Here is a 72,089-nt window from a genome sequence, read left to right on the forward strand (position 1 = left end):
TAATTCTGCTTAGCGCATTTGCAAGTTCAAGTCAAATTCTATCGGTTTTGATTACTTTCATTGCTAAAAATTAATTTTTTTATTGTTAAACAAAGGTATAAACACATAGTGATTGAATGATATTCTGAATGCATTTCTCATTTGAAATCGAACGAGTAGGCGCGCATAGATACAATTTCTACGTAGATTACGTACATTAAAACGCATGCATTGGGCACGGGAAACACTATGTGTTTATGGCTTTGTTTAACAAATAAAAACTTAATTTTTAGCAATGCAAATAATCAAAACCGATAGAATTTGACCTGAACTTTCAAGTGCAGTAAGCAGGATTGCTATTTTATTTTTTAATCAAAAGTTATTCGGATTCAAAAATTGCACTTTTTCGATTTTTTGAAAGTTCAACCGCGTATATCTCGAAAACTATGCATCCTACGAAAAAACTTGTAAGAACATTTTTTGCTTAGAATTACCCAAGAAATACAAAAAAAATGTTTTATTTTGCGAAAAATCGCTGTTATGTAATTCCTCAAGTTCTTTGTTTGTAACAATCTTACTGACATCCGGATCAACTGTTACCCAAAAAATTCGTGTTCTACGGGTCAAAATACATAAAAAAAACTTGGGTAAGTCCATCTGAATTAAGGAGGCCGTTGTACCCCGCCCCCCCTGGCGACAGGACTATTAGGTCCTGATAAGAATTTTTGCTATGTTTTATTCTAAAATATATATTTTTTTAATTATTGTTATTGAGGAGGGTTCCTGATGGGATCTGCATTGGAAACTAAAAAACAATGTTGTAAAATGAAATAAGTCCAAAATACTTATCAGAAACTGACAGAATAAGGTTTGAACTTGAATATAGCTACTCCTCATTCTCAAAAATGATACTTTTTTGAGCCTTGAAAATCGTCGTCTTTTGTTGTTTTTTCAGTTTTAAATTCTTTATAACTCGAAAGTCATCAACTTACGAGAAAAATTACAATAGACCTTTTTAGTTTAGAATGATTCAAAAAATCTGAAATAATGCCTGCCCGGGTCGAAATTTTTTTAAAGCTATAAAAACAGTCATTTTTTAATTATTCATTAATTATAGTCAGGACAAAATTATATTGGTCACCCCTTGTTTTTTGTAATTGTTAACATACTAAATTACATATCCAATAAGTTTTATCCAATAAAAAGATCAGTGCAGATCGACCTTATATTTATATTCCTTCCTATTTATAATATGTTAGACTATAATACAGGGTGAGGCAAATAAAGGGCCTATTAGAAATATCTCGAGAACTAAAGGCAACAGAATCATGAAAATTGGAATAAAGGGGTTTTGAAGGATGATCTATTAAATGAAAATATTTTCATCTCTTTGCAACTTCCGGTTTGCTTATAACTTCGTTCTTTTTAATGGGAAACCCTGTATATTTTGACATTTTTGGATTCTCTTCGATGTCTTCTTTTTTAAAATATGAGGTTTTGTAATATTATACAGGGTATTTTAAAAGATAATTACGTTTTTTTATTAATTTCGTAGCAAAATTAACACCCTGTAGAATTGTAGTAGTTTGACATCTAAAACTCTACTTACGTTCAAATGATTTTAAATATACTCTACTATTGTTAAGAATCATTAGTATAGCTAAATTTTTAATTTTAGTATACAGAGTTGGTCGAAACTCGGAATGAGTATTTTCTGAGTTTTCTTAAATGGAACACCCTGTATTTTAGTATTTTAATGAAATGATATTTTATGGTACTTTTTTATTTCTTAAGCATTCCTTATACCTAACTGCTTTAATTTGTGCTTAATTGTTAATCGCACCAACAATCTTAACTACGTAGGTATTTTGATAGCTAAACCATTATTGGTAATTTTAAGGACCAGTCTGGATTAATATGTATTTATGTTTGAAAAATTATTTGGGATTGAGTATTTTCACGGCCAACCTAATAAAATTTTACGTATTTTTTGTTGCAATTAATGTTTAGCTTAAATCACCAATAACTCACAAATTAAAGCAGCTAGGTATAGGGAATGCTTAAGAAATAAAAAAGTACTATAAACTGTCAGTTCACTACAATACAAAAATACAGGGTGTTCCATTTAAGAAAACTCAGAAAATACTGATTCCGAGTTTCGACCAACCCTGTATACTAAAATTAAAAATTTAGCTATACTACTTATTCTTAACAATAGTAGAGTATATTAAAAATCATTTGAACGTAAGTAGAGTTTTAGATGTCAAACTACTACAATTCTACAGGGTGTGAATATTGCTACGAAATTAATAAAAAAACGTAATTATCTTTTAAAATACCCTGTATAATATTACAAAGCCTCATATTTTCAGAAAGAAGACATCGAATAGAATCCAAAAATGTAAAAATATACAGGGTGTCCCATTTAAAAAACGAAGTTATAAGCAACTTCCGGTATAACCGGAAGTTGCAAAGAGATGAGAATATTTTTATTTAATAGATCATCCTTCAAAACCCCTTTATTCCAATTTTCATAACTCTGTTGCCTTTAGTTCTCGAGATATTTCTAATAGGCCAGTTATCTGCCTCACCCTATATAGTCCTTCCTTCACGGTAGAATATTGTAAAACCTCAGAATTCTACAGAAGCGCATCGATTGTGATGGAATTTTTGATCGATTTTGATGGAATTTTTGATCGATTTTGATGGAATTTTAGCTAAGCCTACCTTCCTCTACAAAAGGTATATGATTAAAATGTGTGGTTTTTGTTTTTAAAGGATGTAGGGGATGAAAACTACCCTTTTTTTTTAAATTAAATATTGCAGCTTTAGGCATATTTAAATCTTAATAATGTTTAACCCGGGAGCAGTCGCGCCGTTAGAAAAAATCTCACATTTTATCCTTTTCCGTGATAACTTGATGAAAAATTTTGCAACATAACTTTTTAAATTAGCTTTAAAATTGTCAGAAATATTTTTAACATAACAACAAGTAAATAAAAATATTATAAAATAGAAATTAGTTTGAAATTCGTATTGTGAGATTTTTTCTCTACGCGCGACTACTTACGTGACAGAAGTGAGCGCGACAGCTCCCGGGTTAAGTATCTTAAATAAAGATTTGCTTATCATATGAAAATGCATTTTATAATACATATATAATTATTTTTCAACCATTAAAAACTACACTTTGAGATAAAAAAAACTTTTTACCCTTTTGCAAAGAAAATTGTCTAATAATGCAATATATAGGTGGTGAATTAAAATCAGTTTAACATTAAGTTTAATTTGTTTTATATTGTTTGGGTAATCTGTATTATGGATGTGGTTGTGTAAATTAAGTTAACTTAATTTACAGTATTAGTAATTACTATTTAAAAATAGAAACGTCAAATATTAGTTAATTAAAAATGTAATTGTGGTTTAATCCAACCAAAGTTTATAACCCAAGGATGTGTACAGTCGGAAAAATGAAAGAATACCCATAAACTATCACATCAATCACTTATTTTGTATACGCTGTGAGCTCGTAGGTATACGCTCTGAGCTTCGCTGGTGTCGCTCCTAGCGGTTACTAATTCAACTTTTACCGGTAATTTTTAAATTTATTATTTAATTGTTATCGCTTAATATTTACAACGCAAAAAAGTAATTAAATTGTAATCGATTTTTTTAAGATTTTTCTAATCATTTTGACGTTCTATTGATAAAATATCAATTTCTTACTTCGGATACTTTGACAATAATCGTGTAGATGGCGCTAAGATTATAATAGATTATTTATAATTAGATATTACGGAACATTAAAAAAACTTAAATTCAGTATTTAAAACGTAAGTATATTTAAGGTAAAAATATATACCACAGCTTTGACCAACTAATATTGTTTATAATTAATGCTTTTAATTTTAATTTTAAATTAATCACTTTGACATTTATGTCAAATTTCCAGTAAACGTTTACAAACTTGTCACTACTGGCGTTCGCGAATTTGTAAATATCCTCTCTACGTACGAGCTCACAGCGTATAGGGGAGAATTAAAAATTCGCGAGCGCCAGTAGTGACAAGTTTGTAAACCTTTACTGGAAATTTGCTTTTTGACGTTCTGCATTAAGAGTTGCATATTATAGCTTTTAAATGTCTCACGAAAGTTGTTGTATTAAATAGTGTCGAAATACTGGTTACAATAGTAACTGTGTATTTTACAACTTTCCTGTCGCTAAGGATAAGGTGATTCAACGAAAAAAATGGATTGATGCAATTAGAAAAAAGTAAGTAAACATAATTTTGATTTTAAAACGGTAGAAAAATTTGAGCTAAAGGATCAGTTAGCACACTCTCGAATTTTGACGGTTTCAATTTTACAATCCAATCCTGAAACAAAATTTGAATGCGTGAAGATAACGACCAATCACAGCAAACGGAGGATGCCGTTAACTGTGTTTCATAAGTTAATATTTAAAAAGTATTATACTATAATTATAATAAATTATTATATTTTTTTGCAGAATAATTTTTTTCTAATATTAGTTGTCAACATAAACGTCAAAACGATAAGCAAAATCTTAAAAATAATCATAATGAATAATAAATTCTCTACTTACTGCTATTAATTATCGATTACAATCCAATTACTTCTTTACGTTTTAAATATTACACGATAAGAATTAAATAATAAGTTTGAAACAACTATTATTTGCTTTTCTACTGTCCTCTTTAAAATTCCGGCCGAAATAGGAACACTAGTCAACCGTTAGATAGCGATAGCAGCCATACCAGCAAAACTCACAGAGTATAGGCAACACTTTTTTCTTTTCAGAAAATTTCCGGTAAAAGTTAAACTAGTAATCCTGTAGGTAGGTGGCGATACCAGCGAAGCTCGGAGCGGATTTGCTATCTTTGTGTATAACAAACGTTTGTTATTTATAGAAAAATACAGCAAATACAAAATAAGTGATTTATGTGATCGTTCATGGGTATTCTTTCATTTTTCCGACTGTATTAAAGGTGAAAAATCTGACCATGGACTTCCGATTTTAGAGTTGCAACAAGATTTTAAAGTCGCCGAAATAGTACGAGCGATATATTATTCGACGCACCTTAGCAAAACAAGAACAACAATATATACTCCTGGTTTCATACTTGTCTGTCCGTCCGTGTGTTTTTCCGCAAATATAATTCATCCGTTATTAAAATAGATATAAATGAGAACTTATAACCCAAAATGGTATTAGACCTGAAAAATTTGAACTTGGACTTTAGGTTTTAGAGTTGCAACCGGAAGTACTATTTTAATGTCGCCGAAATAGTAGAAGCGATGTATTAACGCCTTAGCAAGACGAGAACAAATATGTACTTCCTGTTTCATACCTGTCTGTCCGTCCGTCTGTCTATCCGCGAATATAACTCCTACGTTATAAGAACTGACAGAATGGCAAATGAGGCGTCGAGTGAGAGCTTATAACCTAAGGATGGTATTAAAGGTGAGTAATTTAACCTCGCAAAGAATAGAGCTGCTAATATCTCAATGATAAATATCTATGCACCCACAGAACAAGCCGATGATCAAGAGAAGGATGATTTTTATGAAGCTCTAGAAAGGCTCTGTGAGGAAATTAAAAATCATGACACACTTATAATTCTAGGAGACTTCAATGCAAAGATGGGTAAAGAGGAACATTGGAGATCGGTAGCAGGGAAAGAAACAGCACATGACACAACAAATGAAAATGGAACAAGAATGGGCAATCTAGCAACAGATATGAATATGTTTGTAGTAAGTACTAAATTTCGGCACAAGCTAGAGCATAAAATAACATGGCTTATTCCAGGAAGAAATACAGGAAACCAAATTGACCACGTTCTGATAAATAAAAAGAAAACAAGAATGATCCAAGATGTAAGGTCATATCGAGGCGCGGATGTGGGATCTGATCATTTCCTTTTAATAGCAAAGCTTAAGCTAAGAATGATAGATATGGAGAAAAAAGAAAACAAAAGGAAGAGATGGAGAATAGAAGAGTTAAAAACAAAGAAACGGCAATATCAACAAGAAATGGAACAACAGCTATTGGAAAATATAGAAAATGAAAACATTGAAACAGACTGGGAAAATATACGAAGAAGTATAGAAAACACAGCAGATACAGTGCTAGGAAGAAAATATGTAGAGAAAAGGAATGACTGGTTCGACAATGAGTGCGAAGAAATATTAAAGAAGAAAAAATCATCAAGACTCAAATGGTTAAGAACGGGAGTCACAGATGATTACAGAATATACCAAAAAATCAGAGGAGATACCACAAAACTAATAAAACACAAAAAGGTGAGGTGGATTGAAGAAACCATGGATGCACTGGAAAAAGACACAAAAAACAACGGCAAGCTGTATAAATATATTAACAAGCAAAATAAAAAATTAAATATGGCAACATTAGAAAAGAAAGAGTGGCAAAATTATTTCAAAAATCTCTTAACGCAAGAAAATATACAAGCAAATGAAGATGAAGTTTTGGAAATAACAGAAGAAGAACGGCCTGAACAAAACATACCAACGGCAGAAGAATTTAACGAAGTGATAAGCCAACTAAAACAAAATAAAGCAGGGGGAACAGACTGTCTACTTAATGAGTTGATTAAACATGGAGGGACAGCCATACAGCAAAGATTGTATAACCTGATTAAACAGATTTGGATAAAAGAATCAATGCCTAAAGAATGGGAAAAAAGGGTCAATTGTTCCGATATTTAAAAAAGGAAACCCAAAAGTTTGTGAAAACTACAGAGGTATTACTCTTCTAAATGTAGTTTATAAGATCTTGACCACAATGATAAATAAACGATTGATAGAGCATACAGATATAAAAATAGGGGATTATCAAAATGGTTTTAGGAAAGGAAGATCTACCGTAGATGCCATAGTGACTCAGACATAGTGACTCAGACAGTCGAGAAATTCTATGAATATGAGATGTGGCTGCATAACTTCTTTATTGACTTCAAGCAAGCATTTGACAGTATTAAGAGGCCAGAAGTAGTAAACGATATGAGGAATATAGAAGTACCTGGAAAGATAATAAGACTCGTGGAAATGACGATGAAAGAATCAAAGGCATCCGTATTAACGCAGGAAGGAACAACAGAAGAATTCGAATACAATGCAGGAGTAAGACAAGGAGATAGGCTGTCAACTACGCTCTTTAACATAACATTAGACGCCATAATTAAGACGTGCAAACTCAATGGGACGATCACCAACAATTCAGTCCAGATAGTAGCATATGCTGATGACCTAGCGATGCTGGCAAGAGACAAAAGAACCTTAGATGACATAACCAGACAAATTGAAAAGGAAGCGGTGAAAAGAGGCTTAACAATAAATGAAGAGAAAACTAAATACATGAAAATAGGGAGGAAAAACAAAGATACAGAGGAAAGAAATTTAAAAATCGGAAATTATAATTTTGAAATAGTCAGTAATTTTCAATACCTGGGAGTCACAATTAACAACAAAAATGAAAGAAATATAGAAATTACCAACAGAATACAAGCGGGTCATAGAGCATATTTTAAATACAAAAGTATTTTAAAAAACAAAAAAATCAGCAGGGTTACGAAAATCCGAGTATATAGAACAGCAATTCGAACAGTGGTGATATATGGGGCAAAAACCATGAGCCTAATAAAGAGGGAAGAAGAAATGTTAAAAATATTTGAAAGAACAATGGTAAGAAGAATTTATGGACCAAAGAAAACAGTGCACGGAGATTATGAAAGGCTCTTGAATTTAGAAATAAGAAACATACTAGGAGGCGAGGACATAGTGAAAGCTATAAAAACCCAGCGACTACGGTGGTATGGACACTTAAGAAGAATGGGAGAAGAAAAAAATGTAAGAAAAGTTACAATGTGGAACCCAAATATAACAAGGGCGAAAGGAAGACCAAAAAACAGGTGGGAAGACCAGATATTGGAGGACATAAAAAGATTAGAAGTGCCGAGATGGAGACAGAAAATACAGGACCGGGACATATGGAGGAAAATAACAGAGGACGCTAAGAGGAACCCTAGATTAGACTAGTTAACTTGAGAGAAGAAAGAATGTGGAGTGACTCACCACAATAAATGAGTCAATGAGCTCAATAAGAGTGGCTCCAACTCCGCACGGAGTGTATAGCCTACATATATATAATTTAACCTCGCACTTCCGGTTCCAGAGTTGCAACTAGAAGTATTGTTTAAAGTCGTTAAAATAGTACAAGCGATATATTACTCGCCACGCCTTAGCCAGACGAGCATAAACATATACTTCCGGTTTTTATATCATTTCATGTTAAAAGGGTGTAATTAGAAGTGCCACATTATAGTCGCATAAATGAAGAGTGGATGTACATAACGGGCCAAGTGACAAAAGTACACAGTCTAGAAAAATGAGTTTTTTACGAAACGCAACGCTATACTTGGTCTGGACGCTATCTGTTGAATTTACTTAGAACTGTTTCCAATGCAACTGTTACTTGGCCCATAACAGAGGTTAACCAAATACATTAGATTCTAATATATACAACTCTTGACATTTCCCATTAATTTGGCGGAAGCAAACAATATAGCGCCATCTAGTGGTCTGCGTTGATAACCACAAACTATGCATTAAAAAGAAAGGTATTTTTATACGATTAAATCAAAATACAAATTTAGTTGTGAGCTATTTTCTTTAATTTAATATTGTTACTTTTTAATTTACATTTAAAGTCCGGATTATAAGCATTTTGATATATGATTTATAAGCATTTTGATTTTTTTGCTGATTATTAGGATTTTTAGTAAAAATGCTTATTTTAAAGATATGTTGCTTACCTCTGTTTATTTAACGTCTTATGATAAACTATAGTTAAATTTCATGTTCCTGTCTTAAGCAAAATTCTATAAAAATACAGAGCTGATAGGTCTGGATCCCGCGTATGAAAAAAAAAGTTGATTAATAGCAAGCTGAAAATTTGTTAATAGCTTAAGGGTGTCTAGTCGGATATACTTTGATATATGGGAACATTGGAACCGGGGCAGTTTTAATTGTGGATCAGGTTAAAAATTTGGAACGGTCAGACCACGAAAACGGCACATTTATTTTGTCCGACAGAGCAGACTTAAACTCTCCGAACAGAGATTAAACTCTCATGGAAAAATCAGACTGCTATTTATCACCTGCCATAATTCCTGTCATTTGACATATTCTACATGTTCCACTCATTAAAACGCCCATTTGGTGATAAATAGCAGTCTGATTTTTCCATGAGAGTTTAATCTCTATTCGGAGAGTTTAAGTCTGTTTTGTCGGACAAAATACATGTGCCGTTTTCGTAGTCTGACCGTTCCAAATTTTTAACCTGTTCCACAATTAAAACTTCCCCTGTTCCAGTGTTCCCATATATCAAAGTTTGTCCGTCTAGACACCCTTAAGCCATTAACAAATTTTCAGCTTGCTATTAATCAACTTTTTTTTCATACGCAGGATCCAGACCTATGATAATAATTCAATAAACCATAAGAATTTTAATCCCTTAGGCTTAGGAGATAAACAGGAAAACTCATAGTTATACCTGCCCATGTAATAAACTAATATTTGTCTGCAGAAAGCCCAAATTTATTATATTGTAAAATACTTTTCGGTAGTATCGGTACATTTGCATAAATTTAAATACGCACCAATCACATCTGCAGATGTTGAAAGAACTTTTTCTACGTATAAATACTATGACTACAGATAGAAGACATAGCTTTTTACAAGAAAATTTTGAAAAATATATTATTGTTAATAATTGGTTTTATGTTAATGGCCATGAATAAAAAATATATTAATATGTTAATTATTTTTCGATTTTTTTATCATATTATAGTTTAACACTTTTGTAATTTTTTATTTATTGTTAATAATACGATAATTAAAAATAAATGTAATTTAATGTTAGTATCTTTTATTCATATTTATATCATTATATCCATGTTTACTTACAGGTTTTTTTTCTAAACCTTGCTTATTTCATAAAAACTTTGCTTATTTTTGCGACATTTTTGCTTATACTTATTTTGCTTATTTTGACCATTCTGTCATGCTTATAATCCGGGCTTTATATAATGTTTGATTTTTACTATCGTTAATTTTATTTACATAAGATTTTTTTAAAAGATTAAACTATTTATCTATAAAAGTTTTGTGACAATTTGTACATACATTTTGGAGAGTTTCTTGTAAGTAACATCTTAATTTTAATTTATATTATTAACGTTTTCATCACTCTCTTGTGTATAATTTTGAAATTACCTTTTAAATATAATCGTTAATTTTATCTGAAGCTTCCTTTATAAGTTATACCTAAATTTCACACTAGCAGGTGTATTTAGCCCTAATAATAGAAAATATATTTAGCCCAAAACCAGTCATATATAATATATTTAGCCAGTAATAATAATATAGAAAATAAATTTTCTATACAGTCTTGGATTAGCCTTCTTGTCAAAAGAAATTGCAGCTAAACACCCTCTCATCGGGGTGAATGGGGGCAAAGTAATATATTTATTATTAGTTAATTTTGTTGCCATCCTCTAGGTATTTGCTGATAATCAATTTTACACAACCTAGATTATAAGACATTTTGTGTAAAAGTACAAACACAATTTAGAAAAATTAGCTCGTTATCCAAAAATAAATAAAATTAAATTTGAATGTTTACGTCAAATTTTACGTTGTCAACACGTAGTTCAACTCAAGCCGACAAAGGCGCTAGTGGCAACGTGTTTCCAAATTTCTGTGGGAGTTGGATGCAAAGATCTTATACACATGTCTTTTCTTTACATGTCTCTGGTTGGATGTATAGGGCTTTTCATTCACAGTCATTTGTTTCGAGCTTCTGTCATTTATCGTATAATCCCTGTATATTAATATTATACACAGATTATACAACATATGACGGACACTGTAAACAAATGACAATCGATGAAAGGCCCTATTACCAATTACAGTCTAATGTAGTTGGGTTAACAGCCTTGTTGTATCCATAGATAAAAGTGTTGTCTGATTGGGTAGAACGCGATCTTACTCTTCAAAAAATATGTCACGTATTTCAGCACCTGGTTAATTGGAAGGATACTACAAATCTGGCCTCCACATAAGTGGTCTGTAGTTTCGACATGATAGGTGTGAAATTTTAAACGTTCTTTTTGTTGATTGGACAGGAAGGATACCATAATCTAGCCTTCATGCTAGGTACATCATAGCGTCTATACGGTACTTCCAATATTTAATATTTTTATTCAAGTGGACAATAAAGGTAAAACACAAACAACTTTTGTTTCTTAATTATTTATTTATACAATAATGTGACATTTTACATAGAAATATGAGTATTTAATTTGGATTAGATATATGTTTACTTGTTGAATTTTTCCACCGTACGTACACAACAGCTGATCGGAGCCATTAAACCTAACAAAACGCGAAATAAAATGTGTATTTTAAAACTGTTGGATAAACAGTAGGTACCTACAATCAGAAAATCTCTACCTTACAATCAGAAAAACTTACCTTTAAAAAGGTTCTCGATTACAAAATATCAAAAGTATCAAAAAACACGACTAAATATCTTTCTATGGTGACACAAACAAACTACAAACACAAAATAATAACCGACCATAATGACTGAACACAGACAGCGCAGGATTTCTGATCTCTGGCGGCACGCGTCCTCTCGAAAATCCCGTACAAAATCTAGTCAGTGCAAGATTTGTCAAAAGTCATGTTCCACCAATCACGATGCCGACATCAGCGCCTCTGTAAAATTGGAAGGAAACTAAATACGATTACATTTTTTTTACTATGGTTTATTTCTTAACCAAGAGGAGTGATTTAAATTTACCGCGCTGTATTGCTTGTTTGTAATTGGCCCAAGCGCAGGCAAGTTTACTCTACTGTTATAAAATTATGACACTAATGACATTTATCAATTGACACTAGTGACATTTCATAGGTTAATTAAGTTATATCGGCGAGTTTTATGAATTCTTTGTTATTCCTTTAATTTTTAGATTGTTATTCTGCTTTTATATAAAAAGCAGTTGTTTTTGGAACTCATTAGCGACGTATTAATTTAATATAATATTTATGGATTACCGTTGAGGGCCGACTAGATCAACCAAAAAAGAAGATGTATTTGGTTATTATTCTAGTGACTTTCTTGGGTGTGAATCTGTCTTTTTAGTTTACTCCTCCTGGTTAAAAAATAAACCATAGAGTGCGCGGGGCATGGTTGTATCGACCATTATAATGGAAAAACAGAAATACCTATTGATTTTTTGTCACATGGCCCGTTATATATATCCACTCTTCAAATAGTAGGTACATCAGTGGTGTCATGGTGTGGGAACGCGTGGGAACGCCGTTCCCGCACTGGTTAAGAAAAGAAAAAAATAATAGAGAATTTAGGTTTTGTAAACAAAAATTAGCAGTGCGTTCCGGCACTGCGTTCCCACACTGCTAATTTTGCCATGACACCACTGAGGTACATATATGTAATAAGTATATAAAACAATCATCGCGTATTGAAAAGTCGAGCTCGAATATTTAGTTCTGGTTTTGATGTCATTTCCAGTTAACAGTTATGACCGGAAGTTTGTCAAAAATGACTCAAAATTAGTGAAATCGTATATCAATCGACGCAAAGTTACACGAAGATTTCAAATATTACGTTCTAGTTCTACTTCCTGTCACGTTGGGTAAAATCCTAGGACTTACGAAGTACACTTTTATTAATTGTTATCAAATATTTTATTATATCCAATTGTGATAACGCATTTAAAGTTAACACTATGAATAATAAATATTTCGGTTTTCGGCATTTTGAAATGGGTAATATCAGTGGCGGCCCGTGAGGTAGTGCCATAGAGCCATGGCACTACCTTGCTAACTATCCATAAACATATTTTTTATCTTCAAAACTTTTTAATTCCTATTAATTTTTTTGTGTGTATTTCTTTTGATCTTCATAAATTATATAAAATATGGCAACTATGGGCGCAATACAAACCCTGCCGACAGCGGAGAGTATTCGACAGGAGAATCTCCTTCGCGCCGAAGTCAGTACTGGCACGAGTAAAGAGAGAAAGATTTTACGAGCATTATATGTAAGTGACGCAGAAAGAGCTATATTGGACTATTAGTATACCTTAACATTAGAATCTCTGTGCCAGGCACGAGGGTATGAAGCCAGGTCTATTTATTTTGAGTTTCTTTACGTGCTGGTTTGTCGCTTTTATTATGTATATTTTCTGTTAAAAAGTTTTTGTATTTATAATTAAACTTTTAGTGCATCATGATCGTGGGTATTTTGATAATATTTTGATTATTTATTAAGTTTAATTTATTAATTGACAATAAAGATTAGTATTTTAAAAATTTTTTGGTGGTTTTTCGCTAGAAAAAAAAAACTACAAATGTTATAAGGTGTTGTGGAGCTTTCGAGTTAGCTTTAAGAGGTCACGACGAAAAAGAAAATTCAGAAAATAGAGGCATATTTAAGGAGCTGGTCAATTTTAGCGCCGAATTAGACAACGACTTAAAGGTTCATATTATTCAAAGTACCAGATCTTTCAAAGGTCTACCTTCTCCGGACATTTAGTTGCTTCTAATTTATTTATGTCGGAGAAGTTTTCTGCTTATAAGCATCAGTTCTCCGAATCATTTCTTAATGAACCATGGAGACAATTTTAATTTTTAAGCAAAACTCGGTTTAAAACTGAATTAGATGTAGGTACTGTATTAGCGAGACGAATTAAGTACTACCTCTGGGGCTGTTTCGCTATCGGTTTTATTGTAGAGGGAAGGTTTAAAAAGCACATTTGAAGAAACTATTAAACTTTTAAGTATTTTAGTTACCATTCCTATATCAACATCTGAAGCAGAACGCTGTTTTTCGATGTTTACATCGAAACCTAGTGCTTTAGGTATGCTATCTGCAGAAAAGCATTTTGTAAATTGTATTGATAATTTTAATTATAAAGTCATTGAAAACTTTGCAACCAAAAAATAGAAGAATGAACTTCATATATCGTAAACTTTAAAAGTGACATTACAAAAATGTGTGCATGTGTGTGAATAATGAAATAGTATTATTTTTATAAATTGGTAAATAGAGACTAAATCGTAATAACAATTTTCAAGCACTATCAGCAGTAAATGCTGGTGGTAGGTTAAGAGGTTTTTATTATTAATTAATTTACGGAACTGTTTTGATCAATGTTGGACAATTGCTTGGCACCTCAGATCAATAAACTCAAGATATGTACATAAGATAAAAGTAGGTATCCGCGCATATTTTTTTTTAGTTTTTGTTGTCAGTATACCTTTTTTTGACAATATCGTGAATCCGTCACTAAAAATTTTGGCGGCTGCCCGAGTTGTGGCACTACCTTCTTAAAGTGGTACGAGTCGCCACTGGGTAATATAATAATTTATAATACATACTTACATAATTCTACTAAAAATTCGTATTAGGTACTTAGTCTACAAAAAATTCTACTACGGCTCTGTCCATCACTAGAGAATTCACGTGACGTAAAATTTTAAGTACGCGTGAACAGACGGAACAGACAATGCCGCTCGATAACCAACTCTAGTTACAACAAACAGTTCCATACAGTCGCCCAAGCAAATACTAGCTAGACTTTGGCAAAGGCAATGTATACACTTTGAATGTACGACTAAAAGTAAACGTACTGTAGTGATTCATAACTGGAATCAGCTGTGACGACTGCCGCGAAATGTGTCACTTCTGTCAGTGTCAGTTCTCAAACATCAGCATGTAGTGTAAGCCGTAGTGTGCGATAGTAATAATAAATTAAAAAATATCCAAATCAAAACAATGACAAACCTTTTGATAAATAGCTGTACATTTAATAGTCTACAAATAGAAATATTAGTTGATACTATTCATCTCAACCTACTTACTTAGTTGTGGAATTTCCTGTGTTTTGTTAAAACTTCTTCAACCATCCCCAGGTTAAAGTAAGTACTTACTGTAATTATTATACATAGTGTTATATAGTTTCACTAAATATTGTGTGTTTCCATTGATACAAGGGTAAATGTGTAGATATTTGATATATTTTAAGGACTGTTGTCATTATGTTGTTTCATTGTGATATCAATTTCATAAAATGGTCATTTTAATTGGCTAAGTATCCTAAAAAATAGTTTTTATGTGTACAATAAAAATAATACAGTGTGCTGATAACATTAAGCATTATCTCTTCTTTAGCAACCTCTTCTGGTCTAGTCCTGGACATAGACCTCCCCAAGTGGCGGATCCAGGGGAGGGCGATGGGGGCGATTGGCCCCCCCATCTCAAACCAAGTTATATATAAAGATTATAAAAACATTCATTTATTCATTTATTTTTCATAGAAATTTAGCCAATCGACCCCCCTCTTGATGATGCTGGATCCTGCTGGATCCGCCACAGACCTCGCTTTGGGTTTTCCGTATTCACCTGTATTGAGCTGTCTGGCCCCAGTTTCTTCCTGCGTTTTCTTTAATGTCGTCGATCTATCTTTTTTGTGGCCTTCCTATCCATCGTTTAGGTATATGCACTTCTCTTCGCTTTCTCTTGCCACATGTCCTGTCCATTTCCATTTAGATTTTGCAATAGCTTCGATGACATCTTTTACTTTGATTTTTCTTCTTAGATATTCGTTTCTCATATCTTAAGCTTACATCTATCATAAGTCTCCCAATAGCTCATTGAGTTGTTCTAAATCCATTGAGAGATTGGCTAGTAAGTGGCACTGTCTCCATTCCATAAGTCACGACAGGAAGGATACATGTGTCAAAATCCTTTTATTTTAAATTATCTCGATTTTGGGATCTTTTATAATAAAGCTTAGTTTACCTACTGCTATTAAATCCTCTTCCAAGTGATTCTTATTCTTCTAGATATTTCTGCAGTATCATTTTCTTTGCCTTGTTTTATTTTATGTATAGCAGCAATAGCGTTATAGATTCATAGAAACCTTTCAGAAATTTATAACAGGTTTCTATCAAAATCTTTTTCTATGTTTTTGTAAATTTTTGTACTTAATTTAAATATGACAGAAAATAAAATTTTTTGATACTCCAATAGTCTAATATTGTTTTCGGCTATCTGTGCTCTGGCATTGGTTATACATGCCTGTACTACTGTAGAACCCTTTTAACACGTTGACGGACAGTGCGTCAAATGTATAAGCAAGTGTTGTGACACTATATGTATTTTGCAAAGTAGAATAGGGAAAAATGCAACATCTATAGACGTTGTGTCACATTACATCAATGGAAATTAGATGTCTATAGACGTTCTGTCCGTCAACGTGTTAAAGGGACTAAGGGGCCAAAATTGTCAGAAGCGATAAAACAAATTGTACAATAACTTATTACAATAACATAATTTTTGATTGTTTTGTCAGATCATCATTTTGATTCTACATACAAAAGTAACTGTGTAACATATATTACACTAATTCGTGTATATTGTCTTTAGTCATCCCAGCATTCAATACATATGGTACTTATATGATTGACAAATTAAGAAGTATACCTAATTGTCCAAATTATTTATTTTTTTTATTTATTATTATTATACCTCCCCATTATATAATATTATATTTGTATCAATACCTCCCCATTTAAGTACAACTGCTATTTTTTTTTAAAATGACTTGATTGATGGCTGATGGTCTAATCAAAGAGTACCTATGGACCTTATAGAAGGGTACTGCCCTGTAACGTTTCAGCATAGGATTTTGTGCACCTACCTACTGAGTTGGTGCATGTGGCCTGACAATGACTACAGTATTTTCCAGGGACAAATAAACGCGACATCTGTTCCATTCAAACTCTTCTTCTTGGAGAGTATAATATATATTATATTCTTTGGTCTAATGCTAATGCTATACTACAATAAATACTTTTTTGGCTACTTTCTAAGTATGTATAGAGTACCTAAACAAAATCCAACATAAATGATTATGAGCACAAAACTTGATCACTAGCAAAATAATTGACTGTTAACCCTCCAGTGGACGGGTGAGGCCTGTCAGGCCTGACTCATATGAAAGTACAACATAAACTTTGTAATTTTTATTGAGAACATTGAAACCCTATAACCTTTTCTACTATTAAACATAATTACTCTGCAACTTTTGAAAAAAAAATATACCTATCCCTATCACTAATGGTGCTCACAAATGTCACCTGCACCTGACCAGTCATTTATTTTAATAACTTTATGCTCCACCTGTTTAGCCTTGATGTAAAATTATCTCTGTAGTTCTCCAAATTTAGTACAGTATGTTTATCATACATTTATAATTTAGCACACACACATAGAACAAAGAAAATCTCAGCTTTAAGGGACATGGGATTCCCAGAGTGAGTTACGATAGGACCACATAAACAGCTAGAATATGCACTGAATTGTCTTGGAAGAGGAAGCAGCACCTGCTCCAAGCAAAAGAGCTTATTACAAATATTACAGAAAAACCAGATATTTTGTAAAGGTCTTGGCTGTGTATTGTACCTAGATATTTCAGATGCTTGGTTCAGGGAATGTGCTGACCGAATTTGATTAGGTACCAGTATTTTCTGTTTGGACTTTTTTTTTAAAACATTGTTTTTTGTTAATTAAGTACAATGGAGCCTCGATAAGTCGGATTAATCGGGACCGCAGCCGATCCGGGTTATCGAAAATCCGGGTTAGCCGGAGAATATGTTAAAATTAATAAAACACAGTATACTAGGGATGGGAAAAACCTACCGGTTTAAACCTAAAACCGGTTTTTTTACTTCGCATTAACCGGTTTTACCGGTTGTTTTTTTGTCCCGGTTATAACCGGTTTTTTCTTTTTAAAGTAAAAACCGGTTATTAGGTTTTTACGGTGATTTGGATTAGGTTAGGTATTATTTCGGATCCCAATCATAATTGTTATTCTCAAGTAATTATTCCAAACAAAACCATATTTCAAATTTTATTTTATTTTATAAAATACAGAAGCAAACTGACAGTGCAGTCTCACATCAGCCAGAAACAATTATTAAGTTTTATTATAATATTTCCTTGAAAAGGTATTTGTAATCATAATATTTACATAAGAAGTGATCTGGTTGAATTAGACGCAAACATCATCTATTTTTCACACTTAACTCTTGACATTGAAAGTGGGTGAATGACTTTTTCTGATTACCAAAAATAATGCTCTGACTATGAATATCGAATTACTGATTAAGAATACGAATCTCCAAGAATTTCGCTACGTTTTCAAAACGATACACTCATACAGGAAGTATTAAATGAGTTAAAATGTACCTATTCTACAAATATACAAACGTGTTAAAAGTAATAGGTACATGTTCTTTCGATAGTACTAATTTTCATCATATCGATATCGAGTCGAATGGAGTATCGCAAACTAAAGTGTATTGTAAGTGTAACTTTGTAACCTATTGGATTAAATAAACCGAAAACCGGTTTTTCCAAAAACCGGTTTTTTTTAGACGGTTATAACCGCCAGGTTAAACTGTAAGCAAAAAAAAACGGGGATAACCGAAAACCGGTGTTTTGTCAAAAACCGCCATCCCTAGATACCTACCTCCAGATAAACTCCAATATAATTGTAAAAACATGAAATACATATGCACGATTATTCTAAATTACATACAGTTGTATACAGTATTCTTTATTTCTTGGTAAAAAACTCAAAGTGATAAAATGTTTGTTGTGTCTGATCAAAATCGGTCCGGGTTAGCCGGACTTAAGGGTTATCGGAGGCCTACTTATCGGCCTCCTTGGTAAAAAACTCAGTCAAAGTGAAAAAATGTTTGTTGTGTCTGATGAAAATCGGTCCGGGTTAGCCGGACTTCCGGTTTATCGGAGGCCGACTTATCGGCCTCCGATAACTTATTCGAACTTATTTAAAATGAAATAGTTACTTTTGGGTTACCTGTTCTTATTTCATTGTAAACTAAAAATAAAAGTTCAATGTGAAAAGTGTTGAGAATTTTTATATGGTTGTTTATTTCAAACAAATCTTAATATTTAGACCAGGGCGGATCTGTAAAAATATTAGTACATTTGGACGTTGAGAGGTGACTCAAATTTTTTGCAGAAATTGCTTGAAAGTTACTCAAATAATAATATTTGAGTTATCCTCCCTCTCACATAGGCGTAACCAGGGGGGGTTTTAGGGGTTGTAACTTTGGTTAACTTAGGGGTTGTACTTTGAGCTATATACGCTTAACACCATAGCCCTCAGAGACCTTCCAGTAGTTGTAACCCCCCCTTTCAGGTAGTTGTAACCCCCCCTTAGGATCATCCTGGTTACGCCTATGCCCTCTCAAAAAGGTCCGGAACATTGTTTAAATAATCAAAATGTCAAAAAATGACGGAAAAATTCGATTTTGTTCTTCGTTTTTTGATTATAACTTTAAAAGTATTCATTTCCGAGAAAAGTTGTACTGACATAAAAGTTGCGTAATTAAATTCCCTACAACATAGAATTGGTTAGGAATTTAAAAAAGAGTCACCCTTGTTGCAAAATAGCAATAATTTCGAAAAAACCATACAAAAACAAGTATTCGCATTTTATGTTTTTCAACCATTTATGCTACATCTACGACCTTCATGTTTCACCCAGAAAAACTTTATGATACAGTAAAACAATACTGTAAAATTCATTAAGATTGGTTCAACAGATTTTGCTAAATAAATTTTGCAATCCAGCTTTCGCAAAAAAAATTCATTTTTTCAAAATATTACAGGACTGAAAATAGGGCAGATAGCAATTTGAATTTTTTTTGCTTATAGAAGTGTACTGTACATTTCATTTGCAATTTCCAAAACTAAAATAGATTAACTACCACGGCGTCAGGAATTTTTTTAAATAAACATTAATTATTGGTGCTACGCGCAGGACAGCGTATAGTTTGCTCTGATTGGGCATTCCAATGACCTTTGATAATGATTGATACATTTTAATTTTTATTACATTTCGATATAAATAAATCAATTTGTTTATTGCAAAATAAAAACACATACTCTATCCTTTGAAATAACACTTTTTTTAGCAAAAACTTTCTTTGTTCATATATTTTAACTTAGAGAATAATAGTTTATTATTTTTAAACATATGCAATTGTTTAAACAATATTTCACAAACAGTAATAAAATTAGTTTGATTTTTGTGAAATTAAAATATTAAAATACAACAAAATATAGAGTAAGAAAATAATATATTAGATAAAGATTGGAAGAAATGTTGGTGGAAATCAACTTGTGTGAATCGAATACCGCTGTCCTGCGCGTAGCCCCAAAAAGTAATGTTTATTTAAAAAATTTCCTTTTAATTACCATGGTAATTAATGGATGTTAATTTTGAAAATTGCAAATGAAAGGTACAGTACACTTCTATAAGCAAAAAAAATTCAACTTGCTATCTGTTTTATTTTCAATCCTGCAACATTTAAAAAAAAAATGAATTTTATTTTCGAAAGCTGGCTTGCAAAATTTATTTTGCAAAATCTATTAAACCGATCTTAATGAAATTTACAGTGTTGTTTTACTGTATCATAAAGTTTTTCTGAGTAAAATATGAAGGTCCTTAGTGTAGCATAAATGGTTGAAAAACGTAAAATGCGAATACTTGTTTTTGTATGGTTTTTTTCGCAATTATTGCTATTTTTCAACAAGGGTGACTATTTTTTAAATTTTTAACCAATCCTATATTGTAGGAAATTTAATTACGCAACTTTTATGTCAGTACAACTTGTCTCAGAAATGAACAGTTTTAAAGTTATAATCAAAAAACCAATAAAATAATCGAATTTTTCCTTTATTTTTTGACATTTTGATTATTTAAACAATGTTCCGGACCATTTTGAGTGGGAGGATAACTCAAATATTATTATTTGAGTTATTTTCAAGCAATTTCTGCAAAAAAGTTTGAGTATCCTCTCAACGTCCATCTCAAAACAGATGCGCCCTGGACTAATTGCAATTATATTGAATCAGTAAACGCTACTATTATAGAAATACACAATAGATAGGTAGGTTAAGAAAAATTTATTTCATTTTTATTTTTTTCCAAATTTTTCATGTGGGTCCTCACAAGCTCCAGTTATTTAATTAACTATGAATATTTTGTATACAGTGATGAGCGTGCTAATAACCGGCAAAATAGCGCAAGAGATGGAAACGTATTAAGTTGTGGGATAAAAAGAAATGAAACTAGTCGAGATGGTAAATTTAGCGCTATTAACATATAAATTTACATTATATTGATTGTTTCCCACCTTAACATGTATCAGAGGAGTGTCAGCTAAAACTGACAGTGGCAGTTGCTAAACAATTAATATAATGTTAATTTTTAGGTTAATATCGCCAAATTTCCCAACTCTACTAGTTTCATTTCTTTTTATCTCACAACTTAATACGTTTTCCATCTTTTGTGCTATTTTGCCGGTTATTAGCGCGCTCATCACTGTATATGTACCTTCATACAGTATGGTGCAAATGAAAGGAATAAATTCGTTATTTCGTAAACCGGTGACCTTAAGGAAAAATCCTGAAACAGGTCGATTTTTATTTTTAAATTTCATACTAGTGACGTCATCCATATGGGCGTGATGAAGTAATCGATGATTTTTTTAAATGAGAATAGTTGTCGTGTGCTAACTCATTTGAAAGATCATTCGATTCTCTATTTAATAATATAAACATTTACATAATTGTTTATACAGGGTGCCCAAAAATTTTCTTTAATTTAAATTATTTGACAAAAAAAAAGAAGAATTTATATTAATTTATTTAATTCAAAATACATTTTATTGCTGTTAGAAATCAGTAAAAAAATGTTTATATCACAAATAAACATTGCTTTTCGTTTAAATTAAATGTTCAAACTTCCTAAGAGGCAGGTGGCTGGCAGGAGCTGGCTTGAACATTGAATTTAATCGAAAAGCAATGTATATTTTTGAAATAAACATTTTTTTCTGTTTCTGGGCAATAGTAAAATTTATTTTGAATTAAATAAACTACATACATTCTTCTTTTTTTTGTCCAATAATTTAATTAAAAATTATTATTTTTGGACACCCTGTACAAATAATTGTGTAAATGTTTATATTACTAAATAGAGAATTTAATGACTTTTCAAATGAGCTATCAGTCGACCCCTATTCTCATTTAAAATAATCATCGATTACGTCATCACGCCCAGATGGATGACATACTAGTATGATATGTATGCCAAAATACCATAATTTAAAAACAAAAATCGACCTGTTTCGGGATTTTTCCTAATGTCATCGGTTTACGAAATAACGAATTTATTCCTTTCATTTGCACCATACTGTATATAATTCTATAGCTACAGTCGCCCTTTTAGTATAAAATATTGCATACTAAAATAATTAATTTACTTAATTACCATTTCATAGATAACGAAAATTCTGTTTGTGCATGTTTGCTATCAAGATCAATATTTAGGTACTCCTATTTTAATGATAATTTGGAATACTCTTTTGTTGGCTTGTTAAAATTGATTTTCAAATTCAAACACATTGCCAAAACAAACAGTGGAGGTTTTCTATCAGTGTGCTGTTTGAAATTTAATGAAATATATGGTATATCAACAGGAAGGGTAACAGACAAAATTGAGAATCAATCCAAGAGATAAAATGTAGGACCTAAACATATTGATCTATTTACTTTTTTTTACAGTGTGAGACACACTCTATGATAGTGATCTTTTTTTACTTCTGCAATCCAGAATTTATGCTTTGGATTGCCAGGTTGTTGACTAGCTCGTTAGATTTGAGTTCCATTTGTGGTTTTACCCAAATGAATTTAATTTGCATACAAACTATTTAACAGTGGGACACATTGTAGTCTGGGGTATTTTTTGACTTTGGATAAACTGCTTTATAAAATCAAAACTGTTGTTTTTATCATGCCAAAGAAAATTTTGGCCTTTTAGAAAAAACTTAAAAAACACTTTCAAAGTATTTATTTTTACCTACAGTCCTTCAAGATATAGATCTGCTTGCCGAATCCAGGATTCACATAAAAGCTTTCTGTGATTGATTAGGTGGCAAATTTAGATATGTGCATCAGATAGAACTGTACAGAATATACTAGGAACCAGATATTGTGAAAAACCTCAAATAATATGTCTAATATGGGTAGGACATGTAATGAGGATGGAGCAAAATAATCCACTAAGAAGAACACTGCTTGATATACCCATTTTGCAATAAAGAAGAGAGCTCTATAAAAAGATTCATTGATAATATGGAAGAAAATATGAGCTACATCCAGTGGCGGCTCGTGATTTTTACAATAGCGGAGGCTATACCTAACTGTAAAATATCTAGACAAATTTGCACTAGCAAAAAAAAATCCGCCAAAAAAATCTAATTTAAGGCCCCATTTTTTTGACCATTTTTTATTTACATTTTATAATATCATCATAATTTACAATTTCATAATATCATATCATTTTAAAAATAGTTAGTCTAATTGTAAAAGTGTATTACCAAAGTTTGTGTCATTTATTCGTTAACAATTCTATCTCTGTAAGTAGATATGCATATCAAAATAAATACAGATTTGAAGTTTTGCAGTCCATTCAGGTTGAAGGTTCACATTTTTTAAGATACTCAACTGAATTTTTTTAATTCTAAAAGCGGCCTACTGCGAAAACACGGTAAATTACCGATATTTTGCTTTACATTACAGATATCGGAAAAAGTTATTTGAACAAGTTGTTCCAAATATTATTCTAATCTAATATTCTATTTTTATTATTTGTAGTCAGGATCCTAAAATCGCAGAGGAGGCTGCTGGCCGATTAGCCGCCCTTACCAATCTCCGGGCAGCGTGTGCGTTAAGCGATTAGGCCTAATGCAGCTCTAAGGAGACCGGGTCTCCTTAAACTACCATGCTTAAACGCTTCTGGGCTGGGCGGAGCATTAGCAAGTGAGATTTTCCGGCCAGCAGCCTCCTCTGCGATTTTAGGATCCTGACTACAAATAATGAAAAAATTAAAAGTACGAATTTTGTGATTAAGTTTGGTATGTGGGGTTAGAATATTATTTGGAATAACTTGTCCAAATAACTTTTTCCGATATCTCTAACGCGCAGCAAAATAGCAAAGTAAACAAAACAGTGTAGCACGTGTAAAAAATTTATGGGGAGGCTAAGCCTCTCTTGCCTCCTCTGACCAGCCGCCACTGGATACATCAGATTACATGTCTAGCAGAGGAAGGCAATGGACAGGGAAGTCTAATGTAGAATTATTGAGGAGGCTAGAACCCATATGGGGATTTAAAGCCGGTATTATGATGATGTACTCAGTGCTGGAGGTATGGATTTTATTCTGAAGGTGTTTAATCACATTGTATGGTGGCCTTGTCTGTCACCAGTTTACCTTGTCTTCCTCTTTTGATAAACCTGTTCCGAGATTTCTTTGGCATAGTTTTTATCACCGAATTTTCTATTTATTTCAGATGTATTTTTCCGTGCCTTTTGCTGGATGTTATTGACAAAATATTTCCACGGAATCAATGTTTAGCCCAACTCATGTTTTTAAAGGCATTGCCAAGCATATTCTTTCTTGGAATCTACTGCTTTTTTACCAGAACATTCCTAGTGATCAAATCAGCAATTTTTGAAGTTTTTTGTATGGCAGTAGGGCTTTCCTGTTGAAATAGGTTCATTGATTTGAGCAATTCTTTCCCATTGCTTGCTACGAGCCCCGATATCCATTGGGTGTGCCTTGCACCAAAGTTATCTTCTATGATACATCGATCACCTATGTGTTAAAAAAGTTAGTTATATTTTTCACTCTCTCATATAATATATTTGGAAGAGGGCATGCTGCCAAAGCTATATTGTCAAATGCATCCCTGCCAAATGCTATGTTTGCTATGTTTTTGATCAGTGTTATTACGCAGGCCGAGACCTGGATTTATACGATCAATCGACTAGAGGCGTTTGATATGTGGTTGCATAAAAGAATGCTCTGAATGCCCTTAGTATGTTCTTTAACGGTAAAATATTGAAAAACCTCTAAATTTTAAAGAACCGCTTAGATTGACATGTTTGACAAATTTGGGATACACATATCTAACAAGTCAAAGAAAAAAAGTGATATTGTGCCGAGGTGTGCTTTTGTCCTGGGGGTGAGTTTCACCTCTTCTCGGGGGTGAAAAACTATACTTACAAAGTAAGTCTGGAAATGGATAAATTGACTAATTTTAAGTAACTTTTGTTCTATAGAGTTTTTTCATTAAGTCAATACTTTTCGAGTTATTTGCGAGTGAATATGTTCATTTTTCAACAAAATAACCACGCTTTTAGACGGTTTTTCGCAAATAACTCAAAAAGTAGGTATTTTGTCGAAAAAACATTCTTAGCAAAAATATAGCCTGTAAAAACTGAAAAAAATGGTGTATATATTAGGTCTCTATACCTAGTAGAAGCAGAGTTATAGCTAATCAAAAAATAGGTTCATATTCGTCAAATTCCAAATGGAATACTTTAACGTGAAATAGCCAAAAAATAAAGCACTTTTTGGGAAAAACGTATTACAACTTATTTAAACTGTTTAAAAAACTTCATTTTTGTTTTTTAAAAAAAATTTCTAGCATCAAAAGTAAACAAGTTATGCTCAAAATAAAGTTAATCCCTTTTTTTGGTAACAAAATCGGAAAAATCACCTCCTAATTAGTATCTCAAATGAACTTAATCATTACCACTTCACTCGTGTATGTATTGTTTATATGATCTGTAAGTTTCATCGGCTCAAAGTCCTTGTTTTTGAAAGGGCTGTAGTTAAAAGGGCTTGAACAAGTCACTGATCACGAGTGTATGCAAATTTAGAAACACCAAATCTTAATCAATTTTTGTCTTACATAAAAACAAAAAAATACAAGATATTCAAAAAAGCAATGCTGACTTTTTTTGTTTTTTGAGATTTTTGGTATCTCTAACAATTTTTAAGTTATTTTGAAAAAAAAAACCTTTTTTTTTTCAAAATTAAAAATTTCACTTTAAAACCAATTTTTTTCAAAAATAAGCACTTTAAACCGATGAAGCTTACAGATCATATAAACACAACATAAGTAAAATAATTTGTGAAGCGGTAACGTTTAATTTTATTTAAGTTGCTAATTAGGGGGTGATCTTCCTGACTTTTTTTGCCAAAACAAAAGGGACCAACTTTATTTTGAGCGTAACTTGCTTACATTTGTTGCTAGAAACTTGTTATAAAAACAGAAATAAAGCCTATTTTAAACACTTTAAAAAAGTTATAATGGGTTTTCACCAAAAAGTGCTTCATTTTTTGGATATTTCACGTTGAAATATTCCATTTGAAATTTGGCGAATATGAACCTATTTTTCATTGACTATAACTGGTTCTACGACGACGTCCAGAGACCTTTTTACTTTTTTTACAGGCTACATTTTTGCTAAGAATATTTTTTTTCTACGAGCTTGCAAAAATGTCTACTTTCGCGCACGCATTTTAGTTTAGAAAGTTTCACTTTTCCGCACGCGTGTTACTTTTCCGCACGCGTGTTACTTTTCCGCACGCGGTTTTTACTTTTCCGCACGCGTGTTAATTTAGATATGTTAATATGGCCTTAAAGTAATTATAATACATGCAACAAACTAATATTTAGATGTTATTTACTAATTTATTTCAAATATATCTTATTGTGTTCCTGTTTTAATGAAATTAACGCGACTATTCGATGAAATAAGATTATTTTGACATAATATTCGAAAGTCAAATCGGTAGACAATAAGGGTCGTTTTGAATCATCGTCATGGAAACCAAGATCGTCGTCATGCTAACTAATTATATTGAAAGTTTGGTTTTGACAACCTTGTCAAAGAATTAATTTGTGTATGCATTTTCATATTAATTAAATTAATTGATTAAGATTTGGTAATTTTTTAAAGACTCTTAGAAAAAATATTGTTCCTAACTATTGCAGAAAGTCTTTTTTCCGCACTCGACTGCTTGCCGAACTCCCGCTTCGCGTCGTTCGGCAAACTGCAGTCGCGTGCGAAAAAAATGACTTTCTGCACTTGTTAGGAAAATAACTATTTCGACATAATACTTACTTTTTGAGTTATTTGCGAAAAACCGTCTAAAAACGTGGTTATTTTGTTGAAAAATGAACATATTCACACGCAAATAACTCGAAAAGTGTTGACTTGGCGAAAAAGCTCTATAGAACAAAATTTACTTAAAATTAGCCAGTTTATCCATTCACGGTCTTATTTTAGACATATATTTTTTCACCCCCAAGAGGGGGTGAAAGTCACCCCCAGGACAAAAGCACACATCGGCACAATATCTCTTTTTTCCTTTGACATGTTAGCTATGCGTTTTCCAAATTTCATGTCAATCCAAGCGGTTCCTTAAAATTTACAGCAAAAACCGTGAAAGAATGTACTACCTGGACAGCGATGAAGACTAACGAACTCGACTTTCCCGACTTTGTTTTATGGAATGGAAGCTTGGACCTTAAATTCAGCATCAATGAAAAAACTGGAATCATTCGAGTTGTGGGTGTATAGAATTCTGAATTCTGAAAATTTATGAACAGAACACGTTAAGGTATGTACGTATCCATACGAGGGTGCTCCGTGCTCGGTGTAGCAGGTACCTTTACACACAAAGATGTTCTGAGAAATATGAATAAAGAAATGGAAGCCTTAAAAACAATTGTTATTAAAACAAGTAAATTGGAATATCTCGGACATATTACATATTACACGTGAAGAGAGATACAACTTGCTCCAGCTCTTGCAGGGAAAGATCCAAGGAAAAAGAAACATAGGGAGACGTAGAATATCATGGCTGCGCAACTGAGAAACTGGTACGGATGTACATCAAATGAACTTTTTGGAGCAGCCGTCTGTAAAGTCGGAATAGCTATGATGATTGCCGACCTCCTTCGCGGAGATGACACTTGAAGAAGAATATTAAAATAAGAAACATTTCACACATAGGCCATGTGCTTAGAGGAGACCGGTACCAAATCCTTCAGCTTATCATGAAAGGTAAAATCGAGGACCGTAGAGGAAGTGGAAGGAGCAACTATTCTGATTAGCTGAAGATCGTGAACAACTCGTCCATGTAATTGCCAACGTTAGAGAGACCTAATATGGTACCGAAATAAGTAAAAGGGTGAACGTATTCTCCAATAAGTATTGTGGAAACTGTACAATCATGTATATGGAGAAAATTGTCAAATAAAACTGAATTTAAACTGGAAAGCTTTGTTAAACACGAGATGGGAGTACCTGATCATCTCCCAGCTCTGGTGAAGAACCTTTACGAGAATAATGAAACTAGAATAAGAATGAAAACCTTAAGTCCAACCCTTTTAAAGTCAGAAACGGAGTTGTAGGAAAATAGGAATATAAAATCCGAGGAAAGCGAAATGTGGGAAGACGAAGAACATCCTGGCTTAAGAACTTACGGGAATGGTTCGAATGCAGTAGTGCAGAGCTATTTAGAGCGGCAGTCAATAGGGTCCGCATTGCCATGATGATTTCCAACCTTCGATAGAACATGGAACTTAAAGAAGAAGAAGGAATATAAAAAGAGCTGTGGCTTATTCCTGTATTCAGTTACGGATCCAGATCATGGAAAATGAAATGCACGATCGGAAAAGAATTGATGCCTTCAAGATGCGGTGCTGGAGTAAAATGCTTCATATCTCATGGACAGAGCAGAGAACAAATTACTCAATCGTCCATGAGTTTAGTCTTCAAATTCCACTCTCCTCTATTTTTTGTCTCATAGGCGTCTTAAAGTTCTTCAGACCTATTACAAGCCAAAGTGATGATAATATAGAGATACTTAGTGAGGTGTGTTTCTGAATTCAAACAAACATCGATTTAAGAAAAAGTAATGTTGTTTTCTAAATTGCGTAATAGCTATAAAATTTACTAAACAATGACAGAGCATATTAAAAATTTAATTGCATTTGAATAATCGTTTTTAGAACAATTGGTTTATGGGTATTATTGAACAAATGCAACAGCTACATTTTACTTGGTATAAACACCAATAAAGAAAAAGTGAATCATTTGTGCTGGTGCGATATTGATTGTGAATATTGTGACTAATAAAACGTACTTAAACTTTGCATTTACTTTTGTAAGTTTTATTTTTAAATCTTTTAATCTATAACATTCTTTAAATGGATATTTGTATGAAAATTGTATTTATTTAAAGTAATTATTACACGATATGCGTGGACACAAATCATACCATATCTACGCAGGGCATATTTGTGTTTTGAAATTCATCCTAATAGTTCCATGTCCGTATTGTCCGCGACATTGTTTGACACTATTCGGGTAGGTATGGTCTTTTTAAAATGTAGAGTTTAATAGCTGATCTGAGATAGATCTAATATAAACTATCATAGTAATTTTCGCGACACCATAATCACATATTATATTAACATTTTTCTTTAACCAAGTGTTCTCTTTGCAATATCACGCAGAATATTGTTAAAAAGTATTTAGTGTTTGTTTGTCTAGAACTAAACTTGCATAGAAATCGACCCACTTAAAAATTTGGTCATTTTTGATGCCTCGAATTTCCTAAACCTGTTGTCCGATTTAAGTGATTTTTTAACATGTTATAGCCTTATTCTTTAACAATATCGTTGTAATAATATTGTTGCTAAACAGGTAAATTTTCATTGTATACCGGGTGTACGAATCGAACTGTGTTTTTTTCTCAAAGTTCGCATCACCCTGTGGAATATTCAAACATTTATAAACACAGAAATTAAAATCCAACTATAGCCTCAGGTTTTCTTAACATTCTGTTTTTTGATTAATTCGCTTATATTGGTTAATAAAAAAGTTAGGTACTTTAACAACTAACCGTGTTTTTCATCCGTACAGGGTGTTTCTAAATAAGTGCGGCAAACTTTAAGGGGTCATTCTGGATGAAAAAATAATCACCGCTTGCTTTATTAACATGTGTCCGCAAATGCTTCGTTTCCGAGATACGGGATGTTTGAATTTTTTCTTATAATCTGACGATTTATTTATTGCTTTAAAACCAGTTGAGATATGCAAATGAAATTTGGTAGGTTTTAAGAAATAGTTATTGCGGATTTTTTGACATACAACTAAGAATTTTATATTCACCATTGGCGTGCATATGGGTAATATGATAGTCATATTAGCCGTAGGTGCGCCAATGGTGAATATTAAATTCTTAATTGTGTGTTAAAAAATTTGCAATAACTACGTCTTAAAACCCACCAAATTTCATTTGCATATCTCAACAGCAATAAATAAATCGTCAGTTTGTAAGAAAAATTTCAACACCCCCTATTTAGGAAACAAAGCATTTGCGGACATATGTTTATAAAGCAAACGGTCATTATTTTTTCATGCAGATATACCCATTAAAGTTTGCCATACTTATTTAAAAACACCCTGTATTGATGAAAAACATGGCTAGTTGTTAAAGTACCAGTACCAAAAAGTAACTTTTTTATGGTCCAACATAAGCGAATAAATAAAAAAACAGAATGTTGAGAAAACATCATGCTATTGGCTCTGAGCTTCGGTGGTGTCGCTCCTAGCGGATTACTAATGCAACTTTCACCGGTAATTTTTAAATTTATTATTTAATTGTTATCGCTTAATATTTACAACGCAAAAAAGTAATTAAATTGTAATCGATTTTTTAAAGATTTTGCTAATCATTTTAACGTTCTATTAATGAAATATTAATTTCTTACTTCGGATACTTTCACAATTATCGTGTAGATGGCGCTTAGATTAATTTATAATTACATATTACGAAATATAAAAAAACTTAAATTCAGTATTTAAAACGTAAGTATATTTAAGGTAAAAATATACACCACAGCTTTGACCAACTAATATTATTTCCTATTAATGTTTTTAATTTCAATGTTTTAAATTAATCACTTTGACATTTATGTCAAATTTCCAGTAAAAGCTTACAGACTTGTCACTACTGGCGCTCGCGAATTTTCAAGTATCCTCTCTACCTACGAGCTCATAGCGTATAGCTGGGTTTTAATTTTAGACAAGGCGAAATCGGCGGGTTCGTTTAGAAAAATATTCCCATGAGATTTTTTTGCATAATTAGATTCGTGAGACATCCCAGAAAAGATCCCAGAAAAACGAAAAATGACGATTTTCAAGGCTTAATAACTCGGTTAAAAGTTATCATTATGAAAGTCAGAAAGTGACTAAATCAAAGTTTAAGGGGGGGGGATTATAGTATTTTTGATTATTTTTTTCGATTTTTTTATTGGCTTATTCGATTGTAAATATTTTCAAGAGTATACCATTAAAATTTCAAGTTAATCTGAGCAAAATTGACGGAGATATGGATATATACAAAAAATTTCTTAGTGTTATTGACAAAACTACATTTTTTTTAAAACGCGTTTTCTGAAAAACATGTTTTTTTGAGGCGGTGTACATTATAACTCAAAAAGTAATGCACCGATCTTTCTGAAATTTTGCACACTTCTTTTTTAGATATTTTACTAGGTAGTGACGTCGAGTTTTTGCTTATTTTAACAATTTTTTTGTTTATATTACCATTTTTCTCTTTACCAAACACACTTTTTTGTTTTTTTTTTTTTCGATTTTTTCACTTTGAAGTTATACCATGAATTTAAAAATCAATATAATCATAAAAACTCGACGTCACTACCTCAAGAAACTCTTAAATTAAAATTATCTTTTTGGTTTATATGTTTCAAATGATTCTGTCCGAAGATATAGTGTACACCGCAAATCATCCTTTTTTTGGATCGTCTACTTAAAAATGACGCCACTGCTTCATTGTTTAATATTTTTTAATAAAAATTTAACTGAATCATCTTCAAGTGTTGTTCTTTAAGATATCCTTTTACCCATTTAATTTAACCCCACCACTTTCAAGGGAAAACGTTTTAAAATTATGCAAAAAAAACGGAGAATTAACTATACCCCCCCTTAATGCCTCCCCTACAAGATCCCGAAGACATTTTTGTCATTATTTTATTACTAAGCTGTTATTTTTAAGTAATAATATTGAGCGCCATGCACGTGGTAGGCGGCCGTAAATGTGAGTGCAAGTAAGATGCACAATTGGACTGCCGGAGTGGCATCTCTCTCACTCTCAGCTTTTACAGCCGGCTATCACGTGCATGGCGCTCAATATTATTACTTAAAAATAACAGCTTAGTAATAAAATAGGTAATGACAAAAATTTCTTCGGGATCTTGTAGGGGCGGCATTAAACTTTGATTTAGTCACGTTTTGACTTTCATAATAATAACTTTTAACCTAGTTATTAAGCCTTAAAAATCGCCATTTTTCGTTTTTTTAAATTTTAAATTGCTTATAACTCGAAAACGATCAACTTTAGAGAAAAGTTATAAGAGACCTTTTTTATCCGGAATGGTCCAAAAAACCTACAAAAAAATTGTCCGGGCCAAAAATATTGATTTTTGAAATTTGATTTAAAAAAAATTGTTCAAAAAAATTTGGCCCACTTTTCACGTCGGCGACTTCTTGAACTTTATTCTGGGATGTCTCACGAATGTAATTATGCAAAAAAATCTCATGGGAATATGTTTCCCAACGAACCCGCCGTTTTCGTCTTGTCTATTTCAGTATCTTATAAATGCTAGAATATTCCACAGGGTGATGCGAACTTTGTGAAAAAACACAGTTTGATTCGTACATCCGGTATACAATGAAAATTTTTCTGTTTAGCAACAATATTATTACAGCGGTATTGTTAAAGAATAAGGTTAAAATTTTTCAATAAATTACCCTCTAGAAATACACGAGTCTGGTGAAGATCATGGTTATCCCAACAAAGAAAATTTTGAAACTGAAGATGATTTCAACAGCAAGAGTTAAATTATTTCGTACGTGATTTAGGAGTTTCATAGGTCTTCAAAATCCAAAAAAGCTTCGTTGGTCTTACCACCAGGATCGAGTTAGATCTGTGTGTTGCCATAATGAACATGGTTTAATGGAAAAGCTGAAGATTTCAGCCTACAATGCAACTGAGGGCCCGGTTTTCAGTGCTGAGTTAACCTATTTATTTTTCGGCCATCGATCAGTTTTTCAATACTAGGTTAGCCCTTAAACCCGTTTAAGTTGACCAACATGTTAACCGAAACTCGTTGGGTGGTTTAACTCCGAATTTTGTGGTTATGCTTGCGCATATGTGCAGTGAAGCATCAAAGTCCAATTATGTTTATTTTGAGTATTGCGAAGCCTTACAAAAGAGAAAAGAGATTAGTTAGGTTATGTTATTTTGTTTTTATTGCGGGAAGTATTCTATTTTACCTCGTTATTATAAGGAAGTTATTATATTATTATCGAAATTATAAATTATTATCGTTATGATATACAAAGGAATTATAAGGAAATAGATTTAAATATAGTATAATTGCAACAGGTATTTTTACACATACTGTAACATGATTTAATGCATGATTCCTAGAAATAAAAAGATAACTGTATTATATATTTGTCTATACAACAAAATAATTTTTTACCAAACAATTGGACTTCTTATTTACTGGTCAATCTGTTCCAATATCGATACCACCGTGGTCTTTAACAAATGAAATCGAAAAAAAAAAGAATAAATCGTCACCGTAATTGTATTGGTCTCTTTTGTTAGGAATGAGGTAGATGTTATGAACCAGATGAAGATTTCGAACTTGATGTTGCATTGTAATAATCGCTGTATTATCGTATTATCGCTGTAATAATATAGTTGCTAGACAGTCAAACTGTCATTGTATACTGAGTGTACGAATCAAACTGTGTTTTTTTCTCAAAGTTCGCATCACCTTGTGGACTATTCGAGCACTTATAAAATACATAAAAATGTATAAAAAAAAATAAAAAAATAAAAGTTTCTATTGGGATTCGAACCAACTTACCAGCGCGGCTGGTATTGGCGTTGTATTGGGGTTCACTCGCATTAAACGCTTCGCCACGGAGACAGTGTGTCATTATGTGCGAAGATCGACTAACTAAACGGGTTAAACTTTTGACATTTTTGAATTATGTAAATCAAATTATTTTGATTTTGAATTGAAATGATTTAGAATTGAAAAAATACAACAAAACATAGAGTAAGAAAACAATATATTAGGTGAATATTGATAGAAATTTTGATGGTAATCAAATTATGTAAATAAAAGTATTACATACTATGTATTTTGGTAGGTTCAAATAGGTACATTGGTACATATGATACATTTACAATTATTACGTACCTGTTGCTTTAAAATCTATTTAAAAATCACTACAATTATAAACTTTTTTGTTTCTGTCCTCACAACAATAAAACTAATATATTATACATTTGTTTACCTTCATATTGAACAATTATTTATTATTGACAGATCATTTCAACACCCAATCAGAGCCCGTATAACGACTAATAAATTTCGCAATCACTTGCATCGTGCAAAGTGGCTATGTTCAAATATCATAACAAAATTTGATCAACTATTTTTAAAACACTTACCAGTGTAAGAACCTTTAGCTTTGAATAAGCGAGATTGTAGATCGTCCCGGTTGATTGTTGTTATCCACAGTTCTCTACGCCTTCGAGCTAATAGGTTTTTTATCAGTAATTTTGCGGCACTCATACTAGTCACAGTTTGATGGGCTTTCACATTGGCATGCAACAATCATCTCTTCTATGTTAATAAGTCCAAAAATATAATATGAAAACTATTTAAAAAGGCAGTATAACCATTAACTAACTTTTTGTTTGTTGTTTCTCTTCCTACAAATTTTAAAACGCAACAACCATACATAACCAAACCACAGTCCCACAGCTGTGCCACAGCTGCCATATTGTATAATTTTTGTCATGTCATTTGAACATCCAATCAGAACAAAGTTGTAATGCGACTGCGCCGGGATCAAAGGTTTTAATCCTATTAAAATTCACCCTCATATCGCGCGTAAAGAAGTATAACTTCAAAAATCACTTAAATCCAACAACAGGTTTAGGAAATTCGAAACTTTAAAAATGACCAAATTTTTAGTGGATTGATTTTTTTGCACCGCAGTGTATATTTTTTTTAAATTTGGTTAAGAAAATAGTTTATTTATTTATCAGTCAAATTCTGCCATTTCTTGAATTGCACATGCGCAAGTACAATAATTATTGCAGCCAACAGAACAAAAAAAGTGGTTGGCTAACCGAGATTCTTTTAACTTGGTTTAAAGCACTGAAAAACGATAGGAGGGTTAAAATATTGGTTAATATTTAAACTAGGTTAGCTAACCAAGATTTTAACCTGTGACTGAAAAACTGGGCCTGAATGGTGACTGTTTATCGATAGCTCAAAGCAGAGCTTGAAATGTGTTCTCCACAATGTAAATTTATGTATAAAATTTTATAAAATTCTCCTCTAATGGGTTTTTTTAGATAAAAATATTTATAAATTTTAACGTTCCTATAATTTTACACCTCTACTAAGTTTCATCTCTTTTTATTTCACAACTTATTTGTTTTCCATCTTTTGCGTTATTTTGCCGGCCATTAGCGCGCTCATCACTGTATGCTGTTTTAAAGGAATGAAAAATGATTGAAATTTAATATTTTCGGTAGTTTTTGGATAATTGTACTGGATTATAAAGACTAATTAGCTAACAGTGTCCTGATATAATATTTTCGCGATTGCAAACATTTTTTATATTTTTTTAAGTTTCATTACGTCATGCAGATATGACCGAAACAATATGTAATAAATATTTATGACTTATTTCACGCCCCTCCGCAAAACATAGGAAACTATCTGTTTCTGGATATCTGCAATACTGTTCTATCTAATTAATTTAATTGTTGTTTATAATTTGTCGATTACTGACGTTTTCAACAAAATATTCTCGTGTCGACCCGTTTGCCAAGATGTGACTATTGGCAAACAACCTTTGTATCTTGATAATTTTGGTGTAAACTTGTTGATAAAAATGTGGGTTTGTTTATCAGGGATTTAATTAAAGTTTTAGTTTGTGCGTTTCATTGTTATCATTTAATGTTACGGTCAGGACCGGACTGGCTCAAAAGGCTCTACTCTTAACTCCAAAAGGAAGGCGGTAGACACACTCCCTTAAGTTGTTTATATCAAGCTTTTTGAAATCCTAATGAATCATTCATTAAGAACAGCACAAATTAGAACAGAACTACTGACAATAAATGGACCAAAATGACTACTATCATACGTTCATACGCGGATGACATGGACATTGTAGGAAACACAGTCACCAACCTGAAGGAGACTTAATAGATTAGAGGCAGAAGTAAAAAAACTAGTCTAACCAGTGTCTAGACCAGTGAAGAGAAAACCAAATATATGTGAATAAACAGACAAAAGAGACAAAATAGAATAGGGCAAAATGTTACAATAGACCCATATAACTTTGACAGAGTGAAGAATTTTAAATATCTCGGAGCGACAAACACCGGATATAACGATATCGTGGAAGAGATAAAATAGAGAATTTAGGCAGCAAACAGATGTACAGTTGAATCCCCGAGTCTTTACCCGTGCGTCTTCATTTAAAGTTAAAGCATACGAAATAAGTCGGAAATTTACTAAACGCAATAGTAAGTGACAGAAAGTGGGTATTACTCCGATCACGGGTTATAGTATAAAATTTGACGTTATCAAATAAATAGAATGTCAAATTTAAGTTTTATTTAAAATTTTGGTGCATAATTACAGCTACATTTGAAGTAGCTTAATAAATTATTTTATTATCATTGATTAATAAATAAATAAACAATTTATAATAAAATCGATAACATATTTTCTTTTTGTTATTTTATTCAATTTGGCGGAACATTAAACACAAGCATTCCTTAACTGTGTCAACAATGAGGTTATTTTGTACGTTGTCAAAATTTATCGTAAAATAACATAAACTTATCATAAAATTTCTAACGTAAAATCAACTGTTTGTATACTATAAAAAATTTCAAAATGCAGAAATTCGACAAAATAACAGCAAAAAATTCAACAAACTGACAGCCACAAAAGTAAACAAACCAAAACGTCAGAAATTGTACTTAAAATATGTGAAAACATTCCTAATCGTCTTTCTTTGTACCCATCTCTTTTCAATGCACTGAGTCTAGATCGGTCATAAAAATAACATGTCGTTTTCTTAATAACAGGCGGCAGCTGGTTTGTCATTAGTTTCACGCGTGGAAGAGAATGATGCTAGATAAAAAGTATGTGTTTTATCTCGTCAGGTATTAATGACGCACGGGTAAAGACTCGCGGACTCAACTGTATACAGAGTGGGCAAAAGAAAACAGTCCGCCCCGATATTTGGCAGTATTTATTAGATTTTAAGGAAATGACAAAACAAGTCGATTTTTGATCTAAGGGGGACACATTTTTACGATACATACATCTGTCATTTGTCAACCCCCTCCCTCCCACTTCCAGTACCCCTTATTTGGTGCTACCTCATTTGAAAGGATATTTAATTCTCTATTCAGTAATATAAATATTAACATAATTATTTATACAGGGTGTTCAAGGAAAATTTTTTTAAATTAAATTAATTGACACAAAAAGAAGAATGTATGTAATTTATTTAATTCCAAATAGATTCTACTGCTGTCACAAAACAGAAAACAATGTTTTTTGATAAATAAATATTGCTTTTCTCTTAATTTCAATGTTCAAGCTGTGGTGGCATCTGCCTCTTGGTAGGTTGAATATTGAATTTAAGTAACAATGTTTATTTATCAAATAAAGATTTTCTTCTGTTTTCTGTCAGGATAGTGCGGCCGATATGTGAAATAATTGCTACTTTAATGATACAAGCATATAATTTGGACCACATATACTACACATATAAAGGTTCAAATTTAGATATGAGGCCATCTCAGATTTTGCCTTTTACAAAAATGGCGGGCGTTCAAAATGGCGGCTTTACTTATGTGTTTAATAGTACCATAACTTTTGAACGAAAAGTCCGATCTCAACCAAATTTGGTATATAGGTTTTTTTATTTACAAGAGGGATGTGGTAAACCGGAAGTATCGGTTTACCAGAAGTTGTGTTTTTACTGATTTATGTAAAAATATGTTTTTTTTTCAATTTTTTCCCTCTGTATATAAAAATTTTTCAAAAAGGTAATACCGCAATTAAAAAAAGCGTAATAATATTTTGTAGAAAATATTTTGAACTTTTTAGTTATGTTAATTACCATTTAATAAATGCATAACGTATCTTCACATGTACCTATGTGTGGCAAATTCGTGCAAACATTATAAGAATTATTGTGCATTTAATGGTAGAATCATATAATTTGGAGCACATATACTACACACATCAAGGTTCAAATTTAGATATAAGGCCATCTCAGATTTTACCTTTACAACAATGGCGGGCATGCAAGATGGCGACTATACATATGTGACTTATAGCACGATAACTTTTGAACGAAAAGTCCGATTTCAACCAAATATGTTATATAGATTCTTTTTTTGATGTGTAAGACCAAGGTCTTGAACCGGAAGGATCGATTTACCAGACCAGAAATTGTGTTTTTCCTGATTTTAATGTAAAAACATGTTGTTTTTTTTTACCAATTCTTTCACCCTGTATATATTAATTTTTCAAAAAATTAATACCGTCGTTAAAAAGAGCGTGAAAATATTTTTTAGGAAATATTTTGAACTCTGTAGTTATGTTAATTATCAATTAATAAATGCATAACGTATCTTAACATGTACCTATGAACCTATGTGCGGCGCATTCGTGCAAATAATATAAGAATTATTGTACATTTAATGGTGAAAGCATATAATTTGGACCACACACACTACACATACAAAGATTCAAATTTAGATATGAGGCCATCTCAGATTTTGTCTTTTACAAAAATGGCGGGCATTCAAAATGAATCTACCGCACATAGGTACATGTGAAGATACGTTATGCATTTATTAAATGGTAATTAACATAACTAAAAAGTTCAAAATCTTTCCTAAAAAATATTTTTACACTATTTTCATTGACGGTATTACCTTTTTAACAAATTAATATATACAGGATGAAATAATTGGAAAAAACAACAACATATTTTTACATAAAAAACAGTAAAACACAACTTCTGGTAAACCGTTTCTTCCGGTTCAAGACCTCGATCTTATTCATCAAAACAAGAAACTTGATACCAAATTTGGCTGAAATCGGACTTTTCGTTCAAAAGTTATCGTGCTATTAGTCACATATGCATAGCCGCCATTTCGAATGCTCGCCATTTTTGTAAAAGACAAAATATGAGATGGCCTCATATCTAAATTTGAACTTTTGTATGTGTAGTATATGTGGTCCAAATTATATGACTCTACCATTAAATATACAATAATTCTTATAATATTTGCACGAATCTGCCACACATAGGTACATGTGAAGATACGTTATGCATTTATTAAATGGTAAATATAATTAACATAACTAAAAAGTTCAAAATATTTCCTAAAACATATTCTTGCGCTCTTTTCAATAGTGTTATTAACATTTTGAAAAATTAATATATACAGGGTGAAAAAATTGAAAACAAATTATTTACATAATATAAAATAGTTTTACATAAAAAACCAGGAAAAACACAACTTCTGGTAAACCGATTCTTCCAGTTCACGACATCGATCTTGTAAATCACAAAACGAACCTACGTACCAAATTTGGTTGAAATCGGACTTTTCATTCAAAAGATATCGTGCTATTAGTCATATATGTATAGTCGCCCATTTTGAATGACCGCCATTTTTTGTAAAAGGCAAAATCTGAGATGGCCTCATATCTAAATTTGAACCTTTGTATGTGCAGTATATGTTGACCAAATTATACGCTTGTATCATTAAATGTGCAATTCTTAAAAATATTTGCACGAATCTGCCGCACTAGCAGTAGAATGTATTTTGAGTTAAATAAATTACATACAGTCTTCCGTTTTTGTCAAATAATTTAAATAAACATAATTTTTCTTGGGCACCCTTTATAAATAATTATGTCAATGTTAATATTACTGAATAGAGAATTGAATAACCTTTCAAATGAGCTAGCGTACGACCCCTATTCCCTATTTAAAATTAAAGATTTTTTACTAAGCTAGCCCCAATTATATTTCAGTTTGTCACATATCCTAGAGACGGTGTTACCTTTTTTTTTAAACACCCTGTATATATATATATATATATATATATATATATATATATATATATATATATATATATATACGCCAAAGAACCATAATTTAAAAATGAAAATCGACCTGTTTCGGGATTTATCTCCAAATTGTCTATTCTCGAAAAAATAAATTTGTTTCATATTTATCCCTCTGTATAAATATACTAAAATCCATAATAAATTTTTATCGAAACGATTAATTTTATTTTAATCTTACGTAATGGAATTTCCAAAAGTTATAATTGCGGATAATTTCACGAGACTTGGATTTTTTTATTTGTTGAGTTGTAATAATTGGAGTCAATCTAGCCTGTTGTATTTTTTACGTAATATAAGTATAACTAAAAATATTGTTGCCACATTTATAATAAAAATAGGCACTCAGAGACAAATAAAATATAACGTATAGGAACTAAATACATACACATAATTTAACTAAATATATACATGTTTTTTTGTTCTGTGGAAACCCTCTGAAAGCCTTAACTATTAAGCGACGAATCAGACGAGCCACTCTGCACTCTGCACTGGCTTGCCACTGTCAGCGATCCTCGCCATTGTGGCGTCCATTACAAAAACATTGGCCTTACACAATCGCCTGTTTAAGCCACTTTGTGGATCCACAAGTAGCGCTGTAGGATACCAAATGTACTGGTTGATTTTTTATGTGCTTCTTTCTGTGATTTTATTTTATTTAATCAGTTAAGCCCATTCGTACCTTTCGGTGTTGGGCTGTTTACAACTAGTTCAATATCTACATTTCAATACATTTTAATAATTATACAAAACTTTTATTTTAACAATACAATTTTAATAAATATAAATTACTTATTTGACCCATTTTTCTGTCCATATGTTTTAATCTTGTGGTGCTTCTTTGATACTTCTTTTCCATGCTGTTCTATTTTGAGCCAATTGTTTTGCCATACTCCATTGCAATCCTCTCTTCTCTGCTTCTTGTCTAACTTGTTCTTCCCATCTCATTCTTGGGCGACCTACTTTATTTTTCCCTTGTACTCTGACTTCATATACTTTTTCGTTATTCTTGTGTCGTTTAGTCTGTGGATGTGGCCCAACCATCCTAACTGTCGTTCCTCTATAATTGTCTCTATGGGTTTTATCTTTAGAGCTTGAGTTATTGTGTCGTTTCTTATTTTGTCTCTTCGTGTGATCCCTTCTATTTTTCTCAAGAATCTCATCTCTGTAGCTTTGATTTTTCTTTTGTTGTTCTTTGTTAGCGTCCACGACTCACTCCCATAGACGATAGATGGTCGAACCACTTTTTGGTACACTTGTGTTTTGACTTCTTTGGGTACCTCTTTCTTTCCAAAGAACGTATTTCTTAATGTATTATAAATTGTCCCTGCTTTTCCTATTTTATTGTTTATTTCTTTGTCTATTTTACCATCTTCTTCAATAATTGTACCTAAGTAGTTGTAGCTGTTTACTTGTTCCAAAACTTGTCCTTCTACCTTAATTTTTATCACTTTTTTTGTAGTTGCCATAACCATTGTTTTACTTTTATCTGTGTTTATTTCCATGTTCATTTTTCTTAGTTCTTTTATATAAGTGTTTATTATTTGTTGCAGTTTCTCTTCCGTGTCAGCTAACAATACCATATCATCTGCAAATATTAATTCTTGTATTTGTACATTGTTCATTTTCCATTTTCCCAATATCATGTCTTTAGATTTCTCCTTGCATTGATTTATTGCGTCATCTAGTACCATTGAGAAAAGTAATGGACTTAGTACACAGCCTTGTTTTAGTCCTATCTTTGCCTGGAATTCATCAGATTCTTGATTGTAAGTCCTTATTTTTATTTTATTATTTTTATATAGGGCTTTAATTATTTCTATCATATCCTTTTCTATTCCATTTTTCTTTAAACATTTCCATATATCTTCCCTTCTTATTCTATCAAAAGCTTTTTTCAGATCAATAAAGCATATGTGTGTCTCTTTTCCTTTCATCAATAGTTTTTCTCCTATTTGTCTCAATATGAATATCAGATCTTGGGTACTCCTTCCTTTTCTGAAGCCATGCTGGGATTCTTCTAGTTTCATTTCTAGTTTTTCCCTTAGCCTTTTTTCAATTATTCTATTGAATATTTTGGCAGGAACGCTTGTCAATGTAATACCCCTATAATTTTCGCAATTTCTTGCGTCTCCTTTCTTAAACAGTGGTACTATTATATCTGTTTTCCAATCAGATGGTATTTCCTTTGCTGTGATTATTTCATTTAGTAGTTCTCGGAATTTTTCTTTTGAATTTTCACTCATGTACTTTAACATTTCAGCTGTGATTTCATCTTGGCCTGGAGATTTTCCCAATTTTAATTTGTCAATGGCTTCTGCAATTTCCTCTTTTGTTATTTGCTGCATTTCCTCTGTATTTTCGATCATGTCTTCCTCTCTTTCATGTTGATATTGTTTCCATTCTGTTAGTTCTTCAAAGTACTGCTTCCATCTTTGCATTATTTCTCTTTCTGTAGTTAATATATATTTCCTTCTTTATTTCTTATGTTTCTTAATCTATGTGTTTTCTTTTGTCTTAGCTGTTTCAATGTACCATAGAACAATTTTTGGTTATTAAAATAGTTTTCATTCATTTTGTGTCTAAAATCTTCCCAAGACTTCTTTTTTGCCGTTTTAATTTCTTGTTTAATGTCGTTTCTGGCCATTTTATATTTTTCGAAATCGTCCTCCGATTTGGTTTTTAGATACATTTTCCATACTTTTTTCTTTTCTTTCACTTTACGTTGTATTTCCGCTGTCCACCATTTACTTTTCTTCGAATATATGTTTGTGATTTTAGTTGTTCCGCATACTTCTTTTGCTGTTTTCAATATGATTTCCTTAAATTGCTTCCATTTATTTTCTATTCCTGTGTTAATTGCCTTTATAGTCTCGAACTGTTTGGTTAACTTCTTCTGGTATTCCTCTTTACTATCTATTTCTCTTAATTTGTAGCTTTTTATTTTTTCTTTAGTTATCTTCTTTCTTTTTTCTGTTGTGTTATGTGTGTGCACCCTTAGTTCCATCATAGCTCTGTTAGCTTCTTTCTGTGGTATAGCTTTTTGTCTGGTTCTTCTTAATTCCATTTATCAAGTTTATTGGTATTTTTTCAAAAGCGTTGAAATTTTATAAAATATTTAAAACTATAGACATTACAAACACAATTTTGACGAACACACATTTTTAAAAAAATATTAGCCGGAAAGTTTATAATCATTTGAACAAACTTACTGTTTTTTATCACCTATTACATTAAACGCCGCACCCTTCCAAACAATCCACTTCGCAGCGTAGTCGCCGGCGCTAAAAAAACGCCTGTTTCAGCCGCTTTGTGGACGCACAGAGCAGCGCTGCAGAGTGGTTGACTTTAGCGTTATAAATACAAAATTATCGCTATAGATTTAATTTTAGAAATATCTTTATGTATAAGGTTTTTTGTGTACAATTTTCTGAAGTTTTCAATGGTCAAGTCAGTTTTTTCAGATTTTCAAGATTTATATATTGTCGTAGGTATTTACAAAACAACTAATTTTGCAGTTTATTTGTTTAATAAAAAACGAAGCACCCGCTTCTGGAGTAGAATTTTTTGATATGTTGTTTATAAACATTTCTTAATGAAATTACAAAAAGTTCTATCTTGTAAGCATTCTTGAAGCAAGTTCTATGTAAAAGTTCTATCTTCTTTTTTCCATAAGCAAAAACTCTATTGACTCCCGTATATAGGCTAGTAGTTGGATAGTACAGTAAAACCTCGTATAACGAACTAATAAGGGGGACGGAATGTCCGTTAAAGCCGAAAGTCCGTTATACAGGGTGTCCCGAAAAGATTGGTCATAAATTATACCACAGATTCTGGGGTCAAAAATAGGTTGATTGAACCTCACTTACCTATATACAATAGTGCACACAAAAAAATTACAGCCCTTTGAAATTACAAAATGAAAATCAATTTTTTTTCACATATCGAAAACTCTTAGAGATTTTTCATTGAAAATGGACATGTGGCATTTTTATGACAGCAGCATCTTAAATAAAAATTAAAGTAAAATTTGTGTACCCCATAAAAATAGTATGGGGGTTTTGTACCCTTAAACCCCCCAAACTTTTTTGCACGTTCCAATTTAATTATTATTGTTGCACCATTAGTTAAACACACTGTTTTTAAAACATTTTTGCCTCTTAGAACTTTTTCGATAAGCCAGTGTCACAGTATAAAGAGGGACAGTAGAACCACTCTCCGAAAAATTGGAAGTAAAATCTGTAGTCGCGCATGGCGACCGTGCAATGTTAGCAGTCGCTTTTGCTCCACTCTCGCATTCCTATTCGCATAGAAACGTACGGCTTTTAACAGAGAAAACCCGCATCCACGACTGGTGAATTACCAATTGGGTACTGTCGGTATTACTTCCTGAGATCAAAGCGCCGACAGAAGAGTGATTTTACTGTGGAACCTCTATATACTGTGCCAGTGTTTATTGAGATATTTTGAATATTTATCGAATCCACCACATATTTGTATATGGTTAAGTACGATTATAGAGACCTGTTAATAATCTGGAAATGTATTTATAATTTACATTTTTAGGTATATTTTGAAAAAGAAGCCACATCTCGATAAAAGGTGACTTATCAAAAAAAGACTTCGAGGCAAAAAAGTTTTAAAAACACTGTGTTTAACTAATGGTACCACAATAATAGTTTAATTGGGACGTCCACAAACATTTGGGGAGTTTAAAGGAACAAAACTCCCATAACATTTTTATGCAAATATATTAAAAAAGAAGCCGCATCTCGATAAAAACTCGCTTATCGAAAAAATACTAAGAGGCAAAAAAGTCTCAGAAACGTTGTGTTTAACTAATGGTACCACAATTATGAATTAATTGGAACGTACACAAAAGTTTGGGGGGGTTTAAGGGATCAAAACCCCCATAAAATTTTTATGGGGTGGACAAATGTCACTATAATTTTGTTTTAATATGATCCTGCCATAAGAATGATACATGTCCATTTTCAATAAAAAATCTTTAATAGTTTTCAGAATATTGAAAAAAATCGATTTTCATTTTGTAACTTAAAAGGGCTATAACTTTTTTTATGAGTACATTTGTACTAAGGTAAGTTAGGTTCAAACAAACTATTTTTGACTCTAGAATGTGTGATATAATTTATGACCAATCTTTTCGGGACACCCTGTATAAAAATAGGTTTCAAATCAATAAACAATATTATTTTGATAATATGTACTCATTGTATTTAGATACACTGGACACATCTGTAAATTAAAAAAGGTATCAAGTTTTGTTTGCTACTTTTTAAAGTTATACTTCTTTACGTGCGATATGAGGGTGAATTTTTATATGTTAAAACCTACGATCCCGGCGCATGCGCATTTTAACTTTGTTCTGATTGGATGTTCAAATGACATGTCAAAAATTATCCAATATGGCAGCTGTAGCGCAGCTGTGGTTTGGACTGTTGACGGTTTGGTTATGTATGGTTGTTGCGTTTTAAATTTTGTGGGAAGAGAAACAACAAAGGTTAGTTAATAGATATACTGCCTTTTTAAATAGTTTTCATATTATATTTTTAAAGTTATACTTCAAAATGTTTTAATTTATGTATGTATCAGTCCAGAAAAGGCGTGGAGAGAATATATTAGTGTTTTTAAATATATTTTTCTACAAACGTGTTAAAAATGCAATTTTTAGGACTCCATAGGAGCGTTAAAAATGCTACTTTAAGGCACTAGTGCTTTAAAATTTTTAAGGCACTGCAGTTAAAAGTGAATTGTCAAATTGTAAAACGTCAAAATATTTATATTTCATTTATTAACATTAATATTAATAATACAACTTGCGCAATTTGAAAAAGGTGGTTTAAAAGGTATTTTATTATAATTTTATGTATTTGGATTTGTCTTCCTTGGGCGTAAAATAATAAAACATCTATTTTTATATTTCACTTGTCACCGTGATGTATAATTATGTATATCTGAAAGGTAACTAGCATGCGGCTTGATGGCCTTGTTGGTAGAGCATTGGACCAGAGATCAAAAAATCTCGAGATTGCGGGTTCAAATCCCGGACGATTCATATTTTTTTCTTTTTTTTTTTAATATTTGGCATTGTTAAGTTTTGGTTCATTTTTGGTAATTATTGTTAATTTTTTGTATTGTAACTGTTAAGTAGGTATATTTATTTCGTTGAAATTATATTATAATAGAAGTATAACTTCTTACGTGCGTACAAAGTACACACACATTCTTTATTTACTTTTCTATTTCATCTAAAAACTTTTTACAATATTCTCGTTTGGTTGCCAAAATTATTCACTGATCCATGGGTTGAATAAGCGATGTATTTTTTGGTAAAAACAAAATCAAAGTTGCCATCTTCTGAATGGCGAATATATTCAGGAGGATAAGCAGGAGCGTTGTCTAAAATTAATAAAGATTTCACCTCTTTCGGCGGTATTTCCTGTTTCTTCTCTTGAAATTTTCTCGCTGCAGGTACAAATTCTTTAAAAAAATTTTTTTGTTGAAAATATCTATGGTGAACCATGCCTTATTAGAACTTTAATATGAAACGAGCAGATGATGCATTATACATATATTTAACAACTCTAGGTTTACGAGATTTGCCAACAATTATAGCAGTCAATTGATGCAATTTATCGGCGTTAGCACAAATAAACCGGGAGTTATTAACAGAAGTTCAACCACGATTTTCTAAGTCCTGCCCTTTGCAATACTGGAAGGTTAGAGAAGGTACTTATATTTTGTGGAAAAATCCACGGGTTTCCTGTGACATTCTCCTGTGAAAATTAGATTTTTCATGAAAAAAAAAAATGGGAGTTGCGATGAATTTTTAAGTCCTGCCATATCCATAGAATAACAGGATACTATCTATTTTATGAAGAAAATTTTTTGGGCAGGACGGTTGCAAAAGGACTAAGGGAGTATACAGATATACAAACATGTAATGAAAATAATGAAATTTTCATAATTTTCTAAGTCCTGCCAACTTAATAAATTAATCATATTTATTTCAAAATGACCAAAAAAAATGTTGGCAAGACGTCACCTAATGTTTAACTGCACTTGTTTCTTGGAAAATTCTGTATAAAATTTTCACTCTGGTTCCGTGATTTTCTAAGTCATAAAATAAATTTTGTTATAAAATAAATAATTTCAGTAGACATTATTCAAAATGGCAGGATGTTCAGTTACACCGTTTTTACTATATATAGTTAAAAAATTTGTAAGAAAATTCGTGGAAAATTACACGATTTTCTAAGTCATGCCATTTCGCACATATCTCAAGAAGGTTAATATAAATCTATTTTCAAAGAGGCAGGATGGTTGTATAGTTATTTCGTATAAAAAAATTAATTATTGTGTGTCTTAATTATAATTGTGTGTCTGTAAAATTATTTCAGGGTGTTATACAAACATATTCATATCACCACAATTTTCTGAGTCATACCATGTCGAGTATGCTTAAAAAAATACTAATCTAAAACCGTTTACAACTTGGCAGGTTAACCGCAAAGATGAATAATACAAAAAATTAATTTGTATATCATTAAAACAATCGTATCCTATTAAATATTATTTTCCTGAATAATGTCTCGGAATTTTTACACACTTTTCAAATCTAATAGCAAACTGTAACATCTTTATTTTAAGTGATTATATCATATTTTTATCTAAGTAAACGCAATAAAAGTAAATAAACAATTTTTACAATTTATTGGTTATAGTAGGGAATTTACCTACCCATTATATTATACAGGGTGTCCAGAAGCTCTCATAACAAACGAAAACCGGAGATTCCTCAGATAATTTTAAGAAAATTTAACTCAATTCACCTAGTTCAAAAATGCTTCCGTGGAAAGCTAGAGCTCTTTAAAGATGGCGTCTTGTAATTCATCCTCGTCATAATTCAACCCGGATCTATCCAATGCTGGATATAGGTCTCCCTCAGTCCATTCTCCATGCATTTCTGTCCTGTGTTTTCTGCATCAAGTTTCTGTCAATCCGTTTGATGTCATCAGACCATCTGGTTGGCGGACGACCTCTACTTCGATATGCTTCGTCTAGAAGAAGCATATCGAAGTCTTGTAATTAGTTTCTTTAAAATAGCTGCAGAACGCTTTTATTTGGAAAAACGAAAACTGGTACACTTATTTGTCTTCCAGAGGTCAATTGTCAAATGTCAATTATCAATTGTTAATTTTTAGTACCGGTCATAGGGGTCCGTTTTGGGTACGGAAACGGATATTTTATCGAATAACTTTTCTGTCTAACTTTTAAGCATTTCTGACACTGGGTTATTAAATTCTGGGATAGTTTTGTACTAAAAGGTACTTTTGCTTTAACTCAGAAGAATACGCAGTGTTCTAGAAAAACCGATTTGAAAAATTTTTCGTTTTTTGGTTTTTTTAGTTTAAAAGAATTTAGAAAAATTCTATTTAGGAAAACGAAAACTGCTTCGTTTATTTCTCTTCCAGAGATGAATCGATTTTATCAATTGTGAATTTCTAGTACTGGTCCTAGGCATCCGTCTTGGGTAGATCAACGGATATTTTATCTCATAACTTATTGGTCTTTAAATTTTTAGACATTTTTGAGAGTAGAGTATTAAATTATGAGGTATTCTAGTACTAAAAGTTACTCTTGCTTTAAGTCGACAAATACACCGTTTTTTTTTTAATTTTTTAAAATTTTGTTCAAATTCAACAAACGAAAAATTTTAAAATGGATTTTTCCAGAAAACCGTGCATCCTACTGACTTAAAGCAGGAGTACCTTTTAGTACTAGAATACCTCACAATTTAATAATCTAGTATCAAAAATACCTAAAAGGGAAAGACAAAAAAGATTCCTATGACCGGTACTAGAGATTCGCAATTGATGAAATCGATTTATCTCTGGAAGAAAAAAAGGCGGACCAGTTTTTGTCTTTCGAATTGGAAGCGTTCTGAAGATATAAAAAACTAATTACAACGCGCCATCTGTAAAGAGCTTTAGCTCCCTTAGGCAGGCCGCACATCAAAGAAACATGAAACGTAAATCACATAAATCACGTTTCATGGAAATAAAACACTGTTAAACAAATAGACGTCGCGTCGAGCCATTTATGCGACTCTCCGAAAATAAAAATGTTTTATGAGCATGAATCACACTCGTTTCATTGGTACGCGGACTTTAAGATTTATTTAGCCGTGTTTTATTTTTATGAAACGTGTTTTACGTTTCATGTTTAATGTTTTACGTTTCATGTTTCGTTGGTGTGCGGCTCGCCTTAGGGAAGCCGCACACCAAAGAAAGATGAAACGTAAAAGATGAAACATGAAACGTAAAACACGTTTCATGAAAATAAATCCCTGCTAAATAAATAGTAGAAGTCAGCCCACCAATGAAACGAGTGTAATTCATGTGCGTGAAACATTTTTATCTTCGAGAGGCCCCACACCAAAGAAACATGAAACATAAAACATGAAACATAAAACACGTTTAATGAAAATAAAACACAGCTAAACAAATAGAAGTCCGCACACACAAAAAGCGAGTGTGATTCATGCACATAAAACATTTTTATCTTGGTGAAATCTGTTTCAGGAAATAGATCGTGTTGTATTTTTTATCCCGCCTTCTTACTTGTTCGAACACAAAATACACACGCATGTAACAGGCGCTAAGTTGTCGCACTCAACTGGTTTTCCTGATATTGTAGGATTGTAGATATTGTCCTGATATTGTTTCCTATATTTGATAGCAAAATGTACTAACACTAACAACACCAGAATAAATCGATTTTTAAATACAGCATCTATCTACTTGCAACTTTTTGAATTGTGTTCAGGATAACATCAGGAAAAGGTGTACAATATAAAAATGGGTGGAAATTGCATTTTAGTGCATAACATGCATCCAAAAGTGCATGAACCTGTCAAAATCAGTGTATTAAGGGCAAAATTTTGTTATTTGGGAGGTTTATGGAGTAACGAATACGCAAGCAGAACCGACCTCCGAATCACCTAGTGCCCAGAGTTGCTGCTAAGGCACGTCATCTGGAGTTTCGTGGGATATCGGCAATAAATTAAAGAAAACAGATTATTCGAGGGTTTTTGGAATGGCCGAACACGAATATGACATTACAACCGACCCTCGGAGCACCTGGTGCCCAGGGTGACTGATCTCGAATTTAGAGAGTCTTTGGAGGTCGATTCTGATGGCGTATTCATGTTCAGCAACCGCAAAACTCCTCGAGTAATCTACTTGCATCACTTTAGTGTCTGAAAGCCTCGAAAGTTAAGAATATGGCGTGTATATTAGTCACCCCGAGCACTAGGTAAAGATCTGTTCTAATGTGACATTCTTGTTCAGAAACCCCAAAAACCACCTGAGTAATCTGTCTGTATCAATTTACTGCTGAAATTAATATATAAATATGGTATAGAAAATGCTTAACAAATAAAAAGGTACCATAAAATATAATTTTATTATAATACTAAAATACAGGGTGTCCCATTTAAGAAAACTCAGAAAATACTCATTCCGAGTTTCAACCAACCCCGTATACTAAAATTAAATATTTTGGTATACTATTAATAACTGACAATAGCAGACTATATTAAAAATCGTAAACGTAATTATATTTTAAACTACCTCGTATAATATTTCAAAACACTATATTTTATTAAAGAGAACATGAGTAGAATTCAAAAATGTAAAAACATACAGGGTATTCCATTTAAAAAAAAACATAAATTTGTGTCACCCTGTGAAAACGGGTAGCCCTGTATATTAGAAAATACTGTTAAATCATAGTCCTATCGGTGGCCCATGTTTTACCTAAATAACTTTTTTCGTATATCTTACGACAAACGAGTAATTGGACTTTGTCACACTAATGCCCCACCCTGTATACAAAATAACCATAAAACCATCCTGCCTCTTTGTAAATAGACTTATATTAAGATTCTTGAAACATGTGCAAAATGGCATGACTCAGAAAGTCGTTGACTTTTTCACGAATTTTCTTACAAATCTAGGACTCCTGCCGTCTTACAAGAACCGTTGAACCTTCCTGCCGAGTACCGAAAAGGTATTGATTGTATTTGAGTATTATAACTTTTTAAAGGCAGGACTAAGAAAATCACGGAATCAGGGTGAAAATTTTCCGCAGAATTTTCCAAGGGACAAGTATACTTAAACATTAGGAGACGTCATGCCAATATTTTTTTTGATCATTTTGAAATAAATATGTTTAGTTTATTTAGTTGGCAGGACCTAGAAAATCATGGAAATTTCATTATTTTCCTTACATGTTTGTATACATATATACTCCGTTACCCCGTTTGCAACCCTCCTGCCCAAAAAATTTTCTTCATAAAATCGATAGTATCCTGTCTATCTACGGATATGGCAGGACTTAGAAATGCATCGCAAAACCCTATTTTTATTTTTTGGGAAAATCTAATTTTTACAGGAAAATTTCACAGGAAATTTGTGGATGTTTCCATAGATTGTAAGTACATCGTCTACCCCTCCAGTATTGCAAAAGGCAGGACTTAGAAAATCGTGGCTGAACTTCTGTATAATATCTCCCGGTCAAGCAGTACCGAGATCCTGTCCTTGCTGATTTTTCTTCCAGAATCTGATTTTTCGTATTTTTTTGCATTGAATTTTTTTTACATTTGATCGGATTTTTTGTCCGTTATATCCGAAGTCCGTTAAATAGAGGTCCGTTATATCGAGGTTTTACTGTATTGCTAACATTTTAATGTTTTGCTAATTTTTTAATGTCATATGTGCGTAAATGAGTTATTGAAACTGTATTATTCATTAATACATATTAATTTGTAAACTATGTAAACTCCAATAATATATTTATTATTTTCTTCCAGATGCTCGATTGACCGAAGACACGTGAAATTGATGTCATTAAAGATAACACTAAACTTTGCCAGGTTGAAACGTACTCTAGTGTCAACTTTTCAACGTTTGAAAATGGAGGGAATGAATAACGAGTATACGGAGGTTTACAGGCGCCTACCGCTGAAGCTGCAGCTAACCTATGGTGTTGGACATGTCCTCAACGATGTTTGCGCTTCCATGTGGTTCACCTACCTCCTAGTATTCTTTCATTATGTTTTACAATTTAGCAACTTTCAGACGGGCCTAATGCTATTGATTGGTCAAGTGGCCGATGCTTTATCGACGCCGTTTGTCGGCTATCACTCCGACCAATCGGGTGGATCCTGGTTATGTAACTATGGAAAAAGAAAAACGTGGCATCTTTTAGGTACTATCTGTGTAATCTGCACATTTCCATTTATCTTCTCTGTATGTATAGGATGCTCAAACAGTCATAATTCGGCAGAAGTATTTTACTACAGTATGTTTATAATCATCTTCCAGTTTGGCTGGGCTGCCGTACAAATATCTCATTTATCACTGATTCCTGAACTTACACCCAATGATCACGATAGGACTAAATTGACTGCTGTGCGTTACTGTTTTACTGTGATATCTAACGTTCTAGTCTACGTTATTACTTGGTTAGTTCTACACATTCATAATGGAGACAGTTCTAAAATTGGACCCGGTGACGAGCCTAAATTTCAACTTGTAGTATTGTCTGTATTTGGTGTAGGTATAGCGTGCTCCGTAATATTTCACTTCTTTGTTAAAGAGGAAAGGAACGGTGTCGGGCATGACGTTAGAGGTACACAGCTTCGAACCAGTGTAGCTGATTTATTAAAAAAATCCACGATTTATAGGATAGGTGTCGTGTACATGTCTTCCAGGTTGTTTGTAAACTTGTCTCAGGTATTTATTCCACTATACCTTCACGAAACTCTTGACACTGTTGCTAGTTCATTGGCATTGGTACCTCTAGTCATGTTTATAGGTAGTCTTGTAGCTTCTTTATTCATAGAATGGATCAACAGACAGCTTGGTCGAAAACTAACTTATATTTTAGGAACTATTTTTGGGTTGATAGGTTGTATATGGATAAAGTTTGGGTATGGAGAAAACTATACAAACTATTGTGTATATTTAGTGGCGCTATTTATTGGAGCAGGGGGTTCTATTGTGTTAGTGACAAGTTTAGGCATCACTACCGACTTTATTGGTGAAGATACTCATAATGGTGCATTCGTATACGGCGTTATGAGTTTTATAGACAAATTAGCAAATGGAATTGCTGTTGTTGTTATCCAATATTTACATAACGATATAAGTAATATTTATTATTATAGGGATGTTTTGACATACGTTTGTGGCGGTTCAATAGTTCTTGGAGGTGTGGCTGTAATTGCTTGTTTTTGTAACTCGAGAAGAAGTATAATAGTATACGAAAGCATTCCTAATGATAATACCATTAATTAGGATATGCGAAGAACCCAAGAAAAGGATATTCAAATCTCTTAGATTAGTTAAAATATCTCGGAGACATAGTCACGTTAAAAACTTATGTCTGTCAGTTGTTCCTAAACCAGTATCTGAAGAATGTCACAACATTATCCATTTCAAAAGATTCGTAGTGTTTATTGATTCATATTGTTTTAATATATTTCGACCACCGGAGGAAAATATGAGGTATAGAACTAGTAAACAAGCATTGCTCAAAAAAGGCAAGCGCTGGATTTGCATATCGCAAACGATAACATTTTTTAATTGTTTGGCGCTACTCATAACCTTTTAAACTTTAAAAGTTTAACTGAGGAATAGTTTTTTGCGGTGACACCCAAAATCCCGAAAGCCAAAATCCCGACAGTCAAAATCCCGAAAGCCAAAATCCCGACAGTCAAAATCCCGACAGCCAAAATCCCGATGGCAAAAATCCCGACACTCAAGAATCCCGACACGCCAAAATCCAGACATACCAAAATCTCGACAGGCCAAAACCCCGACATGTCCCAATCCTCGCATAAGTAAAAATCCGGACCACTATATTTTGAATATTTATTGTTTTTAAATGCAGTAGTAAATCATATAATATATAGAGTATTGAAATTGAAAAACTAATTACTTACGTACTAATAAGTACGGGTACTAATTATTATGTAGTTTAAAAGAGAAAATTATTAAACACTTCATTTTATAATGTAAAAGCTATACTTACTGAAATGGATGGTTGTGACTTGATAATATCTATTATACGAAAGTAAACTTGAATTGAGGACTTGATTATACAGTAACCGCCACTCTACTAGATACATTGAGCTATTACAGTTCTGGGCCCTTCACTTGTTGCAATGTTTAGTTTTATGTCTAGTGAAGTTTAGAATGTCAGAAAATGTATGGAAACTGAATATTAACGTAGAAAGTTGACAGATAGATTAGCTGTATTTGACGTTTATTCTTGTCATTTTGATAAAGTTGTAAAAGTTTTAAAGTATTGGAATATTCTTGGTGTTTGAATAAAGTTATTTTAAAGCAGAGTAACAATACTCTTAATGTATTTTTTGTATGGAAAAACAATTATTTTGAATAGTTTCTTGACAGTAACATGACAAGGATGAAAGTCACATCTGAGAACGGACCGGAATAGCCCATAAGCATAGCAATTAGGTACCTACCCCTGTATCTAGTACCATGGCGCTTACGTATACTGAACTACGTATTGACAAAAAAAGAAAAATAATTTAATAAGCATAGCAATTAGGTACCTACCCCTGTATCTAGTACCATGGCGCTTACGTATACTGAACTACGTATTGACAAAAAAAGAAAAATAATTTAATTTATGTACTATGTAAAAAATTTTATGTAGAAAATTAGTTCATATTAAATGATAAACACTTTTGTTTAGTAACAAAAAATAAAAAACCAGATGTCCATAAACAAAAAACCAGAAATAAATGTAATTATGGATAACGTTATCCATTTAAAACTGGATTATTTTAAAAAAATAATGCCAAAATTCTTCGCGAACTAATCAGTTTCAATTTATTTACAAGTAAATGATGAATATTAATTAAATATAAAAATAAATAAATTTTATGTTTGAAATAATACTGTAACACAACAAAAATAGCTCGATACTATGTATTATAGTTTTGAAAATCTGGAAGGATTTTTTATTTGTCGGGATTTGTGTGTCGGGATTCTGGCGTGTCGAGATTCTGGCGTGTCGGGATTTTGGCCGTCGGGATTTTGGCTGTCGGGATTTTGGGGTACAGTCGCTTTTTTTGATACCACTATAAAGGTAAGCGATGCGTATTTATCGGCAAAATCACGTTAGCTCAGTCAGGGGATTTACATGTTTTATGGCGTGACAAGAATCCTCACAAATGGTAACGGACAGTTCGTCGACAATTCGTAACAGCGACACTTCGTAACATCGACAAGTCCTAACTAATAACTATTATTCGTAACGGTATAATTCGTAACCAATAGGGAACTTGCCCATTTATGTTTTATTACATAATAATTTTCCGTTTCGTTTAAAAATAAGATTTCCAAAATTTCATGCCTTAAAACTTCATGATAACTTAGAAGTACACATTTAAAGTCTTCTGTCTATTTAAATAATTTCAAACGATCCAAAAACGCGCGAACCCTTGTGACGTCATATCATAATATTTTGTAATGACATTTCTCCTGTCTCATATAAAATAATATACCATTTTGTTTACTTTGGACTTTAATACAGTTTTTGAAGAGATAGTATTGAATTGTGTGTGTGTTATGGTGTCTATGGTAAATAAAAAGTAAATACATAAAGTGGTTACATGGCATGTTGAAAGGATACTAAAGACATTTTAGCTCATTTTCAAGGTTTTCATGTATGTGAAAATAATTTTAATGTAAGTATTTAATGTCTGTTGTCTGCTTAATAGTTTTTTTAATAAATCAGTGAATTTTAAGCAAAAAGAAAATATAACTTTTGGTATATTTTGGTAGATGTGCATTACAGATTGAATGATATTTACCGATAGGTACCTACAATATTTTTCTTGAACTGTTTTTACTATAAAATTAAAATAAACTAATCATAATAATAAAGATTCATGTTCATAATGGGAAGTTATCATAAAACCCTAAAAAACGCTCTTCGGTCATTTAAAAAAATTTAACAAAAACACTCAAATATTATGAAATATATAGTTTACAGCAACTATCTAAAGATTTATAAAATTGAGATACACCATAACATGATAACAAAATGACCTCAAACATTAAAATGATATACGTCATGAGCAATGAGGGCGCGTTTTGAGCATGCTGCTATAATTTGAATTTTTTCTGGATTTTAATCGTCCTTAGGGGCGAAAGGAAAGGAAAAAACAACTTTTTTCTTTGGTATATATTATAAATTACGTTCTGGTGTAATTTATAGCATTTTTTCGAATTTAAAATTTATGCAAGTTCCCTATTATTCTGTTTATAAAAACTAACTCTTATTGTGGTTGCAATAGAAATTACGTTTATTATTTTAACGAACCAGTGTTATGAACATTTTTAACGCATTTCATATTTCGTGGAGAAATATATATTGAAAATTGTCTTAAAATAAATATAATCTACATGTACCTAACCGTCGTTGTACAACATACTTTAAAGTGACAATTCAGAATAAAAAATTTTAAAAATCATTTAGTTGTCATATTTACAAAAAATATGCAAAAATTTGTGTGAAATACATATAATAAGAAATGGTCGTAAAAAACTACCTAATTATCTTTTAGTGTCCGAAAGTATGCAAAATAAATTAATTGCATACATTCTTTTCTTCTTCTTCTTAGCCTTCTATCGTCCACGTTTGGACATAGGCCTCTCCCAACTCCTTCCATCGGTCTCTATCCTGAGCAACATATTTCCAATTCGTTCCGGCTACTCTTTTAATATCATCAACCCATCTCATCTGTGGTCTTCCTCTCGGTCGTTTACTTTGGTAAGGTCTCCAATGTTGTATCGTTGCATTCCAACGTTGGTCTTTTTGTCTAACAGTGTGGCCTGCGAAGCTCCATTTAAGTTTGGCAACTTTTGTTGTTATGTCCTCGACTTTTGTTTTTGATCTTACCCAGTCGTTCCTCTTTTTATCTGACAGTCGTATACCTAACATTGCTCTTTCCATAGCTCTTTGTGTTGTGGCTAGTTTATTCATATTTGCCTTGGTTAGGGTCCAGGTTTGACACCCATATGTCATGATAGGAAGGATGCACTGGTTGAACACTTTGGTTCTCAAATATTGAGGTATTTTGCGGTTCTTAAGTATCCAACCAAGTTTTCCAAATCCTGCCCATGCTAGTCTTGCTCTTCTATTAATTTCCGCACTTTGGTTTTCTTTGTCTAGTTTCAGGATTTGGCCTAGGTAGATATATTCCTGGATTTTTTCTATCTCACTGCCATTTATAGTTATGCGTCTGGGGTCATCTGTGTTTGTCATTATTTTTGTTTTCTTCATGTTCATTTTCAGGCCGACGTATTGGGAGCTGCCTGCGAGTTCCTCCATCATAATTTGCAGTTCCTCGAATGAGCTCGCTATAATCACAATGTCGTCAGCGAATCTGAGGTGGTTTAGCTTCTTGCCATTAACGTTAATGCCATAGGTTGACCAATTTGTCGTTTTGAAGACGTCTTCTAGTGCTAGGTTGAAAAGCTTTGGCGATATTACGTCTCCTTGTCTCACGCCTCTCTTAATAGGGATGGGATTTGTATTTTCGTCTAGTTGTACTATCATAGTTGCATTTTCATATATATTATGTATTAGTTGTCTATATCTCGAATCTATTCTACAATTATTAATAGCTTGTTCTATGGCCCACATCTCGATACTATCAAACGCCTTTTCATAGTCTACGAAGGCAAGAAATACGGGTAGTTGGTATTCATTTGCCTTCTCTATCAATGTTCTCATTGTCAGCAGATGGTCTGATGTACTATATCCTTTGCGGAAGCCAGCCTGTTCCACTGGTTGGTAATTGTCCATTTTGTAGGTCAACCGGTTGTTAATAATTCTCATGAATAGTTTGTATACTTGACTGAGCAACGATATCGGTCTATAATTCTGTAGGTCACATTTGTCCCCTTTTTTGTGTAAAAGTATTACTAGACTTTCGTTCCAGTCTTTAGGGATCTTGCTATCATGAAGACATTTATTAAATAGCTCTGTTAGTATAGGGATTGTTACTGTTTTGCTTGTTTTCAAGAGCTCAGCAATTATACCGTCCTGTCCTGGAGCTTTATTATTTTTTAGTTCTTTTAAAGCTCTTTCTATTTCGAATCCCTTTATATTTGGTAGTACTTCTGATCCCACGTTTTTTATTTTTCTTTTGATGTTCACCTTTGTTGATTCATTAGGCTGGCTTTGGGAGCTGTACAAGCTTTTGTAGAAGTCTTCGACTATTTTTGTAATTTTATATTTGTCCTTCTCTTCCTTACTATTGGCGTCTTTAATTTTGATGATTTTTTGAACACCCAGTGCCGGTCTTAGACATTTTAAGCCTCTGTTGTTTTCAATGACTCGCTCTATTAAGTTCTCGTTCCATTTTTGTAAGTCGCGTTTTAGTTCTTTTCTAATTGTTTTATTAAGTTCTATGTATTCTTGAGTATGGCGTTTGTTTTGCGTTAGTAGTTGTCGTCTTTCCGTCATTAGTTGTTTAGTTTCGTTGCTTATTTTGTCTTCTTTAGTACTTGTTTTCTTTGCGACCTTTAGTCCGGCTTCGAGAAGGTTCTTATTGATGTTTTTGTTAATTTCGTCAATTTCATCTTGATTATGTGAAGGATCATATTTGAACTTATCCGCTAAGACCTCTCGGAATTGCTCTTCATTTGTTTTTAATTTAAAGGCATCTATTCGCGTTGTTTTTTTAAATATTCTTTTTCTCTCTTCTTTCATGTTAATATTTATTTTTGCTCTAACTATACGATGGTCACTACCCGTTGTTACGTTGTTGATTGTTGTTACGTCTTCAAATATTCTTTTGTTGTTTGAGAGAAAATAGTCTATTTCATTTTTGGTGGTTCCGTTAGGTGCAACCCATGTCCACTTTCTGTTTGGTTTCTTTTTGTAGAACGTATTCATAACATACATGTTTTCTTGTTCCAGGAATTCCATAAGTTTTTCTCCCCTGGTGTTTCTTGTGCCGAATCCAAAATTTCCAATCTTGCTTTCAGAGTCTTCAATCTTACTTCCAATTTTGGCGTTAAAATCTCCCATTATTATTATTTTGGATTCTCTGTTGGTGTCTATAGCTGTTTTAAGATCTTCGTAAAAAGGTACATACATTCAGTAATGCTTAATTTGGTAAGACTAACTGTTGGCGTTACGTTACGAATAGTTGCAGTTCGAAGTGTCGATGTTACAAGTATCGCCGTTACGAATTGATGGCGTTACTGATTGTCCGTTACCATTCGTGGGGTTACGAACTGTCGTGTTACGCGATGTCATGGAACCGTTTCATGTAAAATTGATTCGAATATACGAGGATAATAAATTACCGGCCGTCGTGGTGCGTTCCGCTGCAAGCCGGTCTTGATAAGTGCGCTTTGCTTAATGCTTGGTATACAAAAATGTTCAGCAAGCCTCGTATAATGGGCACATATTTGTTATAATAAGGTTATAACAAATGTGCACATCGGATTGTTTTTTATAATAATTTATATTTGATCTTATCGATAGTTTCAGCCTTTCTGGAAGGGATTGTTGGTTACTGAGCTTGATAGTAGACCTGCGTATTTTTTTTTTGATCAGTAAAAATCCAACTTTCATCTATAAAATTAATAATTCGACGCTAACACAACAGGTTAATATTTATTTAGGCACTTTCTTGTATAAAAGATGAAAAGAGATCATTGTTCAATCGAAAAACCCTTTATAGTACAGTGGAACCCCGATAAGTCGGCCTCCGATAACCCGGAAGAGCGGCTGACTCGGACCGATTTTCATCAGACAAATCAAACATTTTTCACTTTGAGTTTTTTACCAAGAAATAAACAATACTGTACACAACTGTACAAAATTTAATGCGATTAAAAATTTTGCGATTATAATGAGTATTTGTTTATTATTTATATGTATTTTATTAATTTTTACATTATTCTCTGGCTAACCCGGATTTTCGATAACCCGGATCGGCCGCGGTCCCGATTAATCCGACTTATCGAGGTTCCACTGTACGTTCTTTAACGGTAAAATATTGCAAAACCTCTAAATTTTAAAGAACCGCTTGGATTGACATGAAATTTGGCATGCGTATAGCTAACATGTCAATGAAAAAAAGTGATAGTGTGCCGATGTGTGCTTTTGTCCTGAGGGTGAGTTTCACACCCTCTAGGACGTGAAAAATATATGTCCAAAATATGTTCGGAAATGGATAAACTGATTAATTTTAACCAACTTTTTTTCTATAGAGTTTTTTCGTTAGTCAATATTTTCGAGCTATTTGCGAGTGAATATGTTCTTTTTTCAACTAAATACGTTTTTAGACGGTTTTTCGCAAATAACTCAAAAAGTAAGTATTTTTTTTGAAAAATAGACTGTAAAAAAGTGAAAAAAAAATGGTGTAATATTAGATATCTATAGGTACCTATCAGAAGCAGAGTTATTGCTAATGAAAAATAGGTTCATATTCGTCAAATTGCAAATCTAATATTTTAACGTGAAATAACCAAAAAATTAAGCATTTCGTGGAAAAAACTCATTTCAACTTTTTTAAGGTGTTTAAAAAAGCTTTATTTTTGTTTTATAAAAAAAATTCTAGCTTCAAAAGTGAACAAGTTACGCTCAAAATAAAGTCGGTCTATTTTTTTTTTGGTAAAAAATCGGGAAAGTCACCGCTCAATTAGCATCTCAAATGAACTTAATCGTCACCACTTCACAACCGTCTTTACTCGTGTATGTATTGTGTATATCATCTGTAAGGTTTATCGGTTCAAAGTCCTTATTTTTGAAAGGTCTGTAGTTAAAAGGGCTTGAACGAGTCAATAATCACGAGTGTATGCAAATTTAGAAACGCTAAATCGTAACCAATATTTGTCTTACAAAAAAACAAAAAAATATAAAATATTCAGAAAAGAAAAGCCGACTTTTTTTATTGCTTGAGATTTTTGGTATCTCTAACAATTTTTAAGTTATTTTGAAAAAAAAGCATTTTTTCAAAGTGACAAATTTTAAAAATTTTACTTTAAAACCAAATTTTTTCAAAAGTAAGCACTTTGAATTGATGAAACTTACAGGTCATATAAATAGAATATAAGTGAAGTATAACACTTTAAAAACAGTTGTAATGAGTTTTCCCCAAAAGTGCTTAATTTTTTGATTATTTCACGTTAAAATATTCGATTTGGAATTTGACGAATATGAACCTATTTTTCATTAGCTATAACTCTGCTTCTGCTAGATATAGAGACCTAATATATACACCGTTTTTTTTTCACTTTTTTACACATATATTTTTGCTCAGAATGTTTTTTAGATAAAATACTTCCTTTTTGACTTCTTTGCGAAAAACTATCTAAAAACGTAGGTAGTTATTTTGTTGAAAAATGAACATATTCACTCGCAAATAACCGGAAAAGTATTGACTTAACGAAAAAACTTTATAGAACAAAAGTTGCTTAAAATTAGTCAGTTTATCCATTTCGGGACTTATTTTGGAAATATATTTTTTCACCTCAATAGGAGTGAAACGCACCCCCAGGGCAAAAATACACATCGGCATAATATCACTTTTTTTGACATGTTAGCTATGCGTATGCCAAATTTCATGTCAATCCAAGGGGTTCTTTAAAACTTGGATCAAAAACAGTGAAATAATGTACTATTAAGGCTCTAGTAATGTTTTTCATGGCTAAAATTACAAAATATTTTTATACAATATTTTTAATAGTTTAAAACTTTATTAGATTATCTATGGTATTTTCGTTTAATGTATAAACTGTTATTTACATTAAATGAGTTTAAATGTGATATTTATGTAAATTAGGAAACTTTCAAGATCTGTATTTTATTATCATTATAATTTGTATATAAACTTATCAAATGTCAAATTGTTTTTTTTTTATCAAAACTCTTTAAATAAACCTTCAACCCTGAATATATTTACGTCGACTTATTTGTTATGGGTATGTATTAGTGTTTATATTGTGTACAAGATACTAAAAATATCTTTACACTGGGTTCTTCAAAAACTACAAATATTATTGAACTATGATTACAAATGATAGTTCAATAGTTGAGCAAAGATAAAGCTGAGTACATCTCTCAAATATGCAGAGAGATAGAGGAACATGGCTGTCGACATGAACCAATGGACTTATTCCAGAAGATCAAACTCCTTACCAGAGAATTTAAACCTCAAACGTGGTCTGTAATAGATAAAGAAGGTAATTTAAAGACCGATACTGATGAAATATTGGAAACATGGCGAAACTACTGTGGCGAGCTATATAAAAATAACGAGGTATTAGCAGAAAATCAGTGGCCTTCTGACTACCCTAGAGAACCTACTGTCTTACTTGCTGAAGTCAAAGATGCAATTAAATCACTAAAGAGAAATAAATCCCCAGGCATTGATTCAATACCATGTGAAATACTACAGTTACTAGGTGACAAAGAATTACATATCATCCATTCTATCCGTGTCGCTGTTTGGAATTCAGGAAAATGGCCATCTGATTTGTGTACCTCAATTTATATCCCACTACACAAAAAAGGAACTACTACCAGATGTGAAAACTACCGCACACTGTCACTAATAACACATGCTAGTAAAATCTTGTTGCAATCATCAAAAACAGATTAAAAACCTATCTACATTACCAAATACCTCAGGAACAAGCGGGGTTTGTAAAGGGTAAAGGTACAAGGGAACAAATCCTGAACCTGAGACAACTCATTGAAAAGTCTAGAGAATTTCAAGTACCTATGATTTTATGCTTCGTTGACTACTAAAAGGCATTTGATTGTGTAAGCTGGATAAATCTGTGGTCAATTTTAATAGAAATGGGCGCACAAATGCACCTGGTGACACCTTATTAAAAATCTGTACCAGTCTAATATAGCGAGAGTACGACTAGATCAGAAGTTCTCAAACCAATTCAAGACCGAGAGAGGTGTTAGACAAGGATGAGTGTTGTCACCTGCCTTATTTAACATTTATGGTGAACATGTCATGAGGATGGTTTTAGAAGGATGGGCCGGTGGAATAACAGTAGCTGGTAGGAAAATCTCCAATTTAAGATTTGCTGATGACACTACACTTATATCAGGAAATGAGCAAGAAATGTTTGATCTTCTGCGAAGAGTTGAGTACAAAAGCAATAGAGTTGGTCTGAAAATCAATAAAGCTAAAACAAAAATAATGGTGGTCGACAGATTTGACACTATTCAACTGACTAACATATTACAGGAATACCAGATAGTAAACACCTTTGTCTATCTCGGGTCTAGTATAACTATCGATGGTAACTGTGGAGCAGAAGTTCGGAGACGTATTGGTATGGCAAAAAATGCGATGAGTCGCATAACTAAAGTTTGGAAAGACAGATCTATCTCTCAAAATATCAAGATGAGACTGGTGAATGCCCTTGTATTCTCAGTATTTCTATACGGAGCAGAGACTTGGACTCTTCGCGCATTCGAGCGCCAAAAAATTGATGCCTTTGAGATGTGGTGCTGGAGAAGAATGCTGCGCATGCCTTGGACAGCTCATAGGATAAACGTTTCCATTCTAAACCAACTCAGTATTAAAAAAGGCTGTCCACAATATGTCTGCAACGAATTCTGCAATTCTTTGGTCACGTGGTTCACAGAGGTGACGACAGTTTGGAGAGATTAATTGTTTCTGGAAACGTTCCGGGGAGAAGATCAAGAGGACGATCACCAACTAGATGGTCTGACCAAATAAAGCATTCAGCTGGAAACTCATTCTGCGAAGCTCTTAGAGCAGCTGAAGATAGAGACCAATGGAGAAACATTGTTAGGAATATTGGAAGAAATCACGATCTTCAGTAATGAGGAAACGACAGGAGAGAGATCATTACAAATAGAACATTCATTACCTAGATCTCTTAGTCCTTGCAGAAGTAGATAGAATTAGCGACTCACACAAGCTTAAGATAGCGCCACATAAGAGTGGATTCCATATCATCAAGGATCCTAGAAATAAAGATGGGACCGGAGTTAAATTCTGTGGATAGAAATTGTAACATTTGGAACACAATTAGAAATTATAACAAAAAATAAGGCAGAGGAGAAGATAGTAAAACTATATATTAATAGCAAACGCAAGTGGCCCGACTAGTAAAATAGGCAGTACTTTGTAGCATTATTAACTCCAGTGGCGGATCCAGGAGAGGGCGATGGGGGCGATCGGTCCCTCCTCTCAAACGAAGTTATATATAAAGATTATAAAAACATTCATTTATTTTTCATAGCCCCCCCCCTCTTTAGGATGCTGGATCCGCCACTGATTAACTACTTTATAATTTACGTTACTCCTAAGTGGATATCCGTTAAGAAGGAAAAATATAGGCAGATGCTCGAGAGGGCACAACTAAAAGTTCTATTGAGGATGGCATCGGCTTACCCTACTGTGTCAACGGCAGCTCGGCAAGTTATCACCAGAACAGTTCCCATAGAATTACCTACTGAAGAGACAGCATTATTGTTGAACAGGGCATGGCACGACGATCTAGAACTTATAAAAAAGGCGGTACGCCAAATGATGTCTGTACCCTAATAGCACACGACGTCCAATGGACGTCCAAAATAGGTCCATTTTTGGTCCTAACGTCCATGGACTATAAATGGACGTCCTTTGGACGTCCCATGTTGGACGTCCTTCGGAAGGAATAAATATGGACGTCCTTTGGACGTCCGACGTTGGACGTCCTTCGGACGGAATAAAAATGGACGTCCTTTGGACGTCCGACGTTGGACGTCCTTCGGAAGGAATAAATATGGACGTCCTTTGGACGTCCGACGTTGGACGTCCTTCGGACGGAATAAAAATGGACGTCCTTTGGACGTCCGACGTTGGACGTCCTTCGGAAGGAATAAATATGGACGTCCGACGTTGGACGTCCTTCGGAAGGAATAAATATGGACGTCCTTTGGACGTCCGACGTTGGACATTCTTCGGACGGAATAAAAATGGACGTCCGACGTCGGACGTCCTTCGGATGGAACAAATATGGACGTATATATACTGGACGAAATACGGACAATTCCCTAATAGCACACGACGTCATTTGGACGTCCAAAATAGGTCCATTTTTGGTCCTAACGTCCATGGACTATAAACGGACGTCCCATGTTGGACGTCCTTCGGAAGGAATAAATATGGACGTCCTTCGGACGGAATAAATATGGACGTCCTTTGGACGTCCGACTTTGGACGTCCATACTGGACGAAATACGGACGTTTTATGAACGCTTATATTGGACACATTATAGCAATTACGAGATCAAATAGCAAAATAATTCAATAAAATATTAACTTGCGTTAACTTTACGTTAATGAAATACAGTCAAACCTGTCACTAACGGCCACTAAAATGAAAGAACTATTGGCCGATATAGAAAAGTGGTCGTTATTGCCAGTTTTTGTAGCCTAGATATACAGTACAACCTGTGTTACTGGCCACCTGTACTAACGGCCAGTTTAAAAATTCCCCAAACCAATTATATCTAGACTACAAAAACTGGCAATACCGGTCACCTTTCTATATCGGCCAATAGCTTTTTCATTTTTAGCGGCCGTTACTGACAGGTTTTACTGTAATTAGTGTGGGGAATTTTTAAACTGGCCGTTAGTACAGGTGGCCGGTGTTGGCAGGGGGCCGGTAACACAAGTTTTACTGTAGTTTAAATCGATTAGATCGAAAGATTAAATCTTAATTCAAAATTGTATATTAAATTATTACAATTATAAAACTATATAGTTTAATATCCAAAACATGTTTTGATTTCATGTAATGTAATGAAAATCTTATTTGTAAATTATTGGTTACAATGTTTAACAACAGGAAATATTCAAGAATAAATAAAATAAAAGTTTCCCCTAACAACAAAACATTCCAGGAATTCTACTATCAAAGTTCTATTCCGTGAACATCTGATTAAATTATGGCTGGAAAGTTACCACAAGATATTCTATGAAAAGAGTACAATGTCCTCCTGGAGGGGTAAAATTTTCCATACTCTAAAGAGAGGCCATTTATTACTATTCAATTTGCGTTCATTTTCAAATTTGCCGCGCGAGTATCTATGTAGCGTCGCGTGGTCATTGGTCATCAAGTCATCAATTATTTCATTTTCATCATAAGATAACCTAAAAATTTAGTAAAAATTTTGATTGGAAAAAAATGCATCGATAAGGGGGTGAAAAATGGAAATTAGTGGCTTTTTTTGCTGTACTCAACTGTACTGTTTAGTATGCTAGTTTTGGCTATGGCTGGATCTCTTAAACAATTATGTAAGTATTATAAAATCCGTTTTCAATTTTCTTTATGAAACGAATCATTTATGCATGTATTACCTGTAAATATTTTGATTTTTAATTGTAAAGAATAGAAAAATTACCGTTCATTTTAATTTTTTTTAGAATCAGCTGAAAGTGGTCTACAAAAAACCAGATATAACCAAAATAAAGATATAAAAAGTGTATTGGCTAATTGGAAGAAACAACATTGTCCATGCATAATAAGTTATTACTTTATAAACAAATATTAATACCTAGGAATGGAACCTGGATATAATCATCAAGAAGATAGCAGGAATCCCGACAAACAACTTAAATAAGTACAAGAATATTGAGGAAATCCTCCTCGATACTACTGGGCAAACTAGAAGATTGAAGAGGACAAAGCCTTTTGAACTAGTTTGAGTGATAGGTGATAGTGAAAAGCAGAGCATAGTGCGTGATGTGGCTGTGTCCCTAATAGCACACGACGTCCAATGGACGTCCAAAATAGGTCCATTTTTGGTCCTAACGTCCATGGACTATAAATGGACGTCCTTTGGACGTCCCATGTTGGACGTCCTTCGGAAGGAATAAATATGGACGTCCTTTGGACGTCCGACGTTGGACGTCCTTCGGACGGAATAAAAATGGACGTCCTTTGGACGTCCGACGTTGGACGTCCTTCGGAAGGAATAAATATGGACGTCCTTAGGACGTCCGACGTTGGACGTCCTTCGGACGGAATAAAAATGGACGTCCTTTGGACGTCCGACGTTGGACGTCCTTCGGAAGGAATAAATATGGACGTCCGACGTTGGACGTCCTTCGGAAGGAATAAATATGGACGTCCTTTGGACGTCCGACGTTGGACATTCTTCGGACGGAATAAAAATGGACGTCCGACGTTGGACGTCCTTCGGATGGAACAAATATGGACGTATATATACTGGACGAAATACGGACAATTCCCTAATAGCACACGACGTCATTTGGACGTCCAAAATAGGTCCATTTTTGGTCCTAACGTCCATGGACTATAAACGGACGTCCCATGTTGGACGTCCTTCGGAAGGAATAAATATGGACGTCCTTCGGACGGAATAAATATGGACGTCCTTTGGACGTCCGACTTTGGACGTCCATACTGGACGAAATACGGACGTTTTATGAACGCTTATATTGGACACATTATACCAATTACGAGATCAAATAGCAAAATAATTCAATAAAATATTAACTTGCGTTAACTTTACGTTAATGAAATACAGTCAAACCTGTCACTAACGGCCACTAAAATGAAAGAACTATTGGCCGATATAGAAAAGTGGTCGTTATTGCCAGTTTTTGTAGCCTAGATATACAGTACAACCTGTGTTACTGGCCACCTGTACTAACGGCCAGTTTAAAAATTCCCCAAACCAATTATATCTAGACTACAAAAACTGGCAATACCGGTCACCTTTCTATATCGGCCAATAGCTTTTTCATTTTTAGCGGCCGTTACTGACAGGTTTTACTGTAATTAGTGTGGGGAATTTTTAAACTGGCCGTTAGTACAGGTGGCCGGTGTTGGCAGGGGGCCGGTAACACAAGTTTTACTGTAGTTTAAATCGATTAGATCGAAAGATTAAATCTTAATTCAAAATTGTATATTAAATTATTACAATTATAAAACTATATAGTTTAATATCCAAAACATGTTTTGATTTCATGTAATGTAATGAAAATCTTATTTGTAAATTATTGGTTACAATGTTTAACAACAGGAAATATTCAAGAATAAATAAAATAAAAGTTTCCCCTAACAACAAAACATTCCAGGAATTCTACTATCAAAGTTCTATTCCGTGAACATCTGATTAAATTATGGCTGGAAAGTTACCACAAGATATTCTATGAAAAGAGTACAATGTCCTCCTGGAGGGGTAAAATTTTCCATACTCTAAAGAGAGGCCATTTACTATTCAATTTGCGTTCATTTTCAAATTTGCCGCGCGAGTATCTATGTAGCGTCGCGTGGTCATTGGTCATCAAGTCATCAATTATTTCATTTTCATCATAAGATAACCTAAAAATTTAGTAAAAATTTTGATTGGAAAAAAATGCATCGATAAGGGGGTGAAAAATGGAAATTAGTGGCTTTTTTTGCTGTACTCAACTGTACTGTTTAGTATGCTAGTTTTGGCTATGGCTGGATCTCTTAAACAATTATGTAAGTATTATAAAATCCGTTTTCAATTTTCTTTATGAAACGAATCATTTATGCATGTATTACCTGTAAATATTTTGATTTTTAATTGTAAAGAATAGAAAAATTACCGTTCATTTTAATTTTTTTTAGAATCAGCTGAAAGTGGTCTACAAAAAACCAGATATAACCAAAATAAAGATATAAAAAGTGTATTGGCTAATTGGAAGAAACAACATTGTCCATGCATAATAAGTTATTACTTTATAAACAAATATTAATACCTAGGAATGGAACCTGGATATAATCATCAAGAAGATAGCAGGAATCCCGACAAACAACTTAAATAAGTACAAGAATATTGAGGAAATCCTCCTCGATACTACTGGGCAAACTAGAAGATTGAAGAGGACAAAGCCTTTTGAACTAGTTTGAGTGATAGGTGATAGTGAAAAGCAGAGCATAGTGCGTGATGTGGCTGTGTATGTTAGAATAGTGCACGATCTTGTTAGATTAGATAAGAGACGCTATCGGGTAAGCTCTTCATTTTAAGAAACATTAGTAATTTAGGTTAAATTAAAATTGCTCATTGGTCAGTTATGACCAGATTGCTTTTTTTATGTTTGGCAAAAAGGGCGTAAGTCAGAATTGCACATTGCTAATGTTTTGATGATTTCTGGACCAGCAAAAAACTGTTGTAGACGTAAACTGTATGTACCAATAAAAAGAGCCGATTTTTCTGGTCCAGAAATCATCAAAACATTATCGATGTGCATTTCTGACTTAAGCCCTTTTTCCCAAACATCAGAGAATTGTAATGTACAAATTCTCCTATCTGATTTTTCATGAATTTTGTAGGAGATGAAAAACCATTTTTAGGATCATCTCCTGCTTTCACATGTAAATTTTGACATGTCTTGTAGTAAATAGATAGTTGAATTTACTACAAAACATGTCAAAAAATATATGAAAACAGGAGGTAACCATAAAAAAGTTTTTAGTCTCTCTTACAAAACTCATGAAAAAACAAATCGGAGGTATGTCACATCAGTGACTATATCCAGGGAATGTCTAAAAAATATACTTTGATGTCCCAAGAACCAAATATAACCTTTATATATATACAGGGTGTAACAAAAATACAGGTCATAAATTTAATCACATATCCTGGGACCAAAAATAGTTTGATTGGACCTAACTTACCTTAGTACAAATGTGCACAAAAGAAAAGTTACAGCCCTTTGAAGTTATATATTAATAGCACCAAGGGCCTTAGAGGCCCATGGCTTGAAAAGTTTGTTTTTTCTTCATTTTCACGTTTCTTTATGTACTGAGATCTTCTCTGGCTTGATATGTGATTTTTCTCCATTCCTTCCTCTTATTCATTTTTCTTTTCTGACCCTGTAACACCATTCTTTCCAAATCTTTTTCGACCTCTTGCTTCCATCTATTTTCCGGTCTTCCTCTTCTCTTTCTTGAAGCTATAGTGTAGTTTAGTACCCTTTTCGGAGTCCTCGTTTTTGGCATCCTTTCAATGTGACCTCGTGATCTAAGTCTCTGTGCCTTTATCACTCATTTGAAGTTACAAAATGAAAAGTGATTTTTTCCAATGTATCGAAAACAATGTGCTTTTGTGCACGTTTCAATTTAATTATTATTGTAGTACCTACCATTTAAACAACGTTTTAAAAACTTTTTTGCCTCTTATTGCTTTTTCGAAAAGTCAATTTTTATCGAAATATTGTGAATATTTGTCAAATCCACCACATATTTGTATATGGTTAAGTACGATTATGGAGACTTGGTAATAATATGCAAACTTATTTATGCTTTACATTTTTAGGTATATTTTGAACCATATTAAAAAAGAAGCCAGACTCGATAAAACGTGCCTTATCGAAAAAATACAAAGAGGCAAAAAAGTTTTGAAAACACTCTGTTTAACTAATGGTACCTCAGTAATAGTTTAATTGGAACATACAACATTTGGGGGGTTTAAAGGAACAAAACCCCCATAAAATTTTTACGTGGACATATTAAAAAAGAAGTCGCAACTCGATAAAAACTGCCTTATCTGAAAAATACTAAGAAACAAAAATATTGAATTTAACTAATGGTACCACAATAATAAAATTGAATTGGAACATACACAAAAGTTTGGGAGGATTTAAGGGATCAAAACCCCCATAAAATTTTTATGGGGTGCACAAATTTCACCATAATTTTTCTTTAAGATATTCCTGCCATAATAATGCCACATGTCACATGTCCATTTTCAATAAAAAATCGCTAATAGTTTTCGATATAATCGAAAAAATCCATTTTCATTTTGTAATTTCAAAGGGCTGTAACTTTTTATGTGCATATTTGTACAAGGTAAGTTAGGTTCATTTGAACTATTTTTGGTCCCAGAATAATGTGATTTAATTTATGACCTGTATTTTTGTTACACCCTGTATATACAGCCCATTACGCACCACCTTAAAAATTGGGCATTTTTGATGTCTCGAATTTCCTAAACCTGTTGTTGCATCTAAGTGATTTTTTTATAATATTCTAGCCTAGGCCCTAGAATATGTTACCTCCTTATGCTTGTCATGCACAGGGAGCTATACTGTAATATATATTATATCACATTACTATAGAGAGCGATATGATATAATATACATATATTACAGCATGACAAGCTTAAGGAGGTAACCTATAGCCTAGGCTATAATATAAAAACATCACTTAGATGGGACAACAGGTTTAGGAAATACGAGACATCAAATATACCCCATATTTAAGGTGGTGCGTTAATTTCTTGGAGAAGTGTATTGTAATTTAATGTAAATACTGTAATATCCAATAATTGTAATTTGATATAAGATGAAATATAAGTTCCTTAAAAAATATATTTTTTATTTCCCACAATACATTCTCCACAGGTCTAAATATCGTCGCTAGACGTCCACCGAATGACCTTCCAGGACGTTAGATGGATGTTCAGCAGCAAGACATTGGATCAAACTGGGACATCCTATGAATGCCCAAATGACGTCCACCGAACGTCCCCTCCGACGTTAGGTGGACCTCCATTGGACGTTTAACAACTTGGCCTTTGGACCAA

General features: G+C 32.8%; 1 protein-coding gene across 2 annotated transcripts; it reads left to right on the top strand.

Annotated features, from left to right (window-relative positions):
* The first annotated feature begins 14,693 nt into the window (after nt 1-14,693).
* Nucleotides 14,694-56,451, top strand: LOC126889817 (major facilitator superfamily domain-containing protein 12-like). 2 transcript variants are annotated; one of them, XM_050658487.1, is made up of 2 exons: nt 14,694-15,032; nt 52,273-56,451. In XM_050658487.1, exon 2 carries the CDS (start codon nt 52,304-52,306, stop codon nt 53,759-53,761), a length of 1,458 nt encoding a protein of 485 aa, XP_050514444.1. In that variant the 5' UTR covers nt 14,694-15,032; nt 52,273-52,303; the 3' UTR covers nt 53,762-56,451. The 2 variants fall into 2 exon arrangements, with proteins under 2 accessions (XP_050514444.1, XP_050514445.1); XM_050658488.1 differs by lacking the exon at nt 14,694-15,032 and adding an exon at nt 29,110-29,239.
* The last annotated feature ends 15,638 nt before the right edge of the window (nt 56,452-72,089 follow it).

Source organism: Diabrotica virgifera, chromosome 8 (genome assembly GCF_917563875.1).
Source record: "Diabrotica virgifera virgifera chromosome 8, PGI_DIABVI_V3a".
Lineage (NCBI taxonomy): Eukaryota > Metazoa > Arthropoda > Insecta > Coleoptera > Chrysomelidae > Diabrotica > Diabrotica virgifera.

Excerpts from the sequence above, each read along its gene's own strand:
- LOC126889817 (XM_050658487.1), top strand. The coding sequence starts at position 52,304 with ATGTCATTAAAGATAACACTAAACTTTGCCAGGTTGAAACGTACTCTA.